The sequence below is a fragment of the Hyla sarda genome, chromosome 12, assembly GCF_029499605.1.
Source record: "Hyla sarda isolate aHylSar1 chromosome 12, aHylSar1.hap1, whole genome shotgun sequence".
Lineage (NCBI taxonomy): Eukaryota > Metazoa > Chordata > Amphibia > Anura > Hylidae > Hyla > Hyla sarda.
The window spans coordinates 82,665,575-82,722,604 of NC_079200.1; the positions used below are offsets into that span (position 1 = coordinate 82,665,575).

Genomic DNA, 57,030 nt, shown 5'->3' on the forward strand with positions numbered 1-57,030 from the left:
TTTTTGACCAATGTGTGCTGCTGCAATCCTCTTTTTTTGTATACTCTGATGCCATGGCAGTGTGCACCCGTGTATTAGGCTGTTGTGCTGGCTACCTTTCTTTTTTCTTGTATGTACAAATCAGGGGGAAATGGCACCCTCTTTAGCTGTGCACCCCTCCCCCTTTCTCACAGGTGGAGTTTTAAATGGATCCAGCATGTCACCCAGTCAGAGGCTATATGCCCAGCAGAGGTGAGTGGATAGTTGAGTGTTAGGCTCTGAATGTGTATTAGGTTCCCATCCTAAATGAGGCCACCTCCCCGTGGTGGATGGGGGACACGTTTTGATCAAAAAGTGCGCTAAGAGCCTCAATTTTTTTGACCAATGTGTGCTGCTGCAATCTTCTTTTTTTTGTATACTAACAACCTGTTAGTTTTTTAAATTATGCTGAGAAGCAATTAGATCAAAATACAAATGGTGGATGTGCGGCTATGTTTCTCTATTTTTGTTGTACATTTAGGTTTTAGTTATAACTGGATTTTGGTAAGCTGGATGACCATGTCCGCCTCCATAACTTTTCCCTTCAAGAATCATCACTCCACTTTAATAGTTCTGTATCATAAATGCTGAATGTGGAATTACTATGCAGGAGTTTTGACATATTGGTCGCCACCAAGAGAAATTATCAGTGAGTTCACCTGCACTAAACCTAGTATACTGGAATATAGTGTGGGTAAAGAGCTTTAAAAAGAAGGGTTAGTCACATTTAGGGTGCGTTCCCACAGGGCGTATACGCAGCGTATTTGACGCTGCGCAAAATGTATGGCAGCAGCGGGAAATACGCTGCGTATCCCTTGCTCACTATACACACAGGGCTTTCCGGCGGCAGCCCTATGTGTGTAGTGAGTTTTGGAGGCGGGGCCGTGTGCCGGCGTATCTGTGACGCGCGGCCCCGCCTCCAAAACTCACTACACACATAGGGCTGTCGCCGGAAAGCCCTGTGTGTATAGTGAGCAAGGGATACGCAGCGTATTTCCCGCTGCTGCCATACATTTTGCGCAGCGTCAAATACGCTGCGTATACGCCCTGTGGGAACGCACCCTTATTGGTTGAGTATTCCGTGTGTTCTGGACCTTTTATAGTTTTATTCCTATTGCACAGCTTTGCGCAATGAAGCCAACTCACCCTGCTCCCCTGCCTCATGAATATTCCCTGCCCGGTCCGCCCCCCTTCCTGAATAAGGAATCAAACATCTTCACTTTAACGTCCATGAAGTAAGAGCCGGCTGGAGGGCTTCAAGGGCAGAGCACAGGCGCTACTGCCTCACTACACCTGGAAGTCGAGTGGATCAGAGCCCAAGACGTGAGAGTAAAGATGTTAATTTGCATATTCTGGAAGGAGGAATATTGATGAAGCAGGGGATAGTAATAAAATAGTAATAAAATGTTCATTTGGGATGGGAAAAGACACCAGCTTCCCATGTCTGTAATGATGGCTAGTAAGGCGTCTTGAGGTTTGGCGGTCCCGGACATAGTTAAGTATTATTGGGCTGCTCACCTGCACCATTTTGTGGCGGGGTCATCCTATCATGCCTACAGCCGCTGGATGGAGCTGGAAAAGCTTTGGTTACCCCCTGTCCACCCAAATACGCTTTCTCTGGTCCCTCCCAGCATCTACTATTTCTTTATCTCCACTATTGGGCCCATGGCCTTTTCTAAATACGTTTGGGGATACTGTTCTGTGAAATTTCGCCTGTTTTCTCCCTCCTCCCCTCTACGGTCTTTCCTCTACCATCCTGACTTTCCTTCTGGGCAGTCTTCCTCTATGGTTAGAGTGGGGGCCAAGGGGTCTATTTGGCTTGGCGGATGTTGTTGATCCTCTCTCCCATTCTCTCCTATCCTTTGACCAACTCCAGGCTCGTTAGGATCTCCCCTCATCTGAACGCTTTCATTATCTGCAGTTACAGCATTTTATGTCTTCTTCCACTGGTTCTACGGCAGTCTCTCTGCCTACTGGGTTTGAGAGATTGTGTTGTGGTGGGCCTCAGACGAGGGGCCTTCTCTCAGATATTTATTTCCTGCTTCTAAAACCTTCTGAGGGCGTCCCAATCTACCAAAGCTATATGGGCCGCTGGGAAGCTGCTCTCAATACTACTATTACATACCCCCAATGGCGGGTCATTTGGGAAAGAGCCTCTAAGGCGTCTATCTGTACCGCCTATAAAGAGACCCAATATAAACTGCTTATGGGGTGGTATCATCCGCAGGAGCTGTTAAATAAACTCAACCCTGACATCCCCCCTCAGTGCTGGCATTGTGGGGTAGGTTTGGGTACGGTGTTTCTTATCTTTTGGTCCTGCCCTCTTATAGTAGATTATTGGAATAAGGTACGGGAGTTGTTATCTGGGGTTCTGGGCGTGTCGGTCCCCCTAGATCCTCTTATTTACCTTCTTCATCTTTCACACCCCTCCCTGTCTAAGAAACCATTTAAGCTCTTTATGCATATTGTTTTAGCTGCTAAAACTCTCATTGCCAAATGTTGGAAAAGGACCCTTCCTCCTGAGTCGGACCTCCTACTCCGTATACGCAAGATCTTTTCTTTAGAGTTCTTAACAGCCTCCTTAAATAATTCGATTCCCTCATTCCTTTCAGTCTGGGAGCCCTGGGATCGTTTCTCTGACCCCTGTGCTGTGTCTTATGTATTTGTGCTTGGACTTGTATTGATAGGAATTCGTTAATAAAAATACAGTTTAAAAAAAAAAAAAAATAGTAATAAAACTATAAACGGCCAGATAATACTTAACCAATAGATGTGACTAACCCTTCTTTTTTAAACTCTTCACCCGCACTATAAACCAGTATACTGAGTTTGGTGCGGGTGAACTAGCTGTCAATTTCTCTTCAAAAATATAACGCTGTTGTAACCAACATGTCTGGCGCAGGGTCTATTTTTCCCAAACACTTGTAATTCCACATTCAGTGATAATGATTCTTCTAGGGGAAAGTTTTTGAGGCAGACATGGTTACCCAGTTAACCAAAATACAGATATAACAAAGATCTGGCTTAACAGAATGCTCACTAGCTGACAAAAGAGAACTGTCTTCTATACAATTTCTTAACATTTCCTCTACTTGCTGTCAGTGAGTGGGAACATTCTTTTATTCTGGAGGAGTGTACCGAGTGTTTTTTTTACAATTGAGCTTAACTCCCACGTTATCTAGTTTAGAGCCAATGTAACAAACCCCTAGTTGAAGATTTTAGCAGAACATCCCCAATACACTGATTATATGAGCAGTGGGTAAGGTCCATGGTGCAGCAGTGCAGTCTTAGGGTACGTTCACACAAGTGGACCCAAAGCATATTTTACGCTGCAGATCCGCAGCTGAAGGACCGCTGCATGGTGGCTTTACATGTGCCTGCTCTGAGTGGCAATACCCAGCTACGAGCAGACACACTGCGATGTGCGAGTTGCTGCGCAAGCGCGGTGTACTCGCACACATCGCAGCCGCTCCGTCTGCTCCATGAGCTAGGCCGAGAGCTGCCACGATGTGAGAGTATACTGAGCATGCGCGCTGCGACTCGCACATCGCAGTGTGTTTGCTCGTAGCAGCATATTGCCGCTCAGAGCAGGCACATGTAAAGCAACCATTGAGCGGTCCTTCAGTGGCGGATCTGCAGGGTAAAATACGCTGTGGGTCCACTCCTGTGAACGTACCCTTAGATAACATTTCTGGTGACACTGGTGTGGAGGGAAGCCCTCTGTGTTAGGTGGGCAGTTGTGCAGCCCCTCAATTTGGGGTACTGTCATAGCTTCCTTAAGATTCAGCAGGTCATATAAGGGTGAATCAGTCACACACAAGACTGTTCTTCCAAATTCATTTATTGAACATGGTAACAAAACAAATACCGCACGCAGTGATGTAAAGTGACGCGCTGCTCCGGACATCCGGCTACTTATTCTATGAGCTGCTCATCTGTTACAGTTTCATAGTAAAATAAAGGCACTGACCACCAGCCACTACATACAGCCTAATACCCAAGGCAAACCTGTTGTGCTGCACCCTCTTTTTCACAGCCCTCAGGGGCAAGTGCAGGGCAGTTTCTCATAAAAAATTTAATAGCACCCCCCCCCCCCTCCCCTTTCTGTGGCACACACCAATAGTGACTGTCATGCTCCGCCCTTTTCTCTCCGTAATAATTTTTTTTTTTAGGGTATAACGTAAGGGAATGCTTGTATGGGGCTTCCTAACCTGAATCCATACATACCTCTCAGTTAAAGAGGCACTGTCTCCAATGTAAAATATGCAAAGAAAGAAGCGACAGTAGACATTACACACTATTCAGGGGTCTTACTTTTTTTTCCTTACGCATTTCCGATAGCTGGATGACAGGAACTCTTTAATTGACCCCTCCAACATCAAGAATTGCAGAGTTTTAAGACATATGGAAATTTGTGACTCCCCTGTCAATCAAGGGGGCAGAGGAGATGACCAGCCGATGAAGGGCCACACCAGACTACATTATTATAGCAAAAAATGTAATAAACTGTATTGAAAGATCCAAAGAACAGTGTGTAAAATCACATAGAGTAACCGTAATCAGAAAATAAATGGTAAAGTCCTTAATATCAGCAATCAAAACATGTAAACCAAAACCGCTACAATCAGCAGCTAACAATTATATACCAGCTGTACATAAAGTACATACATAAACACTTATTATTGGTATGTGACACTAGTGGTTAAAAGTATACAGAAATAAAACAGGATAATACACCATAAAAAGAGAATAGTAAAAGTGCACATAGTACTGACAATCTGTGTACAAACAAGCCACATACCCTGCGCCCACCGATATTGCACCAGCCCCTACGCAGTTTTGTTTACTCACTTGGTCAGGGGATGACTCCATGATGAAGCAAAATGGCATAGGGGCTGGTGCAATATCGGTGGCCACAGGGTATGTGACAACATGTGGAAGAATCAATCACAATTGACCCTAATTTATCGTAATGTGTGAGTAAAAAAAAAAAAAAAAAGATTTTGCCCACAGCAACCAATCACAGATCAGCTTTCACTTTATCAGAGCTGAGCAGTGATTGGTCGGTGAGGGCAAAATCTCTCCAATTTTTTACTCACACATTTTGATAAATCAGAGCCATTGTCTATGTGCAGTACTTTAAAGGGGTATTCCAGGCAAAACCTTTTTTTATATATATCAACTGGCTCCGGAAAGTTAAACAGATTTGTAAATTACTTCTATTAAAAAATCTTAATCCTTCCAATAGTTATTAGCTTCTGAAGTTTTCTGTCTAACTGCTCAATGATGATGTCACGTCCCGGGAGCTGTGCATGATGGGAGAATATCCCCATAGGAACTGCACAGCTCCCGGGACGTGAGTCATCAGAGAGCAGTTAGACAGAAAACAACAACTCAACTTCAGAAGCTGATAACTATTGGAAGGATTAAGATTTATTTAATAGAAGTAATTTACAAATCTGTTTAACTTTCCGGAGCCAGTTGATATCTAAAAAAAAAGGTTTGGCCTGGAATACCCCTTTAATAGGAACGTCCACAGGTGGGATTGTCCACTACTGTGAATATGACAGTTACTGTGGTGTAGTCCATGACTGGTAGCAGGGTATGTACTTTATGTACAGCTGGTATATAATTGTTAAAGGGGTACTCCGCCCCTGGCATCTTATCCCCTATCCAAAGGATAGGGGATAAGATGTTAGATCGCCGCGGTCCCGCTGCTGGGGACCCCTGGGATCGCCGCTGCGGCACCTCGCTATCATTACTGCGCAGAGCGAGTTCGCTCTGTGCGTAATGACGGGCGACACAGGGGCCGGAGCAGCGTGACGTCATGGCTCCGCCCCTCATGACATCATGGCCCATCCCCTTAATGCAAGTCTATGGCAGGGTGCGTGACGACCGCCACGCCCCCTCCCATAGACGTGTATTGACGGGGCGGGCCGTGACGTCACGAGGGGCGGAGCCATGACGTAACGATGCTCCGGCCCCTGTATTGCCCGTCATTACGTGCAGAGCGAACTCGCTCTGTGCTGTAATGATGGCAGGGTGCTGCAGCAGCGGGACCACGGCGAACTAACATCTTATCCCCTATCCTTTGGATAGGGGATAAGATGTCTAGGGGCGGAGTACCCCTTTATTGCTCCACCATAAGAAAAAGCAATGCGGCACTGCTGGATCTCAGAGACCTGTAACGTCTAAACGGACAACACCCAAGCGCAACGCTATTCTGATGGTGCTCACGGCCCAGAAATGACACAGTCCAGGGCACTAACCGGATGAGGTCTTGCTTACTGTAATCTTTGATCAAAATGCCATCTGAATACAAGTGCAATGGGTAAGACTTGGTCAGGTAAACAGGGAGGGGATGTTTAACTTGGGCCATTATGGTATATAATTGTTAGTTGCTGATTGTAGCTTTTTTTTTATTGGGGACTTTACCATAATTATTTTGTTATCCACTGCCCCATAATGCACAATTATTTTCTGATTCCTGTCTCTCTTTTTATGGGATTTTACATATACTTGTTCTTTGGATCTTTCAATAAATTTCATAACATTTTTGCTATGATATTGCAGTATGGTGTTTTTCTGATAGGTGTGGTACTGCTAATAGTACACCGGACCATTTTTTTGGCTCTTTGATATGCCCCTAATCTTTTGGTGTATATAACTGGTAAAGGGAACTGTCCTGATCCCTAGCAGCTAAGAGGAACTCTCAGTGGCCTCCAAAGCCTAATTTGCATATGTTTTAATTTAAAACTTAATATCTTGCTGCTGAAGGGGTCAACTAACTACCGAGAGGTACAGTATGTGCGGATTCAGGGTCAGAAGCCCTGTATACCCTATACCAGTGGTCTTCAACCTGCGGACCTCCAGATGTTGCAAAACTACAACTCCCAGCATGCCCGGACAGCCAACGGCTGTCCGGGCATGCTGGGAGTTGTAGTTTTGCAACATCTGGAGGTCCGCAGGTTGAAGACCACTGCCCTATACAATGTTTTCCAAAGTTGGAGCCTCCAGAGCTGGGCATTCAGCGGTAGGGGATAAATTGTCCTACACAACATTACTCCTTTAAGGTTGTCCAGGTATGATGGGAGTTGTAGTTTTGCAACATCTGGAGGCTCCCTGTATGGGAAACCCTGCCCTCACACCTGCATCAAATTCGGAAGCTCTTGAGGAACACAAAGCAGCTGTGCGGATCAGACGCACTACAGTGCAGCCACAGGTCTAACAACTGGAAGGGGGATGTGGCTCAAAACACATTTCTCTAAGTTTAACATAAAACTAACTTCATTCTCATAGAGCAGCCACCTTATCCCCATGAATCATGGGAACATTTCCACAAAGATAATACATGATATAACTTAGCAAAGCTGGACTGGCCCAATGCCTTGGCCTTAGAGATGAGCGAACTTACAGTAAATTCGATTCGTCACGAACTTCTCGGCTCGGCGGTTGATGACTTATCCTGCATAAATTAGTTCAGCTTTCAGGTGCTCCGGTGGGCTGGAAAAAGTGGATACAGTCTTAGGAGAGAGTCTCCAGCCACCGGAGCACCTGAAAGCTGAACTCATTCATGCAGGCTAAAGTCAGCAACCGCCGAGCAGAGAAGTTCGTGACAAATCGAATTTACTGTAAGTTCGCTCATCTCTACTTGCCCCTGCCTCACCATGAAGAGTTGTCAGAGGGTCACTTCAGCCTCCTTTAAATGAAGCTTCATTAACGTGTTATGAACACTTCTGCAAACCTCTAATATACATTCATCACTGTTTTGAACAATGGTGTCCTGACAAAGCAGGAAAACTACACACGAAAAAAAACTACCTGATCCAGCGGGTTGATGTACAAACATCAAAGTATCCTACATACACCAAAAAGCAGTCAATTGGAAACCTGTCATCAGATTATAACTAGTGATGAGCGGCATTGGCCATATTAGATTTCATGAATATATATAGACGAATATTCATCCTACATTCACGAATTTCGCGTATTCATTATACACGCATATGTGAATATTCGCATATTCGAGGAAGAAACCAGTGAGGGGGTGGGCAACTTTACTATTGGTTGCTAGGGATATTGTTGATAACCTCTGACAAGTGTATATGCATCATTCTAATTGGCCCACAAGTGAAAAGAAGGAATATGCGAATATTCACATATGCGAATATGCAAATATTCACATATGCGAAAATGTGCATATGCGAATATTCGAATATGCGCATATGTGGAAAAAAGTGAATATTCGTAATTTCGAATATATAGCGAATATATTCGCAATATTCACAAATTTGCGATAAAAATTGGAAATGCGAATATTCGTGCCCAACGCTAATTATAACTGTCGGCAACACATTATATAGGGCAGTGGTTCTCAACCTGGGGTACAAGTACCCCCAAGGGTACTTAACAGTTCTCCAGGGGGTACTTGAAAAAAATTCAGTAATTGCAGCCACTGGTTACTGGTCTGGTCCATGTTGAAAGAAATGGTAGACTGATGTCACTGCACCGAGGAGCGGAGCAGGAGGACAGCAAAGGGGAAGTGCGGGCACTGGGCTGCTGTGGGCAGTAACTACCATCAGCTTTGTTGCTCCACTGCCCCTGCAGACCGGGCACCTACTGCTATGAGCCATAACAATAGGTCCCCAGACCAGAGGAGCACCAAAGCGGGACAATATGGTGGCCTACAACTATATATGGGGGCAGTTTGGGGGCCTGCAGCTATATTTGGGGGCACAGAGGGCCTAACATCTATATGGGGACACAAAGTGGGTACTATTACTGTGTGTGTGACAATAAACATGGGGAGTTTGTAAATAGGTGGGTATTGTACTGCAGAAAGGAGCCTAAAATGTTTGTTTGGCTGGTTCTGTGGAGAAGTCTTGTATGGGAGAAATCTTAATGGTGGTCTAGGCCAGATAGTGAAGAAAAGAAAACAACTCCGGTTAGAGAAGATGTCACCTGTAAATCGGGGGACTGGGGAGATAGGGAGAGGAACAGGGGGCCTGTTATAGAGGAAAGTAAAGCATATGAATTATACTATAATCATTACAAAATGTCTCTAATATCGGGGTACAATTTTTTGGGAATGGGCTGTCAAGGGGTACTCAAGCTAGAAAGGTTGAGAACCACTGATATAAGGTACAATCTGCTTTCTTAGTAGGTCGGGATGTCCTCCAGGCCCTAGGCCTGGAGGACATCCCGACCTAGTAAGAAAGCATCCTGTGCCACATGGTAAGCGTCCTGCGCCACATGGTAATATCAAGCAAGCATTCCAAGGGGCATGTGGCATCATGTAGTTACAGCGCTCAGTGCTGTAACCACTATGTTTAGTTATTACCTTTTCCTCTAGTGCTTGGCCATTTTCCAAACACTTTGGCACCATGTGTTTGACTGCATAGCTTTATAGTGGTGAAGTTGGGTGGCGTTCCTTTATAGAAGGTAAAGAAAAGCATCTCACTGTGGACAACTTTTATCTATGTGACAGAAAAGCTGTGGAGAATTTGGATACTAAAAACTTCTAGTATATATAATGAAACCTGTGTGCTGGACTTAACTGGATTAGATGGAATCTGTCACCAGTGTCACCACATTAACCTGTTGATACAGTGTTGTAGTGTGGGTGACACTGATAAAAAATGACTTACTACGGGCCGATCTGTGGCCCCGTTCGCTTGTTATCCTCATTCGTTTGATGATATTCAGCAGGCTTGGCACACGGTTGGCGCTCAAGGACCATACCGGTGTCACAGCTGCTGCTTCCTCAAGCCTGCAACTTGCTGGGTCAGGTGAGGAAGCAGCAGACATGAGGTCAGTGTGCTCCTGGAGCACCACCCATGCACCAAGATTTCTGACCGAATAAAGAAGATAATAGGCGAACATTATCATCATTGTCACCGCACTACCAGCCTGTACCAATAGGTTAGTGCAGGTGACACGGAGGACAGATTCCCTTTAAGTCTTCTTTTTGGTGTATTCAAGATACTTTGCGATTGATCAAACTTTACAATGTTCAAAACCTCTGCTTGCTGCTAGTAAAGAAAAAGTATTAATTTATTTTACTAGAACACGCAACAAAAAGTCACAGAGCGCCTGGTGTCTGAACTCCCCCTGGTTCCATCTGCCGCCTCCCTGCACGGATCGATGTTTTTCTAGCATGATCTAGCATTACAAGTCTGGGATTCCCACGTGTAGCACCACCCGAATTGCTTTCTTCATCATACCTGCTCCAATGTTGCAGTAACCGGAACCAAACTGATCCATGAGAGGTGACGGTGCCAAACTCTGTCTTGCTTTGAGGTGTATTAATTTATTTTTACAAACACAGGCAGAGAACCCATCCTGTGTTTGCAGGCTGTGGACTTCAGACCGATTCATTATACATACATTATCACATAGCAGCAAAAAAAAAGATTGTCTTAAGAGTAATTGTCCACTGCTCCATTCCCTTTCTATGGGGCTTCTGAATATTGCAAATTACTAAACTGAGCTATATTTGGAATTCCCACAGAGATATACTTATCACCTATCCTGTGCACAGCAGATAACTCTCTTAGGTCCAGTATAACCAGGTGTTGGACACCCAAACCAATAATGCTTATGTTTTGTTATGGTGCAGAGCCGTACCAGTAACTTCTCCTTGGTTCAGTCAAGGATGCAAATAGACAACAAGTAATGCTGTCCCCTCTCAGAAGAACCATGTACACAGCTGAGGTATCTAGAAATGCCATCACTGACAGGTGCCAGGCCTGCTGACCCCTCCGGGGCTTAAGATGCCCCCAGACTTTGGTAGTTTTCACACTTCTCCTTATTCATCAGACATCCTTCCCCAAAATCACTTGTGTGTGGATGGTGCACGCATCTACTTGCTCCACCTCCTGCAGCCCTGCCACCGGTATTCCAATAATACTGCCGTCCTCTGTCTGCACTGGGAGGACGTGATACTCAGACACTGCATCAATCTCCGCTGAACCACTGAGAAGTAGGTGGATTTCTGCCTCCTGTTCTGCAGGGACCACCTGCCAGGTAAATTCCTCTTCCTGGGGCCCCGGGCTCTTCTCACCATCCAGCAGACTCAGCTTATTGCTCTGCAGTAAAAGAAAGAGCGATCACTATTTACATAATAATACCCTCTTATAAGTGTATAGTGGTAAAATGAACAGAACATCCCCATTATAAACTAAGGAGTCAGTGGGTGCCCATACATAATTGCTGTTAAGCCCCAAGGTGCTGATGGGAGACAAGAATGAGCTCTTTACATATGATGCATCCATCCTTTGACCAGTATCAGGAGGACTTGCTTGACATTCCAAATGCTATCAATGATTCTTAGCAGTCATTTCATGGGGCCCCTGAGCAGAAGCTACTCTGCCCACCATTGCCCTTAGTGATGGTGACATGTAATACAACTCCTCTTCATACTCACATTCCTCATCACTATTTTTCTTTTGACCCTGGACACATTTGATCTGGCAGTCTTCTCTTTCTGGTGGATTTTTTGGTGCTGACGGAGGAGGAAGCGCTCGTGAAACGTGGATGGGCAGAAACGACACTTCAGCTCCTTCTCTGTCTGGGAGTGCTGCTTGCGAATGTGAATTTCTGCAATACAGAAAATCACAATGTAAGGATCTGTAGGCTAAAGTAGGTGGTGTGCAGACAGTGGCCATGGTACAGGTTAAGTCTGAGCTCTGGGTGAAAACAATACCCTGTGTAATGCGGGGGCGGAGGGTGCAGAACATGACAAATCCCTGTATCATGCCCACTCTTAGAACAGAACAGCTTTGGCCTCCTGTTTTATTGTCTGATCTTTTATTGATCACTTTTTTTTAATGTTTACAACTAGAGATGAGCGAAGTTACAGTGATTCAATTCGTCACAAACTTCTCGGCTCGCCGGTTGCCGACTTTAGCCTGAATAAATTAGTTCAGCTTTCAGGTGCTCCGGTGGGCTGGAGACTCTCCCCTAGGACTGTATCTTTTCCAGCCCACCGGAGCAAGAGAAAGCTGAACTAATTTATGCAGGCTAAAGTCATCAACTTGCTGAGCTGAGAAGTTCGTGACGAATCAAATTACTGTAACTTCGCTCATCTCTATTTACAACAGTAGCCATATCAAGAAACACTGAAGGAGAATCAATGCTCGGCTATTGTGGGGGACCCAGCAGTCAGACCCCCACTGATAAGTAACTGAGGATGCCATCTCTTCCTACAGTGGGGGGGAAAAAAAAAAACCTTTCAATACTATTTCTGCATATATGAGGACGATACTCACTTAGGCCGACCTCCCCCGTCAAGACAGTGTCACACAGGGGACATTGAAGCTTTGGCAGCTCTTTTGTGTGTTTCCGCAGAACATGCATTTCCATAGTGGACTTCTGGGTAAACTTAATATGACACACAGAGCATGAGAATGGGCGCTCACCTGAGAACAACAAAAAGTGACTTGAAAAAAAGAGTGCAAATCACAGATCGTGGGATCTCATTACAGTTCATGAAGTATTAAAATCTGTGGACATTTTTGAATGTTTTCATAGTTGATTTTTACTTGGTATCATGCAAAAAATAACTTTTTCCATAGGTGTTTATTAATATTTCTCTATCGGCTCCATTGAGGGACACAGACCGTGGGTGTATGCTGCTGTCTCTAGGAGGTGTGACACTATGGTAATAAAAAAGTCAGCTCCTCCCAGCAGGATATACCCGCCTTCAGGCTCTGAGCTAAATCAGTTTAAGCTTAGTGTCTGAAGGAGGTGGACATGGTCTGGATTTCTCCAGACCAGGTCTTCTAATTTTTTATTTTTCTAGTATAGGGACGTGTTAGTTTTTTATTCCTTTTTCTTTTTTGTTTTCAGGTGGGGACTCGGGGACTCCGGTTCCCTGTTTCCCCATTGTGAGTAAGGGGGCACAGACATTGGGTATATGCGCTGTTCACCCCCCTCGCCAACGGTCAGGGTTGGTACCTCATGGGTCCGGGTCCCCCTATTTCCCTGCTCGCCTCGCTCGCACATAGCAGCCAGGCGTGATGCAGGTAACTAAAGCTGACTGAAGACTCCATTAGGTAAGTTCTTCTAACTGAGGTAAGTACTTTCCCTCTTTCTCCTCAGGTGTGGACTTGCAACTGCCGGAAACCCCCTGTTTTTGGCCCACCTTTTCAGATTATGAGGCTGGCTTACTGGGGATGGACTTTTATTCAGGACTTTATTCTGGGGGAGCAGTGGCATCTGAGGGGGCATGTACCGTATATACTGGAGTATAAGCCGAGTTTTTCAGCATGATTTTTTGTGCTGAAAATGCCCCCTCGGCTTATACTCGAGTGACTATTTCCATAATATAGAACAGGACGGCCGGGCTTGTCAGGAGCCCGGCGGTCCGGTTCTATATTATGGAAATGTATAATATATAACATAGAACAGGACCGCCGGGCTCCTGACAAGTCCGGCGGTGGGGGCGGGGGTTTCGCGGGTCGCAGAGGGGGGGGGGGGGGGGGGCGGTAGAAGCTGTTACCTTCTTTGCTGCATTCTTCATGTGTTTGCCGGCCGCGTGTCTCGGCGGTGGGGGCACAGATTGGGAGGCGGCGGAGAAGCTCTAACTTACTGCCACTTTGCTCGGCTGCGTGTCTCGGCGGTGGGGGCGCAGAAAGAGGGCTGCCCGGCCACAGAAGCTGTATCTTACGTTCGCAGCAGCTCCCTGCAGCTCCACTGTGTAACTCTCGCGAGACCCGCGGCCGGCAGAGCATTGTCACGGGTTTCCATGGCAATGCTCAAAGCGCGCACAGTGGAGCTGAAGAGAGCTGCTGGGAAGGTACAGTACTTCTCCCAATGTTCAGCCCATGCCACTGGACCACCAGGGGATAGCAGATCCCCCTTCCCTGGCCAAGTAACAAGCAGGGAGGGGGAAGTAAAACAAAAAGTAAAATAATAAAAATTATGAAATAATAGATATGCACCCCCCCCCCCACCCCCACTCAGTATTATATGTGTATGTATATATATATATATATATATATATATATATATATATATATACACACACACATACAAACACACACATTCTTCATTCATACAAACACACATTACACAAATCTGCATTCATTATATACACACACACACACCCTGCATTCATTATATACGGTACACACACTACACACACACACACATACACTCTGCATTCATTATATACACACAGTTTATTCACTGTACACACTACACAAACACATACACATATTCTAGCATGTACAGTATATTTTGTGCATTTACCTTAAAGGACAACTGTACTGCAGCACTTTTATGTCCCTCTGGTCCTGGGCTGCAAAAATAAACTCACCTGCCTATGCTCCCCCGTTGGACCAGTACCAGTCTCACGGTCCAGCGCTGACATCCTCATTCCACTTCCTGGGAACGGAGAGGGTACAGTGCCGTCAGTGTTTCACCAGCAGCAGCAATGTGGTACATCGCTGTGGCCAGTGATACGCTGACAGCACTGTACCCTCTCCGTTCCCAGTAAGTAGGAAGAGGATGTCAGCGCTGGACCGTGAGACTGGTACTGGTCCAACGGGGGAGCATAGGAAGGTGAGTTCAAGTTTATTTTGTTTATTTTTGCAGCCCGGGACCAGGGGGACATAAAAGTGCTGCAGTACAGTTGTCCTTTAATAAATGGTAAATGTACAAAACATCTGAAAGTTAACAGATTTTTGGCATCAGCCTTAAAAAAAAAAAATCCCTCCCCCCGTCTCTCATCTGTGGGCGCCTGCAGCCTCTGCGTGGTCCGTGCCGTACTGGGCACTGCTTGTTCCCTCTGAAATATTATATCAAACTATCCAAACCCTGAATTATTGTCTGCTTCCTTGGTGATCCAGCAGGTTTTGGGTCTTGTGGCGTCTTTTTTTGGGTCTTTCAAAGTGTTTTATTTTTTATTTTTTTTACCTGTTAGAAATGGATCCCAATACTTCCAATCCCAGACCAAAACAAAAACGTAGGTCCTACGAAGCTGGTTTCAAACTTAAGGTTGTGTCAAGAGCAGAAGAAAGCAACAACAGTATTGCAAGTAGGGAATTTTGTGTTGACGAAAAACAAGTGAGGGCGTGGCGGAAAATGAAAGCGGACTTGGAAAAGCTTCCAAAGGCAAAAAAAGCTCGACGTGGTTTAACAACTTCATATGGGGCTCTAGAGACTGAATTGCATAAATGGGTTATGGAGTGTCGTCAAAACGGTTACTGCGTAACACGAATGGGAATTCGTTTACGTGCCCTTCAAATGGCTAAAGATGACAAATTAAAAGCACCAGGCATTGAAAATTTTGTTGCATCAGCAGGATGGTGTACCCGCTTCATGAATAGGTTTGCCCTATGTTTACGGCAAAGAACAAAGATTTCACAGAAGTTGCCAAAAGACCTTGATGAAAAACTGATGTCATTCCATTCATTCATAATAAAACAAAGAAGGATCCATAATTATGACCTGGGAGATATTGGAAATATGGATGAAACACCTATGACGTTTGATCTTCCAAGCAACAGAACTGTGGCAAATTTGGGAGAGAAGACTATTTTACTCAAAACCACAGGAAATGAAAAAAACCATTTCACAGTTGTTCTGTCATGTTTGGCTAATGGAACTAAGTTGCGGCCTGTCATTATTTTTAAAAGAAAGACCTTGCCTAAAAAGGTCAAATTCCCACCAAGAATTACAGTGCGCGCGCATATTAAAGGTTGGATGGATGAAGACGGAACAAAAAAATGGCTGGAAGAAATTTGGAACGGACGACCAGGAGCAGCCTTAAAGAAAAAAAAATCATTGCTAGTTTGGGATATGTTCAGAGCCCACACATCTGATGACATAAAAAAATTGGCAAAGTCTTCTCAAGTTACTTTGGCCGTTATTCCAGGTGGGCTTACATCTGTATTGCAGCCCCTAGATGTGTGTTTAAATAAACCTTTCAAAGATCGTGTGCGAAAGATGTGGCATGAATGGATGTCATCTGGTCAAGTCCGACTGACAAAAGTTGGAAATCTGATGAAGCCCGACATAGAATTGGTAGCAAGGTGGGTTCGTGATGCATGGGAAGATATTCCAGAGGACATGGTGAAACACGCCTTCAAGAAATGTGGCATTAGTAATGCTATGGATGGCAGTGAAGACAGCGCTTTGTATGAAAACGACAGCAGTGATGGTGAAGACGGCGAAATCAGTGATGATGACAATGTCTATGCTGATAACCTCACACCAGCTTTAGCTGAAGCTCTGTTTGGACATACAGATGACGAGGAGGAATCCAGTTTTGAAGGATTTTAACTCTTTTGTTTTAGCTTGATTCATGATTGAGGTTTTTGTACTTTTAAAGTTATTTTTGATACCATATGGTTTTTGTTGACCCTCTTTTCCACTTACAGAGCTAGTTTACAGTTTTTCTTTTAAATAAACATTTAAAAACATTTAAACTACCGATGTCTCAATTAATGTAATTTTATTGGTATTTACCAGTAGCTGCTGCTGCATTTCCCACCCTAGGCTTATACTCGAGTCAATACTTTTTTCCAGGTTTTTGTGGTAAAATTAGGTGCCTCGGCTTATATTCGGGTCGGCTTATACTCGAGTATATACGGTACCTTATGTTTTTCACTTTGTGTGTGTTACTGTGAACAGCGCCTTATACGCGGCTGACCGCCGCTGAGCTGGTACGGGCCGGGCACTCTCCGCGCCGGCTTACTTTCGCTTTCGCCGGCAGCGCCTTATATGCAGCTGACAGCCGCGGTGCTGGTACGGGCCGGGCACTTTCAGCGCCGGCTTACTTTTGCTTCTCCGGCAGTCTCTGCCGGCATATTAGCCTCCAGCTCTGTTCCCCCGAACGCATATGCGACTGACATGTGCGCTCGGGACAAGGAGCGGGCGCCATTACAGCTCCTTCTCGGCCTGTTCTTAGCTCCACCCACAGGGCTGTCGGAGATATTCTGAGGCGCGAAATAGCCTCCAATTAGCGCCATGGGCGTGATTTTCAGTCAGAAGGGGGCCAATTAGTTAGTGCCTCTGCTGCAGGCATGTCCCCCTCTACTATTGGCTGGCCTGTTTCTCACACTAGCTTCACAGAGCCCTTCTCCTCACTGCAGCTGCCAGGGGACGCAGACTAGGGTGAGAAAGTTCCCGTCTTTTTTTCTCATAATGTCTGTACCCAGAGCTGTTCTTCCCTCTAAACAGAAACCTGGAACATCAGTGACTTATTTTGTCTGTAAGCACTGTAGTACCAAAATGCCTGGCTCTACCGAGCCCACTTGCCCTGCCTGCTCCACTACTCCCCCAGACCCCCTGATGCCCTTTCGGTTCCGGTGGGTTCAGCCGCTCCACCAGCCTGGGTTTCTTCCCTGACCCAGTATATAGCTGACTTGACCCAAGTCTCCCGTTCGGTGGCTGAGGCCTCCCGGGAAGTGGTGTCCGCCTTGAAGGGGTCTTCCCTGTGCAGGGCCTCTGAGAGGGCCCGCTCCGCATCTCCACATACTTCACGCTCTCACAAGCGTACTAGGGGTGCCTCGTCTGACTCTTCCATTGAGTCTTCAGATAGACGTGAGCGTTCCCCTCGTGGGTTCCGCCCCTGGGGCCCGACCCCCCCCGGGCCGGGGTCCGGGGGGGGGGGGGTCCGGGCAGGCGCCCTCGCGGGACAAGAAGGCTCCCTTGTTCCGGGCATGCCCGTCTTGGAAGTCGGACTCCAACCGGTCCGGCCCTTTTGCGCCCAAATCAGGCAACCGCAAACCCACTTCCGCATGAAGTGAGGCCCCCACCCGCGGTTTCTTCTCGGGTGAGAGGTCGTCTCTTTTTCGAGACATCTGGACCTCACACATTCAGGACTCTAGGGTCAGGGACATGGTGTCCAACGGTTACCGAATCAAATTCGCCTCCCTTCCGAGGGATCGCTTTTTTCGATCCCGGGCCCCCCGGTCTCCTCCTCTGGCGAAGCAATTTCGAGCGGCTCTCCAGCCTCTGCTTCTCCAGAGGTTTATCGTTCCTGTTCCTCCAGGGGAACGGTTTCGGGGTTTCTATTCAAATATTTTTGTGGTCCCCAAGAAGGACGGTTCAGTGTGAACAATCCTAGACCTCAAGTGTCTCAACCGTCACCTTCTTATCCGCCACTTCCGAATGGAATCTCTCCGTTCGGTGGTGCCGTCCCTGGAACAAGGGGAGTTCCTTTCATCGGTGGACATCAAGGATGCCTACCTCCATGTGCCAATATTTCCAGGCCATCATCAGTACCTCCACTTTGCGGTTTACGGAGGGGCACATTCAATTCGTAGCCCTCCCCTTTGGTCTAGCCAAGGCTCCTCGGGTCTTTACAAAGATCCTTGCACCAGTGATGGGCCTGTTACGGTCGAGGGGAAACTCTGTGATACCCTATCTGGACAACCTTCTCATCAAGGCTCCTACCAGAGCCCAGACTCTGGAGAATCTTGACGTCTCTCTGCACACTCTGGATCGCTTCGGGTGGATGGTCAACCGGGATAAGTCAGTCCTCCGTCCTACCCAGTCTCTAACCTTCCTCGGACTTCGATTCGACTCGGCCTCTGCCCAAATTTGACTCCCGCCGGACAAACGTCTGGCGCTTCGGTTGGGGGTCCGCTCCCTTCGGACCCAGGTCTCAGTCCCCATCCGCACTTGTATGGAAGTCCTGGGTCGGATGGTGGCAACTATGGAGGCAGTACACTTTGCCCAGTTTCATTACCGCCCCCTTCAACTGGCGATTCTCTCTCGATGGAACAAGTCTCCTCTGTCCCTCGATCGTCAGATTGTTCTCCCTCGCGGGGTTCGTCAGTCTATGCTCTGGTGGCTTCGCTCCCCCCTTCTTCTCCAAGGGCAGTAATTTCTTCCCCTTCAGTGGCAGGTTGTTACAACGGATGCCAGCCTGTCGGGCTGGGGCGGCGTGTTCAGGGATTGGTTGGTTCAGGGACTCTGGTCTCCCCAGGAGACCCTTCGTCCGATAAACATATTGGAATGACGGGCGATTCTTCTTTGTCTTCTTCATTGGGAGTCCAGTCTTCAGTCCCGTCCTGTCCGCATTCAGTCGGACAACACCACGGCCGTGGCGTACGTAAATCCACAGGGCGGCACTTGCAGCTCGGCAGCCATGGCCGAGGTGACCAAGATTCTCACCTGGGCCGAAAGCAAGGTTCCGGCCATTTCGGCGATTCACATTCCGGGAGTGCTCAACTGGGAAGCGGACTTCCTCAGTCGGTCCTCACCCGACCCGGCGAGTGGTCTCTACATCCAGAGGTCTTCGCGCACTCTGCGACCTCTGGGGCATTACGGACGTGGACCTCTTCGCGTCCCGGCACAATCGGAAGATCCTTCCTTTTGTGTCCAAGTCTCGGGACCCTCAGGCTCTGGCCGTGGACGCCTTAGTGATTCCTTGGGCGGGGTTTGCCCTACCTTATCTGTTCCCTCCCCTTCCGCTCCTTCCCAGGGTGCTGAGGAAGCTCAAAGCAGAGGACGTCCCTGCCATTCTGGTAGCTCCAGATTGGCCCCGAAGGTCATGGTACGCAGACGTAGTCAGGCTCCTGGACGACGCTCCACTGCGCCTTCCGCTCCGTCCGGACCTGCTCTCTCAGGGTCCTCTTTGCCACCCCAATTTACAGTCGCTGCATTTGACGGCGTGGCGGTTGGGACTGCGGTTTTGAGGGACCGCGGGTTCTCTTCCCAAGTCATTCCCACCATACTCAGGGCTCGTACGCCCTCCTCCGCAAGAATTTGGTGTGAAGCTCAGGACTTCTCCCCGGTAACCTTCTCGGTTCCCCGTCTTCTCTCCTTTTTACAGTCGGGGTTGGAACTGGGGTTGTCTCTCAGTTCTCTTAAAGGTCAGGTTTCGGCCCTTGCTGTTCTTTTCCAGTGGCCCCTGACTTCAAATTCATGTCCGGACCTTCCTTCAAGCAGTGGCGCATGCTGCTCCTCCTTATCGGTCACCCTCTCCCCCTTGGGACTTGAATTTGGTCCTGAGTGCCCTCCAGGGTGCACCCTTTGAGCCCCTTAGAGAGGTGTCTCACCGCCTCCTTTCTTGGAAAGTGGCGTTTCTTGTTGCTATCACCTCCATCCGGAGGGTGTCTGAATTGGCAGCTCTTTCCTGCCGTTCTCCGTTTCTGGTGATCCGCCAGGACAAGGTTGTTTTCCGGCCAGATCCTTCCTTTTTGACTAAGGTGGTCACGGCCTTTCATCTCAATGAGGACATTGTCCTCCCGTCTTTTTGTCCTGCTCCTTCTCATCCTAAGGAGCGCTTACTACACAAGCTGGATGTAGTTCGGGCTGTTCGGTCTTATCTCTCCATCACTTCTTCGTTTCGTCAGTGTGATTCCTTTTTCGTCCTTACGGAAGGTCGTCGCAAGGGACAACCTGCTTCCAAGGCCACCATTTCTCGGTGGATTCGGTCCGCCATTTCGGAAGCCTATCGCTGTAAGGGGAAGATTCCTCCTTTCAGAGTTGTGGCTCATTCTACCCTGTTGGGGCATCCTAGGCTCTCTGGAATAGAGCCTCGGCCTCGCAGATTTGCAAGGCGGATACCTGGTCATCTTTGCACACTTTCTCGAGGTTTTACCGAGTTCATACTTTCGCATCGGCTGATGCTAGTCTGGGTCGTAAAGTGTTGCAGGTGGCAGTGGATTGGCCGTCTGCCTGACTGCTTATCTGCCCACCCAAGGGACGGCTTTGGTACGTCCCACGGTCTGTGTCCCCCAATGGAGCCGATAGAGAAAAGGAGATTTTTGTTTACTTACCGTAAAATCTCTTTCTCGGAGGATCCATTGGGGGACACAGCTCCCGCCCTTTTTGTGTCCCCCCAATGGATCCTCCGAGAAAGAGATTTTACGGTAAGAAAACAAAAATCTCCTTATTTCTCAATTTTTCCCCTGCCTGTGTGTTCTCCCAGGGAGACTAATCTGTCTCATCCAGAGTAAAATCAATCAGAAAAGCTGCTTGATGTCTTAGTCTTTAGCCCTTATCTGTCCTCTCCTGAATGCTCAGTCTCCAGCCCTTATCTCTCCTTTCCTGATGGCTCAGTCTCAAACAAAAAGGTGTCAATAACTTTTGATTTACCAGCATGATATACCAGCAGATAAAGTATTTTTTTTTCTTTTTGCACTATTATGTTTGCTGTCAGTACCTCCTTGATCAGGGATTGACGGCCTATGCTAGGTATAGGCCGGCAATCTCTGATCGTTGGGGTACCGACATCCAGCACTCCCCCCTCGATTAGCTGTTTGGGACCCACACTAGACAAGGCTGGAAGGCGTGTTTTATTCATTGTGTAGTGGTGGAGCCATGTAACAGCAGCTCTGCTTTTATTAAGGATAGGCCATCGACCATATAAGCCTGGAAAACCCTTTAAAAAAACGTGTGAAAGAAAAACCTAGTCTTACTGCTGTTGTATCTCTGTGTTTAAGACTTGTTTGGGGTATGTACCGGCTGTGAGGGGTAGGGGTTCCTATGCTATACTGACCCGTGTGTGTCCTCTTGTGTCTAGTCAGCTTGAAGGAGTCTGTGGTGGAATAGTCGCATTCATCACAATGGAAGGGTCGGTCTTCACAGTGCATTTGGACATGAGTGATCAACTCTTCAGCCTGAAGATGAGAACAATCACATGGTGAAGAATGGTAACTTCCGGCATGTTTTGGGGCCAACAGAAAACAGACCTGCACAATGACAATTGCCTGTTGGATATACAATGCCCAATCTGTACACAATCATGATGCAATATACTAACAGGTAACCAGCATTATATGTAGTAGAGAGCACAATACAACACCGGCTGCCCTAGTACTTTATATTCTTTACATCTGCAATGACAGCAGCAAGAGAGCACAAGCCAGAGTCACAAGAAACATCTACAGAACAGTAGAGGGGGTGCTCCCCACTAGGCCACCCTCTACTCAACATTAATATTTCACACCTCATTGGTCTCGTGTTCACAGAATGGGCACTTGAACAAATTTTCTTCTTTATGTGACTTTTTATGCTTCATAAGCTCCAGGCCGGTGGAGAACGACTTGTCACACTCCTTACACCGATGAAGCTTCACCTCTGCAAGGAATAAATATCAGAGTAATAACAGCCATGTTTGTTATGCAGTTTGTACCCATGCAGTGTATACAAGTGAAGCACATAACTTCATCATGTTTCACTCCTAAAAAGGAAAAATTGCTTTTAAAAAAACAAGAAACAAACCATGTGGTAAAACCATGCACATACGAGTTACTACTACTTCTACTACTATGCGGGTATGCTAAACATAATATAATGGTGATTTTCTTTCAAATCTACTGGATCAAAAACAGTTTGACAAATGGCCAAACACAACGTGTCATACCTACGAGAGGATGAATAAAGCAAGTCAGGTGGTGATCAGATAATTGAGGAGATGCCACTCATTGTCTAACCACATAGATGGCGCAGTCACTACAGAATGTAGCATCTAGGGTTCCCGCAAATATCACTTGTAATGCACAGCAGTCATCCTCCATGTATGGGGTGGGCATTACTGTACAGTTATCCTGTTTTAAACTCTGCAGCAATGTTCCTTGTTCTTAGGGGTTGAGGTGTCAGACTGCCTTTCAGCCAATCGCCAGCCGCAGCAATGTCCCACCTCGGTCGGTAACAGGCTGACATATTGAGTTCCAGCCTCCTTGGTGCCTGGGCCCAATACGTCACACTCCCAACTTAGCCTATCAATGGCCAAAGCGGGATGAAACAGCAGCAAGCAATTAGATGAGCAGCAGTCGAACACGTCAACCACCAGCAACAAGGAAAAGGACTGCAATGGAGCAGGATATGGGAGACACCGGGTGAGAGGCGGGAGATGCGTTTTTTATTGTGCTGGTAGCCTGGGTAAGTGTAATGTCCCATATCCTTTTAACACAGTTAAAACATTTATATCAAGTTCAGCAACAGGAAGGGAGATGATGTGCATGGTTATGGGTAGCAAGGAAGCAAAAGATAGGTGAAAATCCAGCTTCCAGCAAAAGTGGAGGAGCTCTGGCCGGCTTCTTACATGACAATGGGCTCAGCCTATCACAGGCCGAGGCGGGACATCGCTACGGCCGGTGATACGCTGACGGCTCTGCGGCGTCCCCGTCCCCAGGAAGTGGAATGACGTCAGCACTGCCGGACCGTGAGGCCTGTGCCGGACCAACAGGGGCTCGTAGGAAGGTATGTATGAGTTTACTTTGTTTATTTTTGAGGCCCGGGAATATATTAATGTGTACCACTACAGTTCTCCTTTAATGTAGATCCATGTTAAAAAAAACAAAGCTATAGCAACATGTCACTAAGTAAAAAAAATGCAAATTAACCCTTCATGGCACTGAAACATGCCAAGAACAACGTTTAAATACTAAAAAGGTACAAGAAAAAGAATGTCACTCACGTGTCAAACAATGGGAGGAGAGATCCGTCCACTGGACAGAGAATGACATATGACTTCCGGAAGGAAGAAAACGGAACATGGAGAAACAGAAGGCCATGGCGTCATGTAACCAAGGCAACCCGCTCAGTAAAGAAAGGTAAGAGTCATGTAGTCAAGGTGACCCCGAAACACCGGATGCGGGATGCATACAGTGAAACAACCTCCAGTGAGGCAGCGAAAAAGACAAGGTAAGGATAAGCCAGCTTTGCTACAGGAATTAAAATATATGTAAACAGGTATTATAGTGTATTGTAACACACGTAGAGGACCAATAAAAACACATCTGTAGGTTTTATATGTGACCTATATTACCAACTAAAAATGTATAACCCATATGAATTGGTACCCAGAAAAAAGTATAATATAGAGTAGGAGTTATACATATAAGTATCATAAAATGTAACAGAAAAGCGTCAATAAAACACAAAAGATTGTTCCCTGCATAGGACAACCCCATGCATAACCTAATCAGAAATATGAAAGCATAAGAATTGTAAAATGTATAATGATGGATGGCAAAAATACAAAATACTAATAAATAGAAAAAAAATGATATTAAGAATTACCTGTGTAGACAGAAGAAAAAATGAATGAATTACACGATATGAAATCAATAGAAATACATAATGTAGTTATGGTAATTTAAACCTTGAGGTGCCCGTGTATCTAGATTCAAACTCCAAAAAAGCCTCTCTGCTAAAGCAGGTATGGCACCAGTCACCACCATGTTTCGGCAGATCAACTCTATTCCCTGTACATTGATGCTGTCACATGATCCTGAATGTGTTTCAATGATATGTTTCGATAAACCCATTGACGGGCGATTGGATGTATCCCTAGAGTGTCTTGTATGTTCTGCTATTCTCCGTAAAAATTTCCGGCAGTGCAGCCAACAGATTTATATTGCATGTAGCACAGTGGACATCGTGTGAGGTCTCACAATTTATGAAAGATTTTAGAGGGAAAACTCTACCTGTAGCAGAAGAAACAAAGTTAGTAGAGACCCTTATATGTTTGTAAAGATTTTATTGTGCTCTCCCGCACTTATAGCATTCCTTTAGTACCAAGTCACTGGGCAATAGCAGATTGCCCAGTTATTTAGCCTTTTTTGCTACACATCTGAAACCAGATTGGAGGATTTGTGCAAGCATAGGAGCTTAGTACAAGGTAGGGAAATGTTTCATGAGAATGTCACGAATCTGGCAAAAATTAACACTAGAGTCTGTTGGAAAAGTAGGGGATTCATTACCCTTTTTGTTTTCTCTGTTCTTTCGTCGCTTTTGTCATTATAAGAAATCTTTTTCTTTATTGTTGAATAGTGTTCTCGGGACTTAGAGTCTGTAATCACTTTTGCTGTTTAAAATGCCTTGAGTGTAACCTCTATGCTTTAGATGTGTTGTAATGTCCCGACAGATTGTTTCATATGTCAAGGGATCAGAACAAGCTCTTTTTGCTCTAATATATTCCCCAATAGGGAGATTTTGGGTAGTGTGAATTGGATGGCAACTGCTTGGATATAAATTATAACCATCCTTGGTTTTGCGGTATAATTTCGTGTCAATTTTGCCAGTGGTGACATTTCCCATGAGAGATGAATCCCAAAAAATCAATGTGACAAGGTGCAATATGATAAGTAGACTGTAAATTAAGATCATTGTCATTAAGAAAAATAACAAAAAATGCCAAACCAGGAGGAGACAGTCTATATATTGGCCATACCATGAAATATGGTGTTGGTATGGATTATTGGCCGCATATAGACTATTCTCCTCCCAGAATGCCATAAACAGGTTGGCAAGGGACGGCGATAATTTCGTCCCCATTGGACAACCTGAGATTTGTACATAAAAGGACTTAAAATAGTTCTGCTGTAACAGAAAAACCAGAGCATCCAAAATATATCCTTGCAAATCATAATTACTGTAGTGTTCTAGATGATACTTCATTGCCTGAACTCCTCGATTGTGTCGGATACATGTATAAAAGATAAACTATATCACAGGGAACCCATGTACACTTGTGTCCTAATTTAAATGTGAAATAGCACCTAAATGTTTTAGTTTCCTGGATGTACTCAGATGTTCTGGACACTAAAGGTTGGAGGAGACGTTCCAGCCAATCTCCCAGCGTTTCCAGCAGGAAATCAATCCCCGCTACAATAGGCCAGAGTGGGGTTGGAAAGATGTTTTGTGTACTTTCGGCAGATCATGAAACACCGGAATTTAGGAAATGATGGAGGCATATATTCTTTTGCTTGGTGAAAATAATATGTAGACTCTGCCTTTCTTGTAATATAATGTCAAGTTTGTTTTGTATTTGTTTTGTGGGATCAGACCCAATTTTTCTATATGTAGACATATCTTGAAGCATTTTCAACACAGATTTTTTGTAAAGAGATTTGTGGTAGTGGTGACTGGTCCCATACCCTCTTTAGCAGAGACAATACAGTAGAAAAACTTGAGCTTTTCTGGGCACTGGTTCTTCGGGATAAGCAGTAGGACACGATTTAAAGTCCAAAGAATATTTTTATTGCACTAAAACATGTTTCTGGTCCGAAAAGGACCCATCCTCAGGTAAGGTGGCACCTACCTGAGGAAGGGTCCTTTTCGGACCAGAAACATATTTTAGTGCAATAAAAACATTCTTTGGACTTTAAATCGTGTCCTACTGCTTATCCCGGAGAACCAGCGCCCAGAAAAGCTCACGTTTTTCTACTGTATTGCCTTCCTACCGGACCAGGGGAGCTAAGACCGGTTGAGCTGAGGTTGCAGGCTCCATATTTCTTTTTAGATGTCTTCTTAGGAGTTGTGCTCTTAGCGCAACACTATCTGGTAAGTGGCTTTTCACCTACCTATTGCACATCACTGTGACGTACTTCACCAGGGGCGCGTATCGCTCTTTTTTCTTTCCTTGTCTGTACTCTTTAGCAGAGAGTTTTTTTTAGATTTTGAATCTAGATACACGGGTACCTCAAGGCTTAAATTTGCGTAATAACCTTATGTATTTCTATTAATTTCATATCGTGTAGTTCATTCATTTTCTCTTTTGTCTACACAGGTCATTCATATAAATTTTTCTGTTTATTATTATTTTGTATTTTTGCCATCTATCATTATACAGCTTGCAATTCTTATACTTTCATATTTCTGATTAGGTTATGCATGTGGTTGTCCTCTGCGGGGACATGCGGGAAACAATCTTTTGTGTTTGATTGACGCTTTTCTGTTACATTTTATGATACTTATATGTATAACTCCTACTCTATATTATACTTTTTTCTGGGTACCTATTCATATAGGTTATACATTTTTAGTGAGTGATATAGGTCACATTTAAAACCTACAGATCTGTTTTTACTGGTCCGCTACGTGTGTTACAATACACAATAATACATGTTTACATATATTTTAATTCCTGTAGCAAAGCTGGCTCATCCTTACCTTGTCTTTTTCGCTTCCACACTGGATGTTGTTTCACTGTATGCATCCCGCATCCGGTGTTTCGGGGTCGCCTTAACTACATGACTCTTACCTTTCTTTACTGAGCAGGTTGCCTTGCTTACATGATACTATGGCCTTCTGTTTCTCCATGTTCTGTTTGCTTCCTTCCGGAAGTCATATGTCATTCTCTGTCCAGTGGACGGATCTCTCCTCCCATTGTTTGACACGTGAGTGACATTCTTTTTCTTGTACCTTTAGTATTTAAACGTTGTTCTTGGTATGTATCAGTGCCCTGATTAAGGGCTAGTTTGCAACTCAAAACGCTTCAGCGTTTTTCACTTTCTTACAGTGACATGTTGCTATTGTTTAGTTTTTAACATGGCTCTACATTAAAGGGGTACTCTGCCCCTAGACATCTTATCCCCTATGTCTGATTGAGGGGGGTCCCGCCGCTGGGAACCCCCGCGATCTCTCCTGCAGCACCCGCTTGTCATTAGCTTCACGGAGCGAAGATCGCTTTGTGCTGATGACTCACAATACAGCTAATGCAGCTATTGACAAGCGAGCGTTGCAGGAGAGATCGCAGGGTCTTCCCAGTGGCAGGATAGGGGATAAGATGGGCGAAGTACCCTTTTAAAGATTAAAGGTTTTAATTCACTATTGCTGGAAGCTTGATTTTTACCTAGCTTTTGCTGCTATGTCTGTGTGGAATACGGCCCATTGATCAACGTGCTTCCACTGTACTGTGTGCCACAGACTTATTACATGTTCAGACTGGTGGTGAGCTGTTTTGCATTTTTTCCTTTTCTGCTTACTTTGGGTAACAAGGTTCAGTGAAGGACCAATAAGATAAATGACAAATTCAGTGTTGTCATTGTACAGGCATGCTGTTGTTTTGCAACAGCTGAAGCCACCCTGGTTTGGAAACACTGGACTAGATCAGTACAGAGACTTCATCCTTACCAATCTGATCCTCAGGGTTAATCAGCTGAAGCCTCTGTCCCCTTCTGGCCAGGGATGATAGATAACACGCTGTTCCCTGTGGGTCACTGTTTTGGTTCACTGCCTTTATATATAAAAAAAAAAAAAGAAATAAAAAAAAAAAAAAGTTGTAAAAACAGAGATGCCTTCAGCATGTCGTACATTATAATTATTACAAAGCAGCTTACAATCACTTTTTATAGTAAAAATGATTCTTCACATTTCTAGACTCAACCACAGATTTCCAAAATATGATGGTAAAAGTTCTCCATCATGTGATAATTTTCTTTCTTAATTCTCTCGCCCTGCAGAAACCTCAGCGGAATCCAACAGACCCCAATGAGGTCGATCAGGTGCTGGTGGTGTTTTTTGTTCAATGGATCAAGCAAAACATTATGCTTCCATAAACAGTACAATGTCTTAGGGTAGGGTCACACATGGCATATTTGCTGAACAGAATATACATGGGAAAAAGAAGCATTTACAGTAGAAGCAAAGTGGAAAACCTGTGGGGAAATTATCATGAGGTGCGGATTTGAAATCTGCAGCATGTCACGTTTTATGACAGAAATGTTGCAAATCACACTGCAGATCTGCAGCAAAATCAGCAATGCAGCTTTTTAAACACATTGGGGGAGATTTATCAAAGGATTTAGACTGGTTTTTCCTGTCTAAATTTGTCGCACAGAAAGTCGCAGTCTAAATATGTGCGACTTTTCAGCGACTTTTGCTGTAGAGGATTTTTAGAACATGATGCATGCAAGTCTATTTTAGATGGAAATGCATTGGAAAATGCATTGGTGCTGAATTTATCAAGTGCGACTTTTGTGCGACAAGTCGCATCTGCCCAAAATACGCTGAAATGTCAGACCATGTTGGAGCAGGTCTAAATGCAGTTTAAGCTGTAGACCCTGAAGTCTGAGCACAGAATTTATCAAGGGCTGTGAGACCTTTGATAAATTAGGAGCACAATAGACAGGAGACTACCACATACGCTGGTCTATAAGCATACCCAGAATAGACTAGATTAGGAAATGTCCCCCATTGGGTTTTCCTTTAAATAAAAATTATATCATCTGCACTGAAATGCTTAGTTTGGTGCAGATTTTCTGTTGTGGTATTTTTCTGCTGTGAAAAATCATCAGCATTTACACGATGTGTATCAGTACCCTACAGTGTAGGCCTAGCTCATGTTGCCTGTCCAGTACTATTCACATACCTGCTCAGGTCCATTCAGTATACTCTGATCCAGGGTGTCATTTACAGCAATGACTATGGACTCGGAGGAGGAGTTCTGTTCCATCAGTGGCTGCAGAACCTCCCCCAAATCCTGCAGCTCATACACCTGAGCATGCAGCTCTGCAGCCGTCATATGCTCTGTGCTCTGCACCACTAATGCCTGCACGATGGTGCCATCCTCTGCCTGCATAGGGATGCTGTGGAGCTCAGTCACTGTGCCAGGCTGCTCAGTCCCATCAAGACTGATAAACATCTGTGTTTCCTCGCCGGTGGGGAGAATATTCCAGGTTAAACAATTTTCTTTTTGTCCAAGCTCTACATCTTTTCCATCTATACTGAATGCATCACCCTAGAGGAAAACCAATATTAAAAATGTGCAGTTCCACAACATTGCAATCATTATATATTAATTACAAATAACATTGCTATAGAATGTAGAAATGATTTGGCAGTCTGACCTTCTTGGTCCTAGCCTTCAGACATTGATTTCCAGGTCTGTTCCCTCCTTGCTTTTCACTCCTGTGGCTCAGCTGATGCTGCCGGAGAATATAGCGCTCATGGAAAGTCTCAGGACAGAAGCGACACTTCACTGGGGTCTCTAGGTATGAGTGCTGCTTGCGGATGTGTACCTCTGCAAAAAGTGGTAATGACATTGGCTTAAAAAGGAGATTTTTTAACACTTACCATAAAATCTCTTTCTCAAAGGATCCATTGGGGGACACAGACCGTGGGTGTATGCTGCTGTCTCTAAGGAGGTGTGACACTATGGTAATAAAAAAAAGTCAGCTCCTCTCAGCAGGATATACCCATCTTCAGGCTCTGAGCTAGTCATTTTAAGTTCCAGAGCAATAGGAGGAGACCAATAGGTCAAAGAAAAACCTAAAACTGTCCGAGGACCAGAAGAAAAAACATAACTGAACACACCCTCGGACAGAGAACCAAAAGGAAAAAACCCAAAAAGGGCAGGAGCTGTGTCCCCCCAATGGATCCTTCGAGAAAGAGATTTTACGATAAGTGTTAAAAAATCTCCTTTTCTCTATCGGCTCCATTGGGGGACACAGACCGTGGGATGTAGCAAAGCCGTCCCTTGGGTGGGCAGATAAGTAATCAGGCAGACGACTGATCCACTGCCGCCTGCAACACTTTACGACCCAGACTAGCATGAGCCAATGCAAAAGTATGAACTCTGTAAAACCTCGAGAAAGTGTGCAAAGACGACCAGGTAGCCGCCTTGCAAATCTGCGAGGCCGAGGCTCTGTTCTGGAGAGCCCAGGATGCCCCAACAGAACGAGTGGAATGAGCCACAACCCTGAAAGGAGGAATCTTCCCCTTACAGCGAAAGGCTTCCGAATTGGCGGACCGAATCCACCGAGAAATGGTGGCCTTGGAGGCAGGTTGTCCCTTGCGACAACCTTCCATAGGGACGAAAAAGGAATCACACTGACGAAACGAAGTAGTGATGGAGAGATAAGACAGAACAGCCTGAACAACATCCAGCGTGTGTAGTAAGCGCTCCTTAGGATGAGAAGGAGCAGGACAAAAAGACGAGAGGACAATGTCCTCATTGAGATGAAAAGCCGAGACCACCTTAGGTAAAAAGGAAGGATCTGGCCGGAAGACGACCTTGTCCTGGTGGATCACCAGAAACTGAGAACGGCAGGAAAGAGCTGCCAGTTCAGACACCGTCCGGATGGAGGTGATAGCCACAAGAAACGCCACTTTCCAAGAAAGGAGGCGGAGAGACACCTCTCTAAGGGGTTCAAAGGGTGCACCCTGGAGGGCACTCAGAACCAAATTCAAGTCCCAAGGGGGAGAAGGTGACTGATAAGGAGGAACAGCGTGTGCCACTCCTTGCAGGAAGGTCCGGACATGAGAATTAGAAGCCAGGGGTCGCTGGAAAAGAACAGAAAGGGCCGAAACCTGACCTTTAAGGGAACTGAGAGACAACCCCAGTTCCAGCCCCGACTGCAAAAAAGAGAAGATGGAGAACCGAGAAGGCCACCGGGGAGAAGTCCTGAGCTTCACACCAACGAAAATAAGACCGCCAATTACGGTGGTAAATTCTTGCAGAGGAGGGCATCCGAGCCTTGAGCATGGTGTGAATGACTTGGGAAGAGAACCCGCGGGCTCTCAAAACCGTGGTCTCAACCGTCCCGCCGTCAAATGCAGCGACTGTAAATTGGGGTGGCAAAGAGGACCCTGAGAGAGTAGGTCCGGGCGGAGCGGAAGGCCCAGAGGAGCGTCGTCCAGGAGTCTGACTACGTCGGCGTATCACGACCTTCGGGGCCAATCTGGAGCTACCAGAATGGCGGGGACGTCCTCTGCCTTGAGCTTCCTCAGCACCCTGGGAAGGAGCGGAAGAGGAGGGAACAGATAAGGTAGGGCGAACCCAGCCCAAGGAATCACTAGAGCGTCCACGGCCAGAGCCTGAGGGTCCCGGGACTTGGACACAAAAGGAAGAATCTTCCGATTGTGCCGGGACGCGAAGAGGTCCGCGTCCGGAATGCCCCAGAGGTCGCAGAGCTGCGAAGACCTCCGGATGAAGAGACCACTCGCCGGGGTCGGGAGAGGACCCACTGTGGAAGTCCGCTTCCCAGTTGAGCACTCCCGGAATGCGAATCTCCGAAATGGCCGGAACTTTGTTCTTCGCCCAGGTGAGAATCTTGGTCACCTAGGCCATGGCTGCCGAGCTGTGAGTGCCGCCCTAACGATTTATGTACGCCACGGCCGTGGCGTTGTCCGACTGAACGCGGACAGGACAGGACTGAAGACGGGACTACCAATGAAGAAGACAAAGAAGAATCGCCCGTAATTCCAATATGTTTATCGGGAGAAGAGTCTCTGGGGGAGAGCAGAGTCCCTGAACCGTCCAATCCTTGAACACACCGCCCCAGCCCGACAGGCTGGCATCCGTTGTAACAACCTGCCAGTGAAGGGGAAGAAAGGGCTGCCCTTGGAGAAGAAGGGGGAGCGGAACCACCAGAGCAGAGATTGACGGACCCTGCGAGGGAGAACAATCTGACGATCGAGGGACAGGGGAGACCTGTTCCATCGAGAGAGAATCGCCAGTTGAAGGGGGCGGTAATGAAACTAGGCAAAGGGTACGGCCTCCATAGTTGCCACCATCTGACCCAGGACTTCCATACAAATGCGGATGGAGATCGATACCTGGGTCCGAAGGGAGCGGATCCCCGACCGGAGCGCCAGACGTTTGTCCGGCAGAAGACAAATTCGGGCAGAGGCCGTGTCGAATCGAAGTCCCAGGAAGGTTAGAGACTGGGTAGGACAGAGGACTGACTTGTCCCGGTTGACCATGCACCCGAAGCGAGTCAGAGTGTGGAGAGTGACGTCCAGATTCTCCAGAGTCTGGGCTCTGGTTGGAGCCTTGATGAGAAGGTCGTCCAGATAGAGTATCACCGAGATCCCCCTCGACCGTAACAGGCCCATCACTGGCGCAAGGATCTTTGTAAAGACCCGAGGAGCCATGGCTAGACCAAAGGGGAGGGCCACGAATTGAAAGTGCCCCTCCAGAACCGCAAAGCGGAGGTACCGATGATGGCCCGGAAATCCTTGATGTCCACCGATGAAAGAAACTCCCCTTGTTCCAGGGACGCCACCACCGAACGGAGGGATTCCATTCTGAAGTGGCGGATGAGAAGGTGACGGTTGAGACGCTTGAGGTATAGGATTGGTCGCACAGAACCGTCCTTTTTGGGGACCACAAAAAGATTTGAATAGAAACCCCGAAAACGTTCCCCTGGAGGAACGGGGACGATAACCCCCTGGAGAAGCAGAGACTGGAGAGCCGCTCGAAATTGCTTCGCCAGGAGTAGGAGACCGGGGGGCCCGGGATCGAAAAAAACGATCCCTCGGAAGGGAGACGAATTCAATCCGGTAACCGTTGGACACCACATCCCTGACCCAAGAGTCCTGAATGTGCGAAGTCCAGATGTCTCGGAAAAACAAGAGACGACCTCCCACCCGAAAATAAACCGCGGGTGGGGGCCTCGCTTCATGCAGAAGTGGGTTTGAGGTTGCCCGATTTGGGCGCAAAATGGCCGGACTGGTTGGAGTCCGACTTCCAAGAACGAGGGAGCCTTCTTGTACCGCGAGGGCGCCTGCCCGGACCCTTTACTGGAGCCAGAGGTCCGAAAGGACCGAAAGGAAAAGGACTTCCTCTGGGAAGTAGGGCGAGCCTTATTTTGGAGGTAACAAGGAACTCTTACCTCCCGTTGCCTCAGAAATAATCTCATCAAGGCGTTTGCCAAAAAAAAAGGCCACCCGTAAATGGAAGCTCAGTGAGAGAGCTTTTGGAAGCGGCATCCGCATTCCAAGCTTTAAGCCACATAGAGCGGCGGAGAGCCGCTAGGTGACCCACAGCAAAGGCAGAACAACGGGCTGACTGCATGGAAGCTGTGCACAGAAAGTCCCCAGCTTTAGAGCATTGGAGAGCCAGAGCAGATAGATCCTCTGGGGGGGATCCCGCTGAGATATCCTGATGGAGCTTTTGGCACCACTCCTACAGGGCCTTGGACACCCATGTCGAGGCGAAGAAGAGAAGAGCCAGCTGCTTCAGAAGCTAAAGATTCTACCTTCTTGTCCGTGGGATCCTTGAAGGCAGCGGCATCTGCCAGAGGCAGTGTAGTCGACTTAGAGATCCGGGAGATTGGTGGATCCACTGGGGGAGGGGAAACCACCTTAGAGACAAAGTCCTTGTCAAATGGATAATGTTCTTGAATAGTCTTGATTCCCGGGAACCTCTTGTCTGGATGTTTCCATGCGGATTCCAGAATGTCGTCAAAGTCAGCGTGAGAGCTGACCCTTTGAGGTGCTGGCTTAGCACGATGAAAGGATACTCCTGGATTGACATCTGAAGATCCTTGGTCCTCCAAGTGAAAGGTGTCTCTTATGGCTGTCACCAATAAGTTCACCGTTGCAATTGAGTCTGAGCAGTCCTCTGAGTCAGATGCCAGCTCGGAAGCCTCGTCCACCAGTTCACCAGGGGAATGTGAATGAGTACAGGCAGTCCAGGAGGGGGGTGACCCAGACCGGGTACGCGGCTCTGGCGTAGCGAAGAGAACGTCCTCTGGAGGAGCGACGTTTGTGCCCAGAAGATAGGGGGGGCGGAACCCACGAGGGGAACGCTCACGTCTATCAGAAGACTCAATGGAAGAGTCAGATGAGGCACCACTAGCATGCTTATGAGAGCGTTAAGTACGGGGAGACGAGGAGCGGGCCCTCTCAGAGGTCCTACGCAGAGAAGACCCCTTCAAGGCGGACACCATTTCCCGGGAGGCCTCAGCCACCGAACGGGAGACTTGGGTCAAGTCAGCCATATACTGGGTCAGGGAAGAAACCCAGGCTGGAGGAGAGGCTGAACCCACTGGGACCGAAGGGGCATCAGGGGGCCTGGGGGAGCAGTGGAGCAGACAGGGCAAGAGGGCTCAGCAGAGCCAGACATCTTGGTATTACAGTGCTTACAGATATAATAAGTCACTGAATTCCCAGGTTTCTGTTTGGAGGGAGGAACAGCCCTGGGTACGGATATAATGTGAGAAAAAAGAAGACAGGAACTTTCTCACCCTGGTCTGTGTCCCCTGTCAGCTGCAGTGAGGAGAACTCGCTCCGTGCAGCCACAGAGACTGAACAGGCCAGCCAATAGGGAGGGAGGGGCGTGCCTGAAGCAAGGCACACAGTAACCGATCCATTCACATAGAAAATCGCGCCCACGGCGCTGATTGGACGCTGCTTCGCGCCTCTGAGAGCTCCCAGCCCAGTGGGCGGAGCTACAGATGGCCAAAGAAGAACTGTCATGGCGCCCGCTCCTTGTCCCGAGCGCATCTGCCTAGTCGTATATGCGCTCGGGAGAATAGAGCGGGCGGCCAAAACGCCGGCAGCCTCTGCCGAAAGTGAAAGTAAGCCGGCGCTGAGGCGCCCGGCTCGTAGCAGCGCCGCGGCTGTCAGTGGCGATAAGGCGCTGTAAGCATAACGAAGGTAAGCCGGCGCTGAGAGTGCCCGACCCGGAGCAGCGCCGCGGCTGACAGCCGCAAATAAGGCTCTGTAGTAGTTGCACCAACACACACACCACATAATAAAGTGCCCCATACTATATGCCTCATAAAGTAAGGTGCCTTATAAGATATGCCCCCTCAGGTGCCACTGCTCCCCCAGCATAACGTGCAGCCCCTGTATAATCAAGCCCCATAACTGAAGGTAGGCCAAATCAGGGGGTCTCCAGAGGTTGCGAGTCCGTACCTATGGAGAAAAAAAGGGGGAAACTACTTACCTCAGTCAGAAGAGCTTACCTAATGGAGTCTTCAGTGAAGTCTTCAGTCAGCTTTTGTCCCTGCATCATGCCTGGCTGCTATGCGCGAGCGAGGCGAGCAGAGAAAAAGGGGGACCCAGACCCATGAGGTACCACCCAGATGCTGACCGATGGCGAGGGGGGGGGGTGAACAGCGCATATACGCAATGTCTGTGCCCCCTTACTCGCAATGGGGAAACAGGGAACCGGAGTCCCTGAGCCCCCACCTGAAAACGGAAAAGAAAGGAATAAAAAACTAACACGTCCCTATACTAGGAAAATTAAAAATCAGAAGACCTGGTCTGGAAAATCCAGACCATGTCCACCTCCTTCAGACACTAAGCTTAAACTGACTAGCTCAGAGCCTGAAAGCGGGTATATCCTGCTGGGAGGAGCTGACTTTTTTTTTTACCATAGTGTCACACCTCCTTAGAGACAGCAGCATACACCCACGGTCTGTGTCCCCCAATGGAGCCAATAGAGAAAAACAGGCTACAAGATAAAAACAATTCAAAAATAGCACAATAATCCATTAGAAGGTGTCCATGTAACAGAAACATTGACTGTGGCATTATAAAGCACATAAGCTGTTGCATGCCACTACTCCCTTTTATCAGTTTGGAGTCGATATGAACAAAGGAGAGGCTAACAGTGGATTATAGTACTTACGTACGTCATGTTTGCCAAACAGAGCAGCATTGCAGATGGGACAATGTTCCTTGGGTAAATTCTCTGTATGTTTTCTTAAAATGTGCTGCTTCATACTGGCTCTCTGTGTAAACTTGGCCTGACAAATGTTACATGAGTATGGCTTCTCACCTGCAACAAATTCACATGAGATATAAGGTAGGAAACACACATTAATTCTGTAGCCCTGCTGCTCGACAACTAAAAATAAGATGTGGACTGTTAAAACAATTGCATGGAACACTTTCCTCTACATGACAGCAATTTTTATACATGTGAAAGAGGGATTCCCATCTGAAACATTTATAGGATATTCACAAAATATGCCCTTAAAGGAGTAGTCTAGTGCTGAAAAACGTATCCCCTATCCTAAGGATAGGGGATAAATTTCAGATCGCGGGGGGTCTGACCGATGGGCCCCCCGTGATCTCCTGTACGGGGCTCCTGCAGCCCGCGGGAAGGGGGAGTGTTGACCACCGCACGAAGCAGCAGCTGACACGCCCCCTCAATACAACTCTATGGCAGAGCCGGAGTACTGCCTTCGGCAATCTCCGGCTCTGCCATAGCGATGTATTGAGGGGGAGTGTCAGCGGTCGACACCCGCTATCTGGCCAGCGAGTCGGTGCCCCGTACAGGACCCTAACGGTCAGAACCCCCGCAATCTGAAACTTATCCCCTATCATTAGGATAGGGGATACGTTTTTTAGCACTGGACTACCCCTTTAATGTCTGATAGATGCAGGTCCACCTCTCTCGAGCCTGAGGACCAAGTGGACTATTATACACTGTTTATGAGACTCACACAGATGTTAATGGAGGTTGCTGTTTCCATAATGCGGGATTTATAAAAACAGTGTAAGTCACAATATCATGCTGCTTACACAACTCCCATTAACATTTATGGGTTGGGTATAAACTGTATGACTGAGAGTCCCTTGTTCTTGAGAAAGGGGCAGGTCCCTGAGGTGGGACTCCCATCTTTCAGAAATTTTTGCCATATCCTGTGGACATGCCATAAGTGTCTAGATGGGAATACGCCTTTAAATCTCAAGTCTCCGCGGTGGGCGTACCTGACTTTACCTGCTATATTGTTCATTGAGGCTGTGTTGGATTGTTATATGAACCCTCTCTAATGCTGTTGGATATTATGCCTCCTACATTCTTTGTAACCCCCTTTGAGCCTTACTCAGTAACTGCCTGGAGTCTGTTTGTAATTGGTTTTTGTGTTTCCTTTCATTTAAAAAAGCAAAATAAATACTTAAAAAAAATAATAATAATCTCACCTAATGGTTGCTCTATAACTTTACGAAGCAAGGGATACTGCACACACTAAAAGCTCATGTGCTGATCCCCCCTGTAACTTGTGCATGTGGCAGCAGCTTCCATGTTATGCTCTGAAGACAAATCTACCGTGATGTTACAAGAAGTTTTCCTCTGTTATTTTAACATGTGTTATTAAGAATTTCTTAGTTTCACAGACCTGTGTGCGACCTTATGTGTCTCCTCAGTTTGAAGGCATCAGTTGTGGCAAAAGAGCACTGTTGGCAGGAGAAGGGACGCTCGCCTGTATGTGAACGAATGTGTATTTTCATCCTGCTCACCTGAAAGTATATCAGCATTAAATAAAAATATGTTAATATAAGAAAGAACTTGGAAACATCCCACAGTGCAACTACAGTGGTCCCTCAAGTTACAATATTAATAGGGTCCAGGAGGACCATTGTATGTTGAAACCATTGTATGTTGAGACCATAACTATGGAAACCTGGTAATTGGTTCTGAAGCCACCAAAATGTCATCCAAAAATAGGAAAAAGTGAGGATTAAAGAAAAATAAGTAGATAACTAATATAGATAAAGCAAGATCGTACATATAAAAGTAAGAAAGAGCTGCTGGGAGCTGTAAATCACTGTCTATGTCAGTGATTCCCAACCAGGATGCCTCCAGCTGTTGCAAAACTACAACTCCCAGCCAAAGGCTGTCCGGGCATGCTGGGAGTTGTAGTTTTGCAACAGCTGGAGGCACCCTGGTTTGGAAACGCTGGTCTATGTAGAGGACAGGAACTTCTTCAGGGTCCTGTACAGTAAACACAGTGTCCTACAAAAGTATCATGGAGCCGCCCTTACCTGGTGTCCAAATGAGCAGCTAACTCTGGTACAGGTAAATAGTAGTACAGGACATGTGATACCTCCCTGTAATGTAGGGGGCGCTACCAGACAGCCAGTAAGTGCATGCACTTCAGTAATACAGGGGTTTTACCAGTGAATGTTCATTCTGGTTGGTCAGTTCTTCCAGCGATTGACACGTTTCACAGGTCTGGATTGTCTGTACATTGTATGTTGAGTCTGGTTTCAAGTTACAATGGTCCAGAAAAGACCATTGTATGTTGAGGCCATTGTAATTGAGGGATCACTGTATATTCACTTCCAAGATAAGATTTTAAAATAACACAGGTTTTAACCCAGACAAACAACTGCACAATATCTATGCACTCCAGGGCATAGCTAGCTCCAGGCACCCCAGTTTACCCCCACACTACAAATACAGGTTGATTTACAGGTTTTAATCAACTCCATAATTCTTGGCTGCTTGAAGTGAAATGGAGACAGTGTATTTGTACAAGAAGGTTTGTCAGTCACAATACTACAAACCTGAGAGCATTGCCTTGCGGATGGAGCAAACCTGGCTGGCTGCCTAAGCAATTTAATCAAATATAAAAGCCTGTGAGGGCAGGAAGCAATGTGTATTTACAACTGCATACATGGCTGTGGAATATGCTGTCAATAAATAATGGAAGATAAATAAAATGAATACACACATTATATACGCGGTCATACCGCACATACCTCAACACTTTTATAATCACAGTAGCAGCAGCGGAAAGGCTTCTCAAGACGGTGCACAGATTTAGTGTGTCTCAGGAGATCTGCAGTCGTCCCGTATGACATGTCGCACTCACTGCACTTATGAGGTTTAATCCCTGAAACATAATGAGGTTGTTTATCAATGGTTTGTGTATAGGTTTTGGTGAAAAACTGTTGCAAACAATCACTTATACTTCCCTTAAAAATCCCATTCTCACACCAGTTTTCTGCTGAAAGCATTGATAAATTCCTACCAGTGTCCTTTGGTTTACATGTCATATTAAAGGATAAAAAAAAAAAAATACAAAAGAAGCGCGAGAACCAGAGGACAGAACGAGACCAGGTAAGTATTGTTGTCAGTGTCACCTGTACTACCTGTCTGTACCAACAGGTTAGTGCAGGTGACACTGATGACAGATATAATTTAATGCTATACCCACACATAGTGCTGGTGAGGTCAGGAAGCAATGGAGAAAAATCAGCAAGAACAAAGGGGGAGATTTATCAAAACCTGTCGAGAGGAAAAGTTGCTGAGCTGCCAATAGCAACCAATCAGATCGCTCCTTTCATTTTCAAAGGGGCCTGTGAAAAATGAAAGAAGCGATCTAATTGGTTGCTATTGGAAACTGTACCACTCTTTCTTTACACTGGTTTGGATAAATCTCCCCCAAAGTGCACTGAACAAACTAACTCTGTGCTGGAGGATGATTTACACAGTACACTACTATAGACAGCACGTGGAAGGAGAAGGTGTTACTGATGCACTGGTTTTGCAAGGTGCTATGTGAGCAGAAATGCAATAAACAGCAGCAATTAAGGGGTTACACTAGCTGCTGAGAAGTTAAGGGAATAGGGAGATAACACTGCTGACATCTACGGACGGTATGTACACTGCTATTTACACATTCCCCTGATCTTTATACGGTTAGTCAGAGATGAGAGGGAAGCCATTTTACCTCTGAGGATCATCTTCAGCAGACACTTTCAGGTCTTAGTTTGCAGGTACGCAGCCCAAGCTTTCTCACAATCTTTCGCTCTAACTAGACAAAAATCCCCAAACAGGTAGTGGACAGCAGACTGCAAAGCAGGGAGTACATGTACGTGCATTTTTGTGACCTGCCGTTATGTACATACATTCACCATCCCAACGCTGCAGCTGTGCCTCCTGTCATCGGTGGGCCGGGCACCCGCCGCAACTGTCAGGAGCGTATCGCAGACAGTTAACACTTTTAATGCTGTCATCAGTGTGACCACAGCATCGATCAGGGTGACAGAGGGAGGGCACTCCCTCTGCTCTCCATCGCAAACCATCTGGTTTTCTGGCTACGGAAGCCAATCCAGCTCTGCCTGTAGCAGAGTCTGATTTGCTATGCCATAATAAATTGTATTTTTTTAAAAAATTTTTTACATTTTAGACACGGCGATCAACTTTGATCGCCACGTCTAAAGGGTTAATTCCGGACATCACCGCGATCTGTGATGTCAGGTATTTGCCACGGGTCCCGGCTACCGTCATCAGACCCGATATGACGCGGAGTCATTGCGTGACCCACGTTATATTGAGGGAGCAGGCGCAGGGCATCCAGGTACGCCCTTTGTCCTTAAGAGGTTAAAGGAGCTATGTGGTGCAGGACAACTTATCCTTTGGTTAGGGGATAAGTGTCTGATCGTGGAGAGTCAGACCTCTGGGACCATCTGCAATCTCCTGCATGGCGCCCCACTCTCCTAGTGCTCAAAGTGATTTCCATAGGACAACTTGCACCCTCCATGTATCTCCACCTCTCCCTTAGAAATACATAGAGGGTGCACGAGCGGAAATCGCTCTGAGCACTGGGAGAGTGGGGCGCCATGCAGGAGATCGCAGACGGTCCCAGAGGTCTGACTCTCCACGATCAGACACTTATCCCCTATACAAAGGATAAGTTGTCCTGCACTACATAGCTCCTTTAACTCCTTAAGGACGCAGGGCATACCTGTATGTCCTGCGCCTGCTCCCGCGATATAACGCGGGTTCATGCGGTGACCTCGCGTTATATCGGGTCGGTACCAGCAACTAACGGTAGCTGTGACCCGGGGCTAATACTTGAGATCACCGATCGCCTTGATGTCTGGTATTAGCCCTTTAGACATGGCGATCAAAGTTGATCGCCGCTTCTGAAGAAAAAAAAAAAAAAGCAATGCAATGCTATGGCATAGCACTGATCTGTGCCTGCAATCAATGTAATGCAGTTATAGTCCCCTATGGGTGCTATATCATTGCAAAAAAAAAAAAAGTTTATAAATGTGATTTAACCCCTTCCCTAATAAAAGCTTGAATCCCCCCTCTTTTCCCCATTTAAAAAAAAAATATTCAAATAAAAATAAACATATGTGGTATTGTAAATGTCCGAACTATAAAAATATATCGTTAATTAAACTGCATGTCAATGGCGTACACGTAAAAAAAATTTCAAAGTCCAAAATAGCGTATTTTTGGTCACTTTTTATACTATGAAAAAATGAATAAAAAGCGATCAAAAAGTCCGATCAGAACAAAAATGGTACCAATAAAAACTTCAGATCACTGCGCAAAAAAATTAGCTCTCATACATCCCTGTATGTGGGAAAAAAAAAGTTATAGGGGTCAGAAGGACAATTTTTTACTTATTAATTTTCGTGCATGCAGTTATGATTTTTTCCAAAAGACCAAATCAAACCTATATAAGTAGGGTATCATTTTAATCGTATGGACCTACAGAACACAGAGATGGTGTCATTTTTACCAAACAATGTACTGCGTAGAAACGGAGGCCCCCAAAAGTTACAAAATGGCATTTTTTCTTAAATTTTGTTGCACAAGTTTTTCGTTTTGTCGTTCATTTTTGGGTAAAAGGACTGATGTCATTACAAAGTAGAATTGGTGGCACAAAAAATAAGCCATCATATGGATTTTTAGGTGAAAAATTGAAAGGGTTATGATTTTTAAACGGTAAGGAGGAAAAAACAAAAATGCAAAAAGTGAAAAACGGGGTTAAGGAGCAAGGCCCATATTTTAAATCTGATTTAATCTTGTGATATCTGCAGGACCCTTTGATTCTGAGACTGTTCATGACATATTGTACTTAATCTTAGTGATAACTTTTGGTTGATGCATCTGTATCTCCCCCCATAGAGATCCTGCCGTGGCCAACAGTTCTTTTCCTGCAGAGTGCCAGGGCACCATCCTTTTGGATAGGGGCTAAAATGCCCTTCCTTAAGGCCAAAATTGGTGTCGTCCAGAAGGGGTTAAGATGCTTCAAATACATCTGATAATGGAAGTAGTCACTTTTAGATTAATACATGTCCTCTGGGCCCCCAGGGATCCTATCATTAACCCCTTCCCGACCTATGACATACCTGTACGTCATGGGTGGCAAGGTGTTCCCGACCCATGACATACAGGTACGTCATGAACATTACTGCCGCTACTCGCGGCACCCCGCAGCGCCCGGAAAGATGGTGGCTATCACTGATAGCCAGCCATCTTACCATGCGACCACGGGGGGTTTCATCCCCCACCCCCCCCAGCGATCGCTGCTATCAGCTGGTCAAATCTGACTAGCTGATAGCAGCGTTTCGCTATGAAAATACTTAGCAGCGCGGTGTGTGAGTCCGGATCACGGGTATCGGGACACACACCGCTCTGCTAAGTGTCCCTGACCCGTCCCCCGGCATCACTTACCCGTCCGAGCGGTGTCCCGAGCGGTCCCGGCGTCCTCCATGCGGTCCTGGCTGCGCTGCGTCCCGGAGGTGAGTTTCCGGCAGCAGGGCGGCATCTTCATTGGCAGCAGTGAGATCGCCGTAAAGCGATCTCACTGCTGCCTCAGAGTTTCAAAACTGCAACTCCCAGCATGCCCAGACAGCCTTTGGCTTTCTGGGCATGCTGGGAGTTGTAGTTTTGCAACATCTGGAGGTCCACAGTTTGGAGACCACTGTATAATGGTCTCCAATCTGTGCTCTTCCAGATGTTGCAAAACTACAAATCTCAGCATGCTCAGTCTGTCCAGGCATGCTGGGAGTTGTAGTTCTCTAACATCTGGAAGAGCACAGATTGGAGACCATTATACAGTGGTCTCCAAACTGTGGACCTCCAGATGTTGCAAAACTACAACTCCCAGCATGCCCAGACTGCCCAAGCATGCTGGAAGTTGTAGTTCGGCAACATCTGATCCTTCAGATATTGCCGAACTACAACTTCCAGCATGCCTGGGCAGTCTGGGCATGCTGGGAGTTGTAGTTTTGCAACAACTGGAGGCACACTAGTTGGGAAACATTGTCCGTTTCCTACCTCAGTGCCTCCAGCTGTTGCAATTGTTGCAAAACTATAACTCCCAGCATGCACTGACAGACCATGCATGCTGGGAGTTGTAGTTTTGCAACAGCTGGAGGCACACTGGTTTGGAAACACTAAGTTTGGTTGCAAAACACTTGAAAGTTTATTACTTAACTTAGTGTTTCCAAACCAGCGTTCCTCCAGCTGTTGCAAAACTACAACTCCCAGCATGCACGGACAGCCAAAGGGCATGCTCGGAGTTTGCAACAGCTGGATGTTTGCCCCCTCCCCCCAATGTGAATGTACAGGGTACACTCACATGGGCGGAAGTTTACAGTGAGTGCTGCAAGTTTGAGATGGCGCAAATTTTGCGCTGCAGCTCAAACTTCCAGCGGCAAACTTGCGGTGAACCTCTGCCCATGTGACTGTACCCTAAAAACACTACACTAACACTAACCTAAAATAAAAAGTAAAAACACTACACTACACTAACACTAACCTAAAATAAAAAGTAAAAAACACTACATATACACATACCCCTACACAGCCCCCCTCCCCCCAAAAAATGAAAAACGTCTGGTACGCTACTGTTTCCAAAACGGAGCCTCCAGCTGTTGCAAAATAATAACTCCCAGTATTGCCGGACAGCCATTGACTGTCCAGGCATGCTGGGAGTTTTGCAACAGCTGGAGGCACCCTGTTTGGGAATCATTGGCATAGAATACCCCTATGCAAATCCCTAATTCAGGCCTCAAATGCGCATGGCGCTCTCTCACTTTGGAGCCCTGTCGTATTTCAGGGCAACAGTTTTGGGACACATATGGGGTATCGCCGTACTCGAGAGAAATTGCCTTACAAATTTTGGGGGGCTTTTTCTTCTTTAACCCCTTATGAAAAGGTGAATTTGGGGTCTACACCAGCATGTTAGTGTAAAAAAATAAATTTTTTACACTGACATGCTGGTGTTGCCCTATACTTTTCATTTTCACAAGAGGTAAAAGGGAAAAAAGACCCCCAAAATTTGTAACGCAATTTCTCCCGACTACGGAGATACCCCATATGTGGGCGCAAAGTGCTCTGGGGGCGCACAACAAGGACCAGAAGGGAGAGTGCGCCATGTACATTTGAGGCGATTTGCACAGGGGTGGCTGATTGTTACAGCAGTTCTGACAAACGCAAAACAATAAATATCCATATGTGACCCCATTTTGGAAACTACACCCCTCACGGAATTTAATAAGGGGTGCAGTGAGCATTTACACCCCACTGGTGTATGACAGATTTTTGGAACAGTGGTCTGTGAAAATGAAAAATAAAATTTTTCATTTGCACAGTCCACTGTTTCAAATATCTGTCAAACGCCAGTGGGGTGTAAATGCTCACTGCACCCCTTATTAAATTCCATGAGGGGTATAGTTTCCAAAATGGGGTCACATGTGGGGGGGGGTCCACTGTTCTGGCACCATAGGGGCTTCCTAAATGGGACATGCCCCCCAAAAACCCTTTCAGAAAAACTCACTCTCCAAAATCCCATTGTCGCTCCTTCCCTTCTGAGCCCTCTACTGCGCCCGCCGAACACTTTACATACGCATATGAGGTATTTCCTTACTCGAGAGAAATTGGGTTACAAATTTTAGGGTGATTTCTCTCCTTTTACCCCTTGTAAAAATTCAAAAATTGGGTCTACAAGAAAATGCGAGTGTAAAAAATGAAGATTTAGAATTTTCTCATTCACTTTGCTGCTATTCCTGTGAAACACCTAAAGGGTTAAAACACTTACTGAATGTCATTTTGAATACTTTGGGGGGTGCAGTTTTTATAATGGGGTCATTTATGGGGTATTTCTAATATGAAGACCCTTAAAATCCACTTCCAACCTGAACTGGGCCCTGAAAAATTACGATTTTGAAAATCTTGAGAAAAATTGGAAAATTGCTGCGGAACTTTGAAGCCCTCTGGTGTCCTCCAAAAGTAAAAACTTGTCAATTTTTTTATGCAAACACAAAGTAGACATATTGTATATGTGAATCAATATGTAATTTATTTGGAATATCCATTTTCCTTTCAAGCAGAGACTTTCAAAGTTAGAAAAATGCTAAATTTTCAAAATTTTCATGAAATTTTTAGATTTTTTACCAAGAAAGGATACAAATATCTGTGAAATTTTACCAATAACATAAAGTAGAATATGTCACGAAAAAACAATCTCAGAATCAGAATGATAAGTAAAAGCATTCCAGAGTTATTAATGTTTAAAGTGTAGCTCCCACCAAGTAATATATAATATAATCTGTCCCTACCTATTAGTAATCTAGCCCTAACCCCCTACCTGGCTTTAAAAAAAATGAAATCGCTTTAATAGAGCAGATTTAGTGCTTCTAAATCTGCTCTATAAAGCAGGGCAGGAAGCAGCGCGTCCCAGCAAGCGCAACGTCACTGATGCCTTGCTGGGCGCTTGCTTCCGCCCTCAGATCGTCTATGCAGCGCTCCTGTCGGGAGCGCGCATAGATGATCTGCCAATAGCACGGCAGGCAGCTCCGGGGTCTCCTCCTCCCTGTTTACCTGTGCATGTGCTATCCAGGGAGGAGGAGTAGAGGAGCATCGCCGGCCTGCCGTGCACGATAATACTGCCGAGACCCGGGACCGATTACAATAATGGTAGCTATTCTAAATAACTTACCCATCCGGAGGATCAGCGCAGCAATGAGTGCGAGCGCTGCCTCCGGACAGGGTAACGGGGGCGGGCGGGGCCGCGCGCGAGGCCAGTGGAGCTGGCCAATGCGCGTAGCCCCAGTTATCAGTGTGCTTGCTCTCGCCTGTTTGATTGACAGGCGGGAGCGAGCACAGCAGTGCCTGGATTTCGACTCATTGCCAGGCTGAAATTAGTCGAAATCCAGTAGTGACGTCACTGCTGAATGCATTCGGCCACTAGGAGGGCGACCCCTAGTGGCTGAATTTAAAAGTGATTTTAAACTTGTTTAAAATCACTTTTTTTAATTAAAGTATATTAGAGATATGTTGTAGTACTTAAGTACTACAACATATCAATTTTTTTATTTCATGACAGTGCCCATTTAAAGTGACAGTGGTCAGATTTTCAAAAAATGCCCAGGTCATGAAGGTGAAAATGGGCTGGGTCATGAAGGGGTTAAAGGGGCCAGAGTGTTGGCTTGGAGCTGCATCTTCTGTAAATATTTTTCCCTGCACAGCAGCATTTACAGAGCATTCACTTGAGTGTCAAAGTCTTAGCAAAAAAATCAGCCCTGCAGCCCCTTTATTCTCAGGGTTTGTAGGGATCCCAGAGATTGGGCCTCAGATAAAGTGATTCCTCCCCTCAGGTTATGAAAGATGGGAAAGCCTCTTTAAATCACCCCTATTTATACTTCAGGATTAAATGCATTTTTCCTCACATTTCAAAAGTGGTTAGTTGAATATTTTTGAAGGCAAGTTGTATTTTTCATGTCATCATTTTGTGGTACAGATATATTTATTCTGTGGCCCGTTACTACTATAGCTTTATACAAAATAATTTGTTTTTATTGTTGCCATATTCTGAGATCCATAAGCTTATTTGTTCTTTAACACGGCTGTATGAGGCCTGCTTTTTGCAATTTTTAAAAAGGTAACATTTTATATAACCTTTTCATCGCTATTTCAATTACCGTATTTATCGGGGTATACCACGCACCGGCCTATAACACGCACCCTCATTTTACCAAGGATATTTGGGTAAAAAAAAGTTTTTTACCCAAATATCCATGGTAAAATGAGGGTGCGTGTGTGCGCGTGTATACCCCGATACACCCCCAGGAAAAGCAGGGGGAGAGAGGCCGTCGCTGCCGGCTTCTCTCCCCCTGCCTTTCCTGGGGTCTAGAGCCCTGCTGTCGGCCCTTCCCTCCCCCTGGCTATCGGCGCCGCTGCCTGTTCTGTCCCCCTGACTATCGGTGCCGGCGCCAATAGCCAGGGGGAGAGAAGGGGCAGCGGCACCCATTGCCGGCGCCGCTGCCTCCCCCCATCCCCGGTGGCATAATTACCTGTTTCCGGGCTCTAGACCCCAGGAAAGGCAGGGGGAGAGAAGCGGGCAGCGACGGCCTCTCTCCCTCTGCCTTTCCTGGGGGTGTATCGGCGTATAACACGCACATAGACTTTAGGCTAAAAAATTTAGCCTAAAAAGTGCGTGTTATACGCCGATAAATACGGTATGTTTTAACAAAAAATATGAATAAAAAAAAAATAAAAATCAATCATGCAGGTGGCTGTAGCAAACTTTGTAATATTTCTTCTTATTAGAGAAATGTAGATTCTTTATGCTTACCGCAAAATCTCTTTCTCGGAGGATCCATTGGGGGACACAGACCGTGGGTATATGCTCTTGCCGCTCCTGGCAGGATATACCCCGCCTACTGACCGGAGCTAAGCAGTTTAGTCCTAAAGCAATAGGAGGCAACCGACAACCAGCAGAAGTCCAAGGGAAACAGACAAAAAAATTAACAAACCAACAAAACTGATACCCAAACCATGGGTGGGCGCTGTGTCCCCCAATGGATCCTCCGAGAAAGAGATTTTACGGTAAGCATAAAAAAAAAAAAAAAAAAATATACATTTCTCGGTCGGAACCATTGGGGGACACAGACCGTGGGACATTCCAAAGCAGTCCCCGGGGTGGGAAGAAACAACCACTCAACTCAAAATCCAGCAGAGGATGAAGCCACTGCCGCCTGCAACACCTTGAGGCCCAAACCGGCGTCAGCCGATGCAAAAGTATGCACTTGGTAGAACTTGGTGAAAGTATGTAAGGACGACCAGGTGGCCGCCTTAGAAACCTGCATAACTGAAGCCCTATTGCAGAGAGCCCAAGAAGCCCCCACGGAACGCGGAGTGCGCAGTCAACCGAAAAGGAGGAATCTTGCCCTTGCGACGGTACGATTCTGAAATGGCAGAGCGAATCCACCTAGAGATGGTCGCCTTGGAAGCCGGAAGACCCTTGCGACTTCCCTCAGTGATCACAAAAAAAAAAAAGAGAGTCACCCTGCCGAAAAGAGGAGGTGACCGATAGGTAGATCCGGACAGCCCGGACCACATCAAGGGTGTGAAGAGAACGTTCCCTGGCATTTGCAGGGGAGGGACAAAAAGAAGGAAGAACAATCTCTTCGTTCACATGAAAAGAAGAAACCACCTTGGGCAAAAAAGGAGGTGGACGAAACACCACCTTGTCCTGATGAAGGATCAAAAGAGGGGAATTGCAGGAAAGAGAAGCCAACTCAGAGACCCGCCTAATAGAAGTGATCGCAATGAGGAAGGCAACCTTCCACGAAAGAATATGAAGAGAGGCTTCCCTAAGGGGTTCGAATGGAGCCTCTCTCAAAGCTCCAAGCACAAGATTGAGATCCCACGGAGGAGTAGGAGACCTGAAAGGTGGAGCCTCATGTGCCACACCCTGCAAAAAGGTGCGGACATGGGAATTAGAGGCCAACTGTCGTTGGAAAAGAATAGAGAGAGCTGACACCTGACCCTTCAGGGAACTGAGGGTCAAAGACTGATCCAGCCCTGACTGAAGAAAAGCTAGAAGGCGCGGAAAAGAAAACATCACCGGAGACGAGCCCTGCGCTTTGCACCAGGGAAAATAAGTCTATCAGGTACGGTAGTAAATCCTGGAAGAAGGTTTCCGAGCCCGCTGCATGCACATACTCACCTGAAGAAGTCTTCCACCCGAAGAGGTCTTCAGCCAGACTTAAGAATACCTGCATCACGTCATACTGCTACAGACCAGGACGAACAGGGAAAATAGGGGGACCTGGACCCAAGGTACAACCCCAGGTGCTGGCTGTTGGCGGGAAGGGGTTAACGGTGCATTTGTGTCATATGTCCCGTGCCCCTTAGCCGCATATGGGGGAACAGGTAGCGCCATGATCCTGAACCCCCACCTGAAAACATTAAATAAAAAGGAGTAAAGAACCTAAAACAAGCCCTAACTGGAAAATAAGAAAGAGACCAGGTCTGGAGAACTCCAGACCTGCGTCTTGCCTCCTAGGACACTAAGCTAAAACTGATTAGCTCCGGTCAGTAGGCAGGGTATATCCTGCCAGGAGGTGCCAAATTTTATTTTTTTTGTTTGCCTAGTGTCAGTGCCTCCTAGCGGCAAGAGCATATACCCACGGTCTGTGTCCCCCAATGGTTTCGACCGAGAAAGATAATTTATTTTTCTTATACCAGGCTCTTTTGCTTCTCCCGCTCCCTGTCTCAAAGTTTCATTCACACTGAGAAAAAAAAAAAAAAAAAAAGCTTAATTCTGTCTCGTGGCGCTGTCTATACAAGTCTATTGAGAGGAGAATTACGAAGAGGGGGTAGTGAGTATACTGAGTCAAAAGCTGTATAGACTTGTAAAAGACTACAAAAAGAGCTCACCGTGGGTATTAGATCTCACCCCAGTGCTGAATATATAGTTTACACTGATCAGTACTGCTCTACAATGTTCTCCATGCTGCCACTGCTTCTGAGTGTGTGCTATAGAGATAATGGGTGAGCCAAACCCTCTCTTCTGAGTGCTGTACTTGGATCGCAACTCCAGCAGCTTCCATAGACAATAAATGGAGTGGTGCAGCCACCTTGTGTTTCCTCAGGGAGACTCAACATTCCTGAAAGTGCGTTTTTCAGGATAAGCTGTCTTGTGAGTGTACATGAAAAACAGTACTATTTCAGTCCATTTTATAACTTTTATATGGCACTTCAACTGTAATTTTCAGTTGTACCCAAGCTGGTGGATGTAGCCTTAAATCTAAGATATCTCTCTTACACTGCACAAACAGGACAGGAGATCCAACGCTTCATGTGCAAGTCTCCATATACACCCTAGAGGAAAAAAGCTCAATAGGAGAAACAAACATCTTTTTCTGATAGGATTACAACATTTCTTACTTTCTAATGTAGTACTGATTTATGCACAGTGTGCTCAAACTAGGGTAACTACTAACCCCACTATTACCTGACCAATGGCACCCCATAGTTGACAGAAATAGCCCCCTGCCTCTCTATTCTTGATAATTAAACGCTTTGTTCGTAACTGAGTGAAGGAGTTAAACAGCTAAGATTTCCAATTTCAGCTGTAAGAGCAGGGAGTCAGCTCTATAATGCAGCCAGCATCTTCAAGTAACGATATGGGAATAACTTCTGTCCGCACCATCGACAAACTGTATTGTCCCTGCAACTTTTACAGTATGGCGCAGGGTGTGGGAGGGATAATGTTTACAAAAATAAATACAGTCACAAAACAGCAAGAACCTGTCATCTCCGTTTTACATACCCAGATGAACATTGACGTGTAGCCGCAGTTCTGTTGTAGAAGCAAAAGTTTTTTCACATAATTTGCATTTGTTTTTGTCTGAATGTCTCCGCATATGTCTCCTCAATGCAGCCAGGTTAGAGGAGCTGAACTTACATTCTCCACAGTTGTATTTCTCCCTCATCACTAGAACACAAGGCAATCAAGTCAAGAATTAAAGCAATTTTACTAAAAATAGAATATAAGTTGTATACTGGCTGTCCACAATCCTGTGGAGATAAGGCCACATATACAGCCACTTTATAGTATAATTAAAAAGGGAGATACAAAAAAGCCAAGCACAGGTGATTTCATAATATTCACAGGCTATAATGTAAAGACTACAGTACATTCATGACCACATCTTCACCAGGAAAGGTCACCTATGCTCCTGAGATAAGTGGGGTCCCAGTGACATAGTAAGGTCATTTGTGGGAACCTCCATATACACTTTGTTCTGATAGTGAACATAGAAAAGGTAAGATGATACTGCCCACCTTGATAATCATGAATATGTAAAAGAAACACAAACCTACAACCACAAACTCACAGTACACAATACACTAAGCCCATACCAGTGTAATCTTTGGTCACAGGCAGCTCTGAGGTGGGCTGTTCTGGCTCTGTTTCTTGAGGTTCAGTACATGTGTCAGGGGGAGGAGTCTCTTGGGCTACGTCCTAAAAAGAAAAAAGGTAGGTATGTGACAAAGCAGACTTAAAGGACATCTGTAGTGCAATATAACTTATCACCTATCCAAAGGATAGAGGATAAGTTATAGATCGCGGGGGGGGGGGGGGGGGGTCCAAGCGCTGGGGCCCACGGGGTCTCCTGGATGAGGCCGCGGCAGTATGCTGGAAAGGGTGCGTTCCATTCCCACATGACGCGGCGGCCGACCCCCTCCATGTACCCCATAGAAATACATGGAGGGGGTGTGTGTACTGGGGACAAAACGGCACTGCCTGCAGACTGCTGCGGCCCCGACCATTAGATCCTGGGGGGCCCCAGCACTCAGACCCGCCGCGATCTATAATTTATCCCCTATCCTTTGGATAGGGGATAAGTTATGTTGCATTGGAGTACTCCTTTAAAGCAACCATTCACTTTTGAGAATATTTCTGTAAACAAGTAAAGACACCTCTTCAGAAGGAAGGGGATCCCCTTGTCACCTGCATCACAGGGCTATAAGTGACAACAGCAAAAGGCTCAGGACAGTCGGGTAAGTAATGTCATTCATAAATTATTTATGTGCCCTTCATGGTGTATCAGTTATGCCATACAGTACTAGATACTGTAGGATCCATCAGGGCTGTGGAGTCGGAGTCGGACAAAATTTTGGGTACCTGGAGTCTGAGTCGGCAAACAATGCACCGACTCCGACTCCTACTAAATTTAGATTGGAATAAAAAAAAAAAAAAGCAAGTTTTAATGTCCCCATTCACAAAAAGTTATAAATAATGACTTCTCTACTTTAAGAATAAAGACCAATGCATGCAGTGCCTCAGGTAACCGCAAAATGAACACGTTAAGTGACCGTGAAGAAGCATGCTTTTCATGTGCTTTACTATATGGCACGCAACGCACAATTAGGAGCGGCAATACTTATACTTTCCATAGTGTTGTGTTCTGCTGTTACAGGGAACCCATGGGTAACCTAGCCTCTCACTGATAAGGTTTTAAGTAAATATGTTTTTTGCAGGACTAGAGACCCTTGTATAAGTGACGGGAATGGAGGGTCAATAGTTCAAGACTGAAGCTGTAAACCATTGGAAAAACTGCTGCCATTCAGGTAACGCTATAAAAACTTGTAAACTCGATTGTTAGCTTAAAGGGGTACTCTGCCCCTAGACATCTTATCCCCTATCCAAAGGATAGGAGATAAGATGTCAGATCGCTGGGGTCCCGCTGCTGGATTGCCGCTGCGGCACCGCGCTATCATTACTGCTCAGAGCAATTTTGCTCTGTGCGTATTGACGGGCGATACAGGGGCCGGATCATCATTACGTCACGGCTCCGCCCCTCATGATGTCACGGTCAGCCGCCTCAACACAAGTCTATGGGAGGGGGCGTGGCTGTCATCACGCCCCCTGCCATAGACTTGCATTAAGGGGGTGGGCCGTGATGTTACGAGGGGTCGGAGCCATGATGTCACGCTGCTCCATCCCCTGTATCGCCCGTCATTACGTACAGAGCTAACTCGCTCTGTGTAGTAATGAAAGCGCGGTGCTGCAGCGGCGATCCCAGGGGTCCCCAGCAGCGGGACCCCAGCGATCTGACATCTTATCCCCTATCCTTTAGCTAGGGGATAAGATGTCTAGGGGCGGAGTACCCCTTTAAACTTTAAACATGACTATGGGATTCTACTAGGGAAATCATGTTTTATAATAAATGCCCCTTTCTGGAAACTCCCACTGCCCTATCTTCAGCAGCAGATCAGCACACAAACTGTTCAATACAGTAGACTGTTGGCTTCCCAGCCTGTAGTCCTGTGGTAAGGACATGTATGTTGCCTTTCTTTCCTTCAAGGAATGTATAAAATACATTCGTATATTAATACAGAGGAGTCGGAACATTTATCCACTGACTCCACAGCTCTGGGATCCATGACATAAGTCCGCCTACCTGGCTTTGCTTAGGAGACACAGGCTGTTCATTAGTAATGTCGATAGATGGCTCCATGCTCTCCTGGTCCTGGGGTCCATCCTGAAAGTGCAGAGTGTCCCCTAGTTCATGTATGTCAAACACCTGAGTGTGCAGGGTGCAGCTCTCACTTTCGCCTTCTCGCTGGACACCAGTGACTTGCACGCCAACAATTGTGCCATCTTCTCCCAGTACGGGCATAACATGAAACTCAGAAACGTTGCAGAAGGCCTCATTCCCATCCAGCATCTTGTATACTCTGAATGCCAGCTCTGCTTCATCATGCGTGGCTGGGGTCTCCATTCTGTCAGTGGAAAACACAAGTGCAAAAAGCCCAAAAGAACTGCATCAATTACAGAGAGTGCAGCCACCAAATAAACATATCCATCTGTCTAATTCTCTCCCTCTCATGCATTTCCACAACCAACCCATCCTGGACCTCAATCCCATCCAACTCAAACCCTCAGGCATGTATTCTGTCCCAGCCACCACATTACACCTACCAACATAGCTGTTCAAGCTCATTTATATTCCCCACACATTGGCCCTGATTTATCAATCTGTCTGAGACAGAAACTGGAGTGATTTTCCCAAGCAACCAATCACGGCTCAGCTTTCATTTTACCAGTGCTCCATAAGATATAAAACATGAGCTGTGATTGGTTGCTGTCTCAGACAGATTGATAAATCAGGGCCATTGTGTTACTATACATCCATATACCCTGCACATCCTAGCTCCGCCCCATGCCTTCCAGCCCCTCCCACTCCCATACAACACATGTTCCAGCTCTCCCAGCACCCATACATGTTCCCAACAACCTACATAGTGTCCCTGATCCAATATATCCCAAAAGTTCACAGTGCACCCATATAACCAGTCACCTTGCCCCGCACACCGATATACCCCTCACGTGCCACCACTAACCACATCCAGCACAGCTATATCCCCTAAATGCTCTACCACCCCATATACCACACACACATCCCATTTCAGTCTACCCCCTCCCCAAACTTGTATACCCTTTGTATTCTGGGCCCCTCATATAAAGGGGTCCCAAGCATTTACTCAAACATGTGTCCCCTACACACCCACAGATGTTGCCTGTTTAGGACAGACCTGAACACACAGTGGCCCGGATGACAGACAAGTGGCTCAGGGAACAAGGTATCTCACATGTAAACACAGCGGCAACACAGCTACACATTACCCGGAACTAACTGATACTTCCTGTCAATGGACCGCTCACGTCACCGGAAGCCTCCAGAGCGAGGTACGTGATGGTAAAGTTTACCTCTATCCGCGGAAAACTTAGAGCGCTTGCGCAGTACTACGCTGACAGCGTAGTGCTAACGAAGGCAGCGTTAGTAGCGTAGCCCTGCGCATGCGCATTTGTCCGTACCGCTCTAGTGGTTTTCTACGATTCGTAGAAAACTAAGAGCGCATACGCAGCTTTCCTTCGCTGCGCAGCTAGCGTAGGGAGCCTAGCGTAAATCAGCGCATGCGCAGTTGTTTAGAATGGGCGTAGAAAACTGTGTGCGTACCTAGTTAGAGTAGGTAGCGCAGTGTAGTGTAGCAGGCAGGGAGAGATGGAAACCAGCGTAGGGTTAGCGTAGTTTAACATGAGTGTAGCGTAGCTAGCTTAGATTATAACGTACGTTAGCGCAGCTTAATTTTTACAGTGAAAGGAGGTAGGTTATCGGTTTTAAAGTAAAGAGACTACAACTCCCAGCATGCCAAGACAGCTAAAGGCTGTCCAGGCAGGATGAGAGTTGTACTTTTAGAGTAGTTAGCGTAGCATAGTGTTAGCGCAGTTTTAGCATATTTAGCGTAGTTAGCATAGCCTAGTATTAGCGCAGTTTTAGAGTTGTTAGTGTAGCGTAGTGTTAGCGCAGTTTTGGCGTACGATAGTGTTAGCGCAGTTTTGGCGTACGATAGTGTTAGCGCAGTTTTAGAGTTGTCAGTGTAGCGAATTGTTAGTGCAGTTTTAGCGTACAATAGTGTTAGCGCAGTTTTAGCGTAGTGTAGTGTTAGCACAGTTTTACACAGGTGTAGTATAGTGTTAGCACAGTTTTACACAGGTGTAGTGTTAGCACAGTTTTACACAGGTGTAGTGTAGTGTTAGCACAGGTGTAGTGTAGTGTTAGCACAGTTTTACACAGGTGTTGTGTAGTGTTAGCAGAGGTGTAGTGTAGTGTTAGCACAGTTTTACACAGGTGTAGTGTAGTGTTAGCACAGGTGTAGTGTAGTGTTAGCACAGTTTTATACAGGTGTAGTGTAGTGTTAGCACAGTTTTACACAGGTGTAGTGTAGTGTTAGCACAGGTGTAGTGTAGTGTTAGCACAGTTTTACACAGGTGTAGTGTAGTGTTAGCACAGTTTTATACAGGTGTAGTATAGTGTTAGCACAGTTTTATACAGGTGTAGTGTAGTGTTAGCACAGTTTTACACAGGTGTAGTGTAGTGTTAGCACAGTTTTACACAGGTGTAGTGTAGTGTTAGCACAGTTTTACACAGGTGTAGTGTAGTGTTAGCAGAGGTGTAGTGTAGTGTTAGCACAGTTTTACACAGGTGTAGTGTAGTGTTAGCACAGGTGTAGTGTAGTGTTAGCACAGTTTTATACAGGTGTAGTGTAGTGTTAGCACAGTTTTACACAGGTGTAGTGTAGTGTTAGCACAGTTTTACACAGGTGTAGTGTAGTGTTAGCACAGTTTTACACAGGTGTAGTGTTAGCACAGGTGTAGTGTAGTGTTAGCACAGTTTTACACAGGTGTAGTGTAGTGTTAGCACAGTTTTATACAGGTGTAGTGTAGTGTTAGCACAGTTTTACACAGGTGTAGTGTAGTGTTAGCTCAGTTTTACACAGGTGTAGTGTAGTGTTAGCACAGTTTTACACAGGTGTAGTGTAGTGTTAGCAGAGGTGTAGTGTAGTGTTAGCACAGTTTTACACAGGTGTAGTGTAGTGTTAGCACAGGTTTAGTGTAGTGTTAGCACAGTTTTATACAGGTGTAGTGTAGTGTTAGCACAGTTTTACACAGGTGTAGTGTAGTGTTAGCACAGTTTTACACAGGTGTAGTGTAGTGTTAGCACAGGTGTAGTGTAGTGTTAGCACAGTTTTACACAGGTGTAGTGTAGTGTTAGCACAGGTGTAGTGTAGTGTTAGCACAGTTTTATACAGGTGTAGTGTAGTGTTAGCACAGTTTCACACAGGTGTAGTGTAGTGTTAGCACAGTTTTATACAGGTGTAGTGTAGTGTTAGCACAGTTTTACACAGGTGTAGTGTAGTGTTAGCACAGTTTTACACAGGTGTAGTGTAGTGTTAGCAGAGGTGTAGTGTAGTGTTAGCACAGTTTTACACAGGTGTAGTGTAGTGTTAGCACAGGTGTAGTGTAGTGTTAGCACAGTTTTATGCAGGTGTTGTGTAGTGTAGTGTTAGCACAGTTTCACACAGGTGTAGTGTAGCTAAGGCTGGGTTCACACCACGTTTTGTTAAATACGGCTTCCGTATACGGTTGGGAGGAGGGGGCGGGGTTTAATTGCGGCGCCCGCACTCAGCCGTATTCGGGAACCGTATTTAATGTATGTCTATGAGCCGACCGGAATGAACCGCAGCCTCCGGTCGGCTTCGTTTTCGGCCGTATGCGGTTTCCCGACCGCAGGCAAAAAGCCCCGTCCCCCTCCTCCCAACCGTATACGGGAGCCGTATTTAACAAAACGTGGTGTGAACCCAGCCTAACTTAGTTTTACAGGCTAGTAAAGTGTAGTTTAGAGAATATAGCATAGGGTGTAGCTTAGCTTAGTCATACTCTAAAGGGGCTACAAGTCCCAGCA

At 46.2% G+C, this 57,030-nt stretch overlaps 1 protein-coding gene across 5 annotated transcripts; it reads right to left on the reverse strand.

The window, feature by feature from the left end:
• Positions 1-10,279: 10,279 nt before the first annotated feature.
• LOC130296893 (oocyte zinc finger protein XlCOF28-like) lies at positions 10,280-54,494 on the reverse strand. 5 transcript variants are annotated; one of them, XM_056548936.1, is made up of 15 exons: positions 54,377-54,494; positions 53,185-53,506; positions 51,140-51,242; positions 50,547-50,711; positions 38,938-39,071; positions 37,572-37,692; positions 36,074-36,223; positions 29,559-29,731; positions 29,081-29,449; positions 27,844-27,946; positions 21,929-22,059; positions 21,479-21,599; positions 12,288-12,437; positions 11,444-11,616; positions 10,280-11,105 (listed from the first exon to the last, which is right to left on the reverse strand). In XM_056548936.1, the coding sequence occupies exons 2-15, from the start codon at positions 53,503-53,505 to the stop codon at positions 10,833-10,835; spliced, it is 2,487 nt and encodes an 828-aa protein (XP_056404911.1). In that variant the 5' UTR covers position 53,506; positions 54,377-54,494; the 3' UTR covers positions 10,280-10,832. The 5 variants fall into 5 exon arrangements, with proteins under 5 accessions (XP_056404911.1, XP_056404913.1, XP_056404910.1 ...); XM_056548938.1 differs by having other exon boundaries at positions 54,411-54,450; XM_056548935.1 differs by having other exon boundaries at positions 54,320-54,419.
• Between the last annotated feature and the right edge of the window lie 2,536 nt (positions 54,495-57,030).

Bases quoted from the DNA above. Each gene is read 5' to 3' on its own strand.
- LOC130296893 (XM_056548936.1), bottom strand. From the start codon at position 53,505: ATGGAGACCCCAGCCACGCATGATGAAGCAGAGCTGGCATTCAGAGTA. The intron at 50,712-51,139 runs GTATGGGCTTAG...CTTGTGTTCTAG, and splicing joins TGTGACCAAAGATTACACTG to TGATGAGGGAGAAATACAAC. The intron at 39,072-50,546 runs GTATGTAAAACG...ATTATGTTTCAG, and splicing joins ACACGTCAATGTTCATCTGG to GGATTAAACCTCATAAGTGC.